Source organism: Helianthus annuus, chromosome 17, assembly GCF_002127325.2.
Source record: "Helianthus annuus cultivar XRQ/B chromosome 17, HanXRQr2.0-SUNRISE, whole genome shotgun sequence".
Lineage (NCBI taxonomy): Eukaryota > Viridiplantae > Streptophyta > Magnoliopsida > Asterales > Asteraceae > Helianthus > Helianthus annuus.
Genome location: NC_035449.2, coordinates 19,799,108 through 19,871,196, shown reverse-complemented (window position 1 = coordinate 19,871,196; position 72,089 = coordinate 19,799,108). Strand labels below are relative to the sequence as shown.

General features: G+C 37.0%; 2 protein-coding genes and 4 long non-coding RNA genes across 7 annotated transcripts; 4 read left to right on the top strand and 2 right to left on the bottom strand.

Moving 5' to 3' along the window:
* Positions 1-22,633: 22,633 nt before the first annotated feature.
* LOC118489129 lies at positions 22,634-23,202 on the top strand. Its single transcript, XR_004886307.1, has 2 exons — positions 22,634-23,066; positions 23,102-23,202. It is a non-coding gene; the product is annotated as an uncharacterized LOC118489129 (long non-coding RNA).
* Positions 23,203-24,363: 1,161 nt separating this feature from the next.
* On the bottom strand, positions 24,364-40,264 carry LOC110926428 (guanine nucleotide exchange factor SPIKE 1). The gene is made up of 30 exons (XM_022170194.2): positions 40,029-40,264; positions 37,743-37,819; positions 37,352-37,514; positions 37,148-37,242; positions 36,953-37,065; positions 36,817-36,872; positions 36,619-36,716; positions 36,388-36,525; positions 35,985-36,296; positions 35,479-35,718; positions 35,214-35,381; positions 34,878-35,113; positions 34,250-34,319; positions 33,995-34,156; positions 32,915-33,022; positions 32,760-32,797; positions 32,534-32,678; positions 31,691-31,817; positions 31,400-31,593; positions 31,173-31,303; positions 31,008-31,083; positions 30,807-30,917; positions 30,478-30,660; positions 30,247-30,390; positions 29,270-29,443; positions 28,829-29,176; positions 27,569-27,901; positions 27,307-27,492; positions 25,814-26,788; positions 24,364-24,841 (listed from the first exon to the last, which is right to left on the bottom strand). Exons 2-30 carry the CDS (start codon positions 37,806-37,808, stop codon positions 24,587-24,589), a joined length of 5,445 nt encoding a protein of 1,814 aa, XP_022025886.1. The 5' UTR covers positions 37,809-37,819; positions 40,029-40,264; the 3' UTR covers positions 24,364-24,586.
* A 2,720-nt stretch (positions 40,265-42,984) lies between these two features.
* Positions 42,985-48,709, bottom strand: LOC110921297 (endoplasmic reticulum-Golgi intermediate compartment protein 3). The gene is made up of 12 exons (XM_022165588.2): positions 48,600-48,709; positions 48,117-48,239; positions 47,487-47,569; positions 47,300-47,375; positions 47,143-47,210; positions 46,518-46,602; positions 45,377-45,489; positions 45,213-45,296; positions 44,984-45,130; positions 44,150-44,258; positions 43,941-44,060; positions 42,985-43,271 (listed from the first exon to the last, which is right to left on the bottom strand). The coding sequence occupies exons 2-12, from the start codon at positions 48,202-48,204 to the stop codon at positions 43,198-43,200; spliced, it is 1,047 nt and encodes a 348-aa protein (XP_022021280.1). The 5' UTR covers positions 48,205-48,239; positions 48,600-48,709; the 3' UTR covers positions 42,985-43,197.
* An 8,296-nt stretch (positions 48,710-57,005) lies between these two features.
* Positions 57,006-57,549, top strand: LOC118489128. The gene is made up of 3 exons (XR_004886306.1): positions 57,006-57,081; positions 57,157-57,249; positions 57,524-57,549. It is a non-coding gene; the product is annotated as an uncharacterized LOC118489128 (long non-coding RNA).
* A 4,583-nt stretch (positions 57,550-62,132) lies between these two features.
* LOC118489127 lies at positions 62,133-63,523 on the top strand. The gene is made up of 3 exons (XR_004886305.1): positions 62,133-62,283; positions 62,740-62,793; positions 63,250-63,523. It is a non-coding gene; the product is annotated as an uncharacterized LOC118489127 (long non-coding RNA).
* Positions 63,524-69,060: 5,537 nt separating this feature from the next.
* On the top strand, positions 69,061-71,383 carry LOC118489126. Of its 2 annotated transcripts, none has more exons than XR_004886304.1 (4): positions 69,061-69,213; positions 69,670-69,723; positions 70,180-70,828; positions 70,953-71,383. It is a non-coding gene; the product is annotated as an uncharacterized LOC118489126 (long non-coding RNA). The 2 variants fall into 2 exon arrangements; XR_004886303.1 differs by having other exon boundaries at positions 70,180-70,857.
* Positions 71,384-72,089: the final 706 nt, after the last annotated feature.

The window sequence follows — 72,089 nt, the reverse complement described above, 5'->3', positions numbered from 1 at the left end:
TTCATCAACACTCCTGCTGTACCCAGAAGAGTCTTCATCTTCAGAAGATTCACCACCACTGGCGGAAGATTCTCCACCACTGGTGTGAACTGCTTCCTTCACAATTCTAGCAAAACAAGCTGTACCATCCTGAGCATCACCACTCAACTGGATTGACCAGTCACAACCTTCATCCACTTGAACCACAAGTGCCCGGTTGGCATTTGATGTTCCAGCTTGACCCTGGTTGTTGACAGGTATCAATGTACGTTCATTGTTCCTGTTCTGGTTATGCTGGTTGCCTTGGTTTCTGAAGGGGTTCTGGTTCCCGTGCTGTGCTGGCTTTGTACATTCCCTTTTAAAGTGACCCCGTTCACCACAATTGAAGCACTTCACTGCCTGTTTATCGAACCCATACTTGGTGTCTTTCTTGCTTTCCAAGCTGGTTCTGCCAGTACTTTCCATGAAATCCTTTGCCCTTCTTACAGCACTAGCAAAGGCCCACTTGATATCCATCAAGTCCATCTCTTCCTTATCAATCTGCCGATAGTCTTCTTGTGTCAGATTAATGTTGCCAATTTGACCTTCCACTAATCCACAGTACGCGCTCACTACAATGTTAAGCAGCTCCATGTGTTCCCTTGCTACTTCTACACTGACCTTAGAGAGGCTTGAAGTGTCGAGCTGTACTGTATTTGGCTTTGATTTCTGACCAGCAGATGATGTCCTCCATAACACGCATGTTGTTGTTGAGCAGGAGGAGGAGGAGGAGGTGGTTGTATTGGATTTCCATACATGTCTGTGGTGGGAGGTGGCTTAACAGAAACTTGCACTGGATTGCCATACATATCCGTGCTTGTGACAAACGCCGTTTGAAGTGGAGCATGTGGACCGGTTCTTGCAGACGAAGAACTGGAAGTTCCATAATACATTTCTGGATTTTGTGGCAATGGAACTCTTTTTGCCTTTAATGTTTCCTCCTGATCCTTGTTTTCCAAAAGCTGCACGAAGTCGTTGATATTTGTAGTTCTCAACACTCCGTTATACTTCAGGACTTCCAAGAAACTACTCCATTGGGGAGGCAAAGCATCAGCAAACTTCTTCACCACCTCTGCTGTAGTTGTCGCTACTCCAATATTGTTCAACTCTGTAAGCAAGTGATAAAACCGGCTTGTCATGTCTCCCAAAGACTCCTTATCCATGCACGTGAAACAGTCAAATTCTTTCTTGAGAAGATCATGACGCAATTGACGTGTTGCTTCATTCCCTACTCCTCTGGTTTTCAACCCGTCCCACAGCTTCTTCGTTGTCTTGAAACTGACAAACTGGTGGTAGATATCTTTGCTTAACGCCTGAGTGAGAATGGTGTATGCTTTCTTTTCCAGATCATACGTTTTCTTTTGATCTTCAGGAAGATCGACAAACGTAGCAGTATCTGAAGCAGCAACCTCTATAGCTTGATCGAAATCTGTAGTGAAACGTATCCACAGTTCGGTATTTTGACCAAGAACGTATGTACGAAATCTATCAACCCAGCCCGGATACTCGTTTAAGTGCATCAACTTTGGAGGTCGATTCAAACTTCCTGTTTCGCTTTCGCTCAATAAGATACTTTGAATGCTCGGAGTTTGATTCGATACTAATGCCCATTGACCTGACGATATGGCATTTGCTTGTGAAGATGTCGATACCGGAGATTCGGCCCATGAAGGAGATAGACTTGTACTCGTGTACTTTCCACTGTCTGGAGCCGGTGTACCCCACCATGAGGGGGTTGAACCCGTACTTGTATATTTTCCACTATCTGGAGCCGGAGTTCCCCACCAACTCGGATTCATGTTTGATAAGAAAAATAAAGTCTATATGAATATCTCGAAAGATGACAGCCAGCCGAAGGATCCCTTGATCGAAAGACAAGACAACACAAACTTGTTAAATTTAAACAGACAAGAATCGAAAGATCAAGACTTGTTCGAAGGATCAACAGTGTTCGAAAGATCACTGTTGAATTTCGAACAATGATTTCGAAAGATTCACAATTGAAAGATCCTTATCTTTCGAACAACGATTTCGAAAGATTCACAATTTAAAGATCCTTATCTTTCGAATATCTATTCTTCGAATAGATTCCCTTGGCTCGAAAGATAAATCACAGACTTCGAAGGATGTTCGAAGGATCAATATCTGTCGAACCTCCTTTGATCGAAAGATGATCTTTCGACTTCGAAGGATATCTTTCGATGTGAACTGACACAGCTGACACAAAGATGACAGGTTGGTGAAAAAGGTGATGGGTTGGTAGAAATCTTTCGGCAGAAAGGTATGGTCAGACCATACTTTTTCACCAAACCCGATTTGACCAATAAAATATTCTAAAAATGGAAAGATCTTATCCAGAAACCGGTCACCGGAGTAAGCCGGAATTTTGGCCGGAAATCACCAAATTTCTTAAAAACAAGTTTTAAGTTACCCAACCCGTTCTTTAACACACCCGGTTGGTTTAGAACACGTTTTTACGTCAAGAAATGCGAGAAAAACAGTAAAAACGGGTGCTAAACCATGTGTCCAAACACTCCAAATTCTTGTACAAACTCGGTTTTAACAAGGAAAAGAGCCTTAGCTCTGATACCACTTGTAGGCCCCTCGGAGGATGAGGTCAAACCTTAACCTTGTTATGTGAAACACACTAGCAAGTGCGGAATCCAAGCTAGAGTGCAAACCGAGATGAAACAAGCACAAACACAAGACACACAATATTCACCGATTAACACCACTTGTATTAATACGTATGAAAGGTTCGGTTACAAGCTCAATGTTTACAAATCAGTTTTGCAAACTCTCAAAGTGTGTGTGTGTTCTTGACATAATACTCTCTCTATCTCTCGTATCTTTCTGTCTGTCTTGCTCTCTTGTGTCTAACTCTTTAAGTGAACACACTACATGGGTATTTATACCCATAACAGATGATCTGGTCGAAGGATCAGGATTACTGATCGAAACATCATCTATCGATCATACTGCCATCGAAGGATTCACATATACCTCGAAGGATCATCAGTATCCTTCGTGGGATATCTTTCGAACTCATCGAAGGATAGAAACAATCCTTCGATTACCCAACCTTCGACACAGACAATTTACAACCATATTATAACTGTTTGGCCAAGTCAAACCAGGAGGATGGTTGACTTGGTCAAACTTACAGGACCAACAGAGACATCGTTTTACATCGTGACCGAATACAGACAAAGTACATACATAAGTGCACCAACAAGAGTGAGTAAGTTAACTAATCAAACTTCTTAATACTAAGAGGTTTGATTCGTTTTAAAGAATTTTCGAATTTAATATAGATTGAATAACGAGATTAATATGTTTATTTAGAGCTTAAAATACAAATATTCGAGCTAAAACACCAATTATTCAATATAAAGTTAACGATACTATAAAATTTAACTCATACATAATCTTAAAACAGTTTTCCTAGCTCGAACCCATAATCTTATTGGCAAATAGCTAACATGTTAAAACCGTTAATTCCGTTGATTGCAACTTGTCATGTTATTTGCATCGTATCTCTATGAACCAATTAATAAGTATGAAGTAAGGGATGTTTGAAAACCGTTGAAGCCGTTCGAACCATTTAACCGTTGAAGCCAATTGAACCATCTAAAGCAAGAAAATTGACCGGTTCAACTAGATTAGGAATAATACGGTTCATTTTATTGTTTACATTAGTTATTGTGTTACATCACATTGGTCCATATACCATTAAGATTCTTTTGAATGAAATTTAATACTTCTGATTAAAGTAACCTTTAAAATCTTTCAATCTCAATCATGGAATTATAGAATACATCGGTGGTTGGCGCGAAGATTAACGATTTTGGCCATCAAATTATATGCTTTTTTTTAAACCATAACCGTTTGAATTATCTAATGTATAGTTATTTCTTATAAACAATAAAAAAACAAGAAGTTCATAAACTTATGCTTTCTAAGACTCCAACTTGTGAAATTTATATTTATATATACTATATAAATATCACTAGGTTAGTTCCCCGTGTGTTACACGGGATGGACAATTTAAACTATTTAATAAATATTTCTTATAAATACAAACTAAAAAGGGAGACATTTATATACCAATTAACATAAATAAGTTAATATAAAGATGATGTATGTTAGTATTATAAACTTTATCAGAAAAGAATGTAATCAAACTGTCGCTAAAATTAATACAAAAATAAATATGTTATATAATACGTATTATTGTATTTACGTATTACATTACATTTAAATTTAATGATAAATAAAAAGATAGAATGGATGTAAATTACAAAGACACTCAATGTTTAAAAAAAGATGTAACATGAATAATGATAATTTACGAATATTTTCATTAAATGTATTATTTGAAGATTTAGAAAGTTGTTACTAAGATTTCAGGAATTTTTTTTTTTTTTTTTGAAATTAGGGTTAACTATTACCAAGATTTTAGGGTTTTTTTTTTAAATTTAGGATTAACTATGAAACTAAAGAGATAAGTAAACCAATGTGTGACACATGTCATTTATTGGAAGCATCTAATTTTCTGTTTTCCCGCCTCTTTTGTACAGTTATCTTATATTAGTTAAATACTAAATTAATATTAAATCGTATCCTACTTTGAATTTGAAATAGAATCCTTCTATTTTTCTAACAAAGTATTATCTTCGAATTTAAAATTGTTAATTTAAGATAAGATGTTTTTAATTTTTCTTTAGGAAAATAGAAAATAGATGACTCCATTGAATGATACTTGTCACATATTAGTTTATTTATAGTATGAATTTGATATATAAAATTAAATTTATTCAACCCGTACAATACGCGGAGTTCCTTAAAGTTTTTCTTTTATTTAATATGTCAAATTATATAATAAAATAAAATAAAGAATTTCAAATAATGTCACATGACACCCTCTTCTTTAATCTTACAATTTTAATTTATATAGTATTTTATTTTAATATAATTTTTAATTACTAATACGTGTTTTATATTCATAAATCTATTGTTTTTCATCAATTGGTTGTTCAATAAATGAATATGTTTTTTTTTTGTTCTGGTGCTAATATTTTTGTTATAATAATCTAAATATATTAGTAGTTGATTACGGTTGAAGTTGATAAGGTATTAACCGTTTGAAGTTGATTATGTTTTTAAAGTGATTTTTCTACTTTGAAATTATAAACTTATCTTTACTATAAAATATATAATTTATAAACATTTGCTTTTATATGTTTTTTAAACGGATAAATAATAATAAAATTAAATTGATATGTGAAGGGAGATCAGATTTCAGGATTATTATTATTATTATTATTATTATTATTATTATTATTGTTGTTGTTGTTGTTGTTGTTGTTGTTGTTGTTGTTATTATTATTATTTTGGTTAACTATGAAACTAAAGGGATTATATTTTAGGAGGGAAAATAGATTTCTAGATAGTCTCATTGATTGCCATATGTCTCAAATTGGTTTACTTTATTATATGTATAGATGAGGGGAATAGTGTCAGACACCTCCTCATTGGTCGTGAATTTTTGTATTCTACATTCGAACCTTCCACTTCGCTAATATACATGTTTAGCCTCTTTGTTTAAAAAAAAAATTGTTGGTTAACTTTGTTTATATGCATGTTTAGTCCCTCTGCTATAACTTTAGTAGTGTACTTGTTTAATCCTTCTATTTTTATTCCTTTTAGTAATTGATCGTGACTTTTTTTATCTTTGTTTTTAAAGCTTCAACTTTGCTGATATACATGTTTAGCCCATTTGTTTAAAAAAATCCTTTTTGTTGATTAACTTTCTTCATATGTGTGTTTAGTGTTGCTGCTTTAACTTTGGTAGTGTACATGTTTAGTCCCTCTACATTTATTTTTTTTTGTTTTTTTTTATGTTTTATCCTTTTCCTCTTACTACCGTGACGAACCAACCCGGAGGAATAGTGATCATTTGCTATTGGTGGACAAACACTACTACTTCTGGACTTTAATAAAGTTACTCTATGACGAGCGTATTTTTACCTATGTTTCGATGTAATTTTTTGTAACACCCCAACCTGAACAGGCTGACGTGTCACTCATACAGATATCAAAACTAAAACCAATCCATAACGTTGAAAACAAAAGATCCTAATTATATTTTTATTACATTACCGAAATAAAAATAAATCTTTATCTTCACGACACTCTTCACTTATTCCTCACGTTTCCCAAATTACCTGTCAAACAAATAAGACAAACACAAGAAAGAAACTACGACTGAGCCAAAAAGTTGCTCAGTAACGGAGAAATCAACAGTACATGTAAAGACGAACAAATGGGAACGAAACACCACATAACGGAAGCTGAACTGAGACTGACATTGGTCCACATTTGAAACTAAAACAATTTTCCTTCTCTCAAATAGGTTTACTTATAATATAATATTGTTTAAAAAATCCCAATTTCGTTAAAACAAGAAAATTATCGAAATTGCTATATTATGAATAAACATTTAGATTTAAATCAAAAATCTAATGATAACTCGAATTTCGTAACAAATCATTATTTAGTCAAAACAACTATATTTCTAATTTGAAAATATATATCTTTAATTAACAAAATAGTTTAGATAACCTGAGTTTTGAAAACATAGAAATCTAATACTTGTAAAGATTATGCAACCCGATACTGGAAACAAAACAGTTCTAAAACAAATACTGTGGCGGACACCGGACAAATGTTGAAAACAGAGACTGGAATCCTGGCACTGAAACAAATACTTTTATAGCTTGAATCACAAACCTTATACTGAACAGATAACAGATACTGAACATAATCTGATGCATATAAACATATCATAACAGAGACAAGACATACGTGACAACATATAACAGTAAAACAAGTCACGTAATATAGAAGCACCCACGAGCCTAAACAGAGGGGTACATAGCTAGCTAGTCCATGCACCGAGACGGTGTATGTAGGCGTACACCCATTATTCCATCTCAACAGGAGTCGGGAGTCAGGAGTCAGAGCTAAGATCGATCTATTCGCCTCTAGGGGCCATGTGCTACACAAGCACAAACTAGAAACGCCGTGAACTTTAGTTACGCACCATCACGATGAGTGCCATGTCGTTGACGCCCCAACGACAAGTCTAAACATATAATTGCTCGGGTGACAGAGTACAAAGCGTATCAGAAATAAAAGTATCTTGCCATAAGTCTAAAGGGAACATGCAATAATGAGCACAAGGTTTAAGGTCTATTGCATGCTACAATATATACTAGTCTTATAACAATACGAAACAGAGGAAGTAGTTATTGCGGTGCCTGAGCTAGAAGGTGAAGGTTTTATTAAAGTGAAGCTGAATGTGGAATATGAATGGAGTCCATATAGGTGTGACCATTGTAAGGTCTTTGGACATTCTGATGAGTCTTGCCCGAAACAACCTAGGAAATCTCCTAAGATTGTTCCTAAACCTCCAAAACAAAACGCTGGGAAGCAATCTCGTGGTCCGGTGAAGATTCCAGAAGTGGATGAAGATGGTTTTATGGATGTGGATGATAAAAAAGCGGCTAGGAAATCTGGTTTTCATGTTAACAAAGCTAAGCCGAAATTTGAGTACAGGCCGGTTGGGTTCAAATCGAATGGAGGGGTAAAAAAGTCGGATCCGTCGACTAGTGTAGTAACCCAGAACCCGTTTGATGTTCTAAGGGAGGAGCAGGGTACGGTCCATCAAACGGGTAAGGGGATGAGGGATGATATTGGTGATTCTGATGATGAGGAGGTTGTGGAAGTCTATAATGAAACTAATGATTTTAGGACGTCGGGTACACATCCTTTGTTTTCAAAAGCAGGGGCAAGCACCTCTTCCACTAAGATCTCCAATGGCTAGTCAGTTTTTGGTTCATGTTCTGGGGATGCTGTTTCGGAGCAATTTCATTTTTGACGATGGCGGATAACGTCCCTTGTTGGTTTCTTTTTGTTTGTCAACTGGACATTTTTTCATGATGTAAAGTAGACTAGGTTTTGTGGTGTCTTTGGTATTTTGTTTTTAGTGGTTTACATATATGGGGCATGTCCCGTATATGAACTAGTGTGGATCATACTCACTACTTGTACTTAATTGCGGTTGTTTTTAATAGAATCACCGGGGTAACCCTTTACCAAAAAAAAAAAATACGAAACAGAGACAAGTAGCGAAAACATCCGTACTACAAAGTAACGGACTTGAATAAATATACTATGATGTAAAGAAAACATAATCCGTACCAAAGAGTAACGAAATTAAATAAGGTTACACTACGATGTAAAGGGTCACGAATCCGTACCTTAATTTAGCAAAGCAAGCAAAACAAAACAAAACAAGTCGTCCCCAACAAGTACACGACCTATATTTCAATATTAAATTTACTAACGTTAATTATACTATATGATTCGTTGACTTGTTGATTGTCCGGCGACGGATACCTTTACACTAATTGCTTTAGTGATTTAGATAGAAAGAGTCCACCCATGGACATCATCACCTTTATCTAGTTGCAAGAAAACATGATGACTAAATTTTATATTTAGTAAACAATATGGTATCGGCTGTACATTAACATGTTGGATTTCATGGTTCCAAAACTATTTTATTTATGTAATATAATATCCCTTCTGCTAGTTTACCATTATTTTAAAGAACATATTTATTCCTCATGGATATCTATCAGTTATGTATACATGATGTGCGTATATATAAATTATTATACAGAAGCACCATGCGAACATATCAATTTAGCTTTTCATCAATCAACCCAAAATCCATCTACACCACCATGTTTAAATGTCAAAATTAGTTATTGAAACAACTTATCAAAGAAGGATCAAGACTAAATGTTGTGGTGTCTACATGCTAACAAAAACACAAGGAATTTATAATATGGTATGACTTTCTTTTCTCTATATCAAGTTTTCATATTAAATATGTGTTCAGTCGCCGGAACAAATCGAAACCACCAAACGGATTTGTAGAAAATTGATCATGGCGATGGGTAGTACGTTCAAGTAAATAAAACACATGGATACATATTATCAAACGAGAAATTTTCTGCTTATTGTCCCGCAACGCGAGCGGGCATAACACTAGTTTAAAAATAAAAGGCTATTTTGTAACAAGCTAATAGATCTAATAACAATAAACCAACTAGTTTTGTTGCTACAACAAATATAAGACCAAGGATAGTGACTGGAATAGTTAGGCAAAAGGGTTCAAGGGTTTCGGTTTACCTAACGCATGTCGTGGGGTCCCCCACGTATGCAATACGTAGGGTTGGATCACTTTATTGTTTGTTTTGAATTCTGGATTGAAAAATATTCAACCCAGAATGTTTGTGTTTAATGAGAGTGTATTGAAGTGAGTGAAGAATAGAACATGCAAGTAGCAAGTTCTAGAGATAAAAACTCAGATCAGGAATGGCCAGATGAATGACAAGGAGTTGTCATTTATAGATGAGGAGTTGGCCATAAGGAGAAACCTTTGACTAGTGATCCATGACTGCAGTGAAGAGCTTGCCCTTTTTGGTAGGTTAAAGGCTTTGGATCTGCGGGTAGAAGGATGTATTCTCACACATGCTTCTTTTGCGGCTGAGTGGGAGAGTTCACACGTAAAGTGTGATGTGACCGGTCACTGTCATGTGCTTTTTGCTGTTCACGACAATTGGTCAATTCCGAACCCTTTTAGCTCTTGAAAAAATAATTCAATCAAACAATTAATTTATTAATTACCGAGTTATCAGCCAACCAGTTTGTTCCAACTTGAGCAAACTGATTAAAGAAAGGTAGAAGGAGACTGTCCCGTTGTCGGACGAATTTAAAGAACACGAAATTAAAACCAACCTGGCGAAGATCGTTGAACGAAAGCCTTGAACTGCACGGATGATTCCTGTCCTTAAAGGATTTTACGCGCTCGTATTGCTGTGAGCTGCAGCGTAAACTCACAGGATTTAATGCAGAACTGATCTGGTATTCCAACAGCAATGGAAACCAGAAAAACGCAGAAGCTGGAACGAAAACAAGAACACACAGTAGAGAGAGAGAGAGAGCTGCGAAAATTGGTATGTATAAATGGGTAGCAGGAGCCTTTTATTTATAGGTTAGGATTCACCAAAGAATGAGAAAAACGGGGAGGGATAACCATCCATAACCAATTCGAATTACTGAATACATATCCCATACGAATTCGAATCAGTATGGGATAACCCCCACTGTTTCGAATTAATCTCTATCACCTTATCTCATTCGATCCACAAATCTGACCCACCTGACCAGACCTTAGCTAAAAATAAAAGCTCCTCAGCTCATTCGCGCCTCAAACGCGACCATTCGCGCCTCAAACGCGACCATTCGCGCCTCAAACGCGCCCATTCGCGCCTCAAACGCGACCATTCGCGAGCTCGCGGCTCGGCTCGGCTCGGCGCGCGTGTGGGCTTCACCCACTTCTCAACCCATTTAACACTTTGGAGGCCCATAAGGGGTAATCCCTTATAAACCACTCAAACTTCAATCACTCCACCAATGTGGGATGGAGGAAACATACCAACTTGTATGTTTACCTCTTTAATATTTCCAACAATCCCCCACCAAGTTGGAATGTTTCCTTTCACTTAAACTAATGATGTCACTAGGTGTCACGAAGATTAAACCCAGTTTATGTTGATAAACAAGAAGAGACAGATTAGATGGTGTCCTATGGAATTAAACCATTAACCTGATAGCCCCCTTCGGTTTACCCCCACACATCACCAGCTGACTTTGCGTTCTCACTGAGCGCGAATATGGCCGTGCGCTATAAATCCTTTTCATGACCCTTTAGAAGATAAACCACTAATCTTCACTCGAGGCGGCACCACCCCTAGATCATATAGGCAAAGTTTTACATCATCCACGTTGCTTGGATGCCTCCAAAACTTTGTTAAGAGCATAAGCTCACCCTTGTTCTCGGCAACGACGTACTATCATACCTCACATGGATCTATCAAATTTGATAGTACCTTCTATCGTTAAGTGACTTTGTTATTACCCATTAAACTTGAGAAATAGGAACACTAAGTTCAAGTTGGGTTTCCATCACTAACGATTCTATTGTGGTTTTAGACCCATGTCTCTCGCGGTATTCACAACCAAATCTCTCGTCAGAGGTTTAGTAAATGGATCTGCCAAGTTCTTACTTGTCTTGACATAGACAACCTTGATGGTACCAGTTTCAAGCAGTTGTCTCACATAATTGTGCCGAAGACCTATGTGTCTTGATTCCCCATTATACACTGCGTTGTACACTTTAGATAGTGTGGCCTCATTATCACAATACATGGGAATAGACGGCATTGGAACATCCCACAGACGGATGTCAGTAAGTAGATCTCTAATCCACTCTGCTTCCTTACCAGCCGCAGCCAGCGCTATGAGCTCAGCTTCCATAGTTGAGTGGGCAATACACGTCTGTTTCTTGCTCGCCCAAGAAAATGCTCCTCCTGCTAGAGTGAAAATCCACCCACTTGTAGATTTTGAATCATTGGTGCGATCAATCCAGCTTGCATCAGAATAACCTTCAAGTATTCTGGAAGAAGACGTGTATGTCAGTTCTAAGTTACTGGTCCTTTTCAGGTATCCAAGTACTCTACCCACTGCCTTCCAGTGTTCTGTCCCTGGATTAACAGTATACTGACTCAGTTTGCTTACAGCAAAAGCAATATCAGGACGAGTGCAATGCGTTGCATACATCATACTTCCAATAGCACTCGCATACTCAAGTTGAGCCACTGCTCTTCCAGAGTTCACATTAAGTTTCACACTTGGATCAAACGGAGTATTAAACTCTTTAATATTTAAGTGTTGAAACTTAGTCAGAATTTTCTCTATGTAATGAGATTGACTAAAAGAAATCTGACTTCCGGTTCTCTTCACCTTGATCCCAAGAATGGTATTAACTTCTCCTAGATCTTTCATCTTAAAGTTCAAGGACAAATATTTCTTAGTTTCAGAAATACCTTCAAGGTGAGTGCTGATGATCAACATATCATCAACATAGAGACAAATCACGACTGTATAACCGGGTTCGCATTTAGTATAAATACATCTGTCAGCACTGTTGTGTCGAAACCCGAAAGCAGTCACAGTGGTGTTAAATCTCTCATGCCACTGTTTAGGAGCTTGCTTTAAACCATACAGAGATTTAATAAGTTTACACACTTTGTTCTCTTGTCCAGGCATCACAAACCCTTCTGGTTGCTCCAAATAAATCTCCTCATTTAGATACCCATTTAGAAATGCTGTCTTTACATCCATTTGATGGATGTACAGCCCTTTCAAAGCAGACACCGCTATTAGAGTTCTAATAGAACTTATTCTAGCCACAGGTGCATAGGTATCAAAATAGTCGATCCCTTCTCTCTGCCTATACCCTTTAGCAACTAATCTCGCTTTATAGGCAGAGACGGATCCATCTGGATGATACTTCCTTTTGAAAATCCATTTGGATCCAATAGGTTTCTTTCCCTTGGGTAGATCAGCTAACTCCCAAGTTCCATTTCCCATAATGGAATCCATTTCATCATTGACTGCCTCCTTCCACAAAGGAGCATCTCTTGATGACATTGCCTCGTTGAAAGTTTTAGGATCATCATCCAAATTTACAGCAAAAATGACCTCTCTCGTCACTTTCTTTTGAGTTCCTTCAACCAGGTAAGAAAAGAAATCATCTCCATAACTTTTCTCTTTTCTAACTCTAGTACTTTTCCTTGGTTCTTCAACTATTGGTGAGGGTTGAACCCTTTTCTCAGAAGTACTAGAAGTTGTGGTGCCATTTGAGTTTTCATCATCTCTAGAAAACTTGTTCTCAAAGAATTCCACATCTCTGGATTCTACAACTATACCTGATTCGTCATCCAACAATCGGTAAGATTTACTATGCGAAGCATATCCAATGAATACACTCTTGAAAGCTCGTTCTCCCAGTTTAAGTGTCTTTGGATCAGGTACGCGATAGTAAGCAAGACAACCCCAAACCCTCAAATGCTCTAGGTTTGGTTTTCTTCCTTTCCATAACTCATATGGACTCGTAGGTATCACACGACTAGTGATCCTATTATGAACATAACATGCGGTTAACACAGCTTCCCCCCCACATATTACGAGGTAGACCCGATTGGTTTAACATACAGTTAGCCATCTCTACCAAGGTTCGGTTCTTTCTCTCAGCCAAACCATTTTGTTGGGGAGTATATGGTGCAGTTCTCTCATGTATGATGCCTTCTTCTTCGCAGAATGCATCAAACTTTCGGTTAAAGTATTCTCCGCCTCTGTCCGAGCGAAGAATTTTAATGCGTTTCTCCTTTTGTTTTTCAACCTCAGCCTTATATATTTTGAATGCCTCAAAAGCTTCGTCTTTTGAATGCAACAAATAAACATATAAGTATCGGCTCGAGTCGTCACAGAAAGTGATAAAGTATCTCTTACCCCCACGAGTAAGAACTCCATTCAGTTCACAAATATCTGAATGAATTAGTTCTAGTAGTGATGTATTGCGTTTATGAACACTTGGAAAAGGTTTCTTTGTGAATTTTGATTTAACACAAGTTTCGCATTTTTCAAAGTCTTTATCATTCAATTTTAATAAACCTTTAGTTTGCATTTTTTCAATGTTTTTAATATTTGTATGAGCTAAACGTTTATGCCATAAAGAAATTGAACAAGCGATATAATCAGAAGACATAATTTCATTCAAATCAAAACCAATTGCATTACATTCACCAATACTAGAACTAACACTACCACCACTATCACTATCACTTTCATTCCCAAACCCGTCAATCACAGAAACGCCCCCTTGATCCGAATCTTCTTCTTCACCAATCCCATCTTCAGCTAAGTCAAGACGATACATTCCACCCGTGTTCTTTGCTTGACCCACATAGATGTCATTTAGAGAAAACTTCACACGGAGATTCTTGATAACCAGCTTGTAACCATTCCGATCAAACTTATCAGCAGAAACAAGACCCTTGGTGATACCAGGAACATGCAACACGTCCTGAAGAGTAACCACTTGACCATCTCTGAAGTTCAGCCGCACCGTGCCTTTACCTCGAACCTCTACACGATGTCCATCAGCACATACAACCACTGTTCCTTGAGGAACAGGAGCATAAGTCAGAAACGAGCCACGATTCCCACAAACATGAACAGTGGCTCCAGAATCCAAAAACCATCCTCTACATGCCACAATGCGTGTATATTGAGAAAGCATGTTAACTTCACCAAGACCCACATTGGCCACTAGATTGGTGACTTTCTCAACATCAACAGCACTTGTAGAACCAACCGTAGATCCAGATTTCCTTTGAGAGCACTCTCGTGCATAATGCCCGATTTCTCCACAAACATGGCATTTACCAGACCTCTTTGGTTGATGATTGTTAGTGTGTTGTGACTTCTTGAATTCCTTTTTCTTTGGTGCTGTAAACTTCTTATTCTTTGATGATGCCCCTTTTCCCTTTTGACCAGATCCTCCAGCTACATGATTCACACTCGATCCGACTTTACCTCTTTTGTCCCTGTTGCGCGTTTCCTCCTCAATTCGAAGGTGCTTCAACAGTTCATCCAAAGAGTAGTCCTCAGACTTGTGCATCATTCTCTTTGAGAAATCTTTCCAACCAGGAGGCAATTTTGCAATAATGACCCCTACTTGAAATATTTCTGGCAGCGGAATAGAAAGTGCAGTCAATTTGTTAACAAGAACTTGGAGTTCATGCACCTGCTCCAAGATTGACTTGTCATCGACCATTTGGAAGTCTAGGTACTTGGCAATAAGGTATTTGTTAGTACCTTCTTCATGAGCCTTGTACTTATCTTCCAAAGCTTTCCACAATTCTCTAGCACTTTTTATTGGCGCATACAAGTCATAGAGACGATCCGAAAGAGAATTTTTGATGTGGCCCAGACAAAGATCTTCAGCTTCCTTACGAATAAGTCTTTGCCTTGCCAAATCTTCATTTGGGAGCTCTCCTGCTTCACCAGGAGGGTCATCAGGGATTGCAGGCAAGTCAGGATCAAGGATATAGTAAAGTTTCAGCACAACTAGCATGAACTTAACCTTGTCCGCCCAGCGGGTATAGTTCTGACCATCGAATCTGTCCAACTTGACAAACTCTTGATTCATGAATCTCAGATTGGTTGTTGGTAGTTCAGAGTCCATTAATTCTGTTGATTAAAACACAAATTAAAATCCTTTAAGATTCTTGAAAAAATAATTCATTCAATCAAACAATTAATTTATTCATTACCGAGTTATCAGCCAACCAGTTTGTTCCAACTTGAGCAAACTGATTAAAGAAAGGTAGAAGGAGACTGTCCCGTTGTCGGACGGATTTAAAGAACACGAAATTAAAACCAACCTGGCGAAGATCGTTGAACGAAAGCCTTGAACTGCACGGATGATTCCTGTCCTTAAAGGATTTTACGCGCTCGTATTGCTGTGAGCTGCAGCGTAAACTCCCAGGATTTAATGCAGAACTGATCTGGTATTCCAATAGCAATGGAAACCAGAAAAACGCAGAAGCTGGAACGAAAACAAGAACACACAGTAGAGAGAGAGAGCTGCGAAAATTGGTATGTATAAATGGGTAGCAGGAGCCTTTTATTTATAGGTTAGGATTCACCAAAGAATGAGAAAAACGGGGAGGGATAACCATCCATAACCAATTCGAATTACTGAATACATATCCCATACGAATTCGGTTGCTGGATAGTTATCCCATACGAATTCGAATCAGTATGGGATAACCCCCACTGTTTCGAATTAATCTCTATCACCCTATCTCATTCGATCCACAAATCTGACCCACCTGACCAGACCTTAGCTAAAAATAAAAGCTCCTCAGCTCCTCGCGACGATGCATACGTGCGAAGTGCAAAGTGCGCCTCAAACGCGCCCATTCACGCCTCAAACGCGACCATTCGCGAGCTCGCGGCTCGGCTCGGCTCGGCGCGCGTGTGGGCTTCACCCACTTCTCAACCCATTTAACACTTTGGAGGCCCATAAGGGGTAATCCCTTATAAACCACTCAAACTTCAATCACTCCACCAATGTGGGATGGAGGAAACATACCAACTTGTATGTTTACCTCTTTAATATTTCCAACAATCCCCCACCAAGTTGGAATGTTTCCTTTCACTTAAACTAATGATGTCACTAGGTGTCACGAAGATTAAACCCAGTTTATGTTGATAAACAAGAAGAGACAGATTAGATGGTGTCCTATGGAATTAAACCATTAACCTGATAGCCCCCTTCGGTTTACCCCCACACATCACCAGCTGACTTTGCGTTCTCACTGAGCGCGAATATGGCCGTGCGCTATAAATCCTTTTCATGACCCTTTAGAAGATAAACCACTAATCTTCACTCGAGGCGGCACCACCCCTAGATCATATAGGCAAAGTTTTACATCATCCACGTTGCTTGGATGCCTCCAAAACTTTGTTAAGAGCATAAGCTCACCCTTGTTCTCGGCAACGACGTACTATCATACCTCACATGGATCTATCAAATTTGATAGTACCTTCTATCGTTAAGTGACTTCGTTGTTACCCATTAAACTTGAGAAATAGGAGCACTAAGTTCAAGTTGGGTTTCCATCACTAACGATTCTATTGTGGTTTTAGACCCATGTCTCTCGCGGTATTCACAACCAAATCTCTCGTCAGAGGTTTAGTAAATGGATCTGCCAAGTTCTTACTTGTTTTGACATAGACAACCTTAATGGTACCACTTTCAAGCAGTTGTCTCACATAATTGTGCCGAAGACCTATGTGTCTTGATTCCCCATTATACACTGCGTTGTACACTTTAGATAGTGTGGCCTCACTATCACAATACATGGGAATAGACGGCAATGGAACATCCCACAGACGGATGTCAGTAAGTAGATCTCTAATCCACTCTGCTTCCTTTCCAGCCGCAGCCAGCGCTATGAGCTCAGCTTCCATAGTTGAGTGGGCAATACACGTCTGTTTCTTGCTCGCCCAAGAAACTGCTCCTCCTGCTAGAGTGAAAATCCACCCACTTGTAGATTTTGAATCATTGGTGCGATCAATCCAGCTTGCATCAGAATAACCTTCAAGTATTATGGAAGAAGACGTGTATGTCAGTTCTAAGTTACTGGTCCTTTTCAGGTATCCAAGTACTCTACCCACTGCCTTCCAGTGTTCTGTCCCTGGATTAACAGTATACTGACTCAGTTTGCTTACAGCAAAAGCAATATCAGGACGAGTGCAATGCGTTGCATACATCATACTTCCAATAGCACTCGCATACTCCAGTTGAGCCACTGCTCTTCCAGAGTTCACATTAAGTTTCACACTTGGATCAAACGGAGTATTAAACTCTTTAATATTTAAGTGTTGAAACTTAGTCAGAATTTTCTCTATGTAATGAGATTGACTAAAAGAAATCTGACTTCCAGTTCTCTTCACCTTGATCCCAAGAATGGTATCAACTTCTCCTAGATCTTTCATCTTAAAGTTCAAGGACAAATATTTCTTAGTTTCATAAATACCTTCAAGGTGAGTGCTGATGATCAACATATCATCAACATAGAGACAAATCACGACTGTATAACCGGGTTCGCATTTAGTATAAATACATCTGTCAGCACTGTTGTGTCGAAACCCGAAAGCAGTCACAGTGGTGTCAAATCTCTCATGCCACTGTTTAGGAGCTTGCTTCAAACCATACATAGATTAAATATGTCTACACACTTTGTTCTCTTGTCCAGGCATCACAAACCCTTCTGGTTGCTCCAAATAAATCTCCTCATTTAGATACCCATTTAGAAATGCTGTCTTTACATCCATTTGATGGATGTACAGCCCTTTCAAAGCAGACACCGCTATTAGAGTTCTAATAGAACTTATTCTAGCCACAGGTGCATAGGTATCAAAATAGTCGATCCCTTCTCTCTGCCTATACCCTTTAGCAACTAATCTCGCTTTATAGGCATAGACGGATCCATCTGGATGATACTTCCTTTTGAAAATCCATTTGGATCCAATAGGTTTCTTTCCCTTGGGTAGATCAGCTAACTCCCAAGTTCCATTTCCCATAATGGAATCCATTTCATCATTGGCTGCCTCCTTCCACAAAGGAGCATCTCTTGATGACATTGCCTCGTTGAAAGTTTTAGGATCATCATCCAAATTTACAGCAAAAATGACCTCTCTCGTCACTTTCTTTTGAGTTCCTTCAACCAGGTAAGAAAAGAAATCATCTCCATAACTTTTCTCTTTTCTAACTCTAGTACTTTTCCTTGGTTCTTCAACTATTGGTGAGGGTTGAACCCTTTTCTCAGAAGTACTAGAAGTTGTGGTGCCATTTGAGTTTTCATCATCTCTAGAAAACTTGTTCTCAAAGAATTCCACATCTCTGGATTCTACAACTATACCTGATTCGTCATCCAACAATCGGTAAGATTTACTATGCGAAGCATATCCAATGAATACACTCTTGAAAGCTCGTTCTCCCAGTTTAAGTGTCTTTGGATCAGGTACGCGATAGTAAGCAAGACAACCCCAAACCCTCAAATGCTCTAGGTTTGGTTTTCTTCCTTTCCATAACTCATATGGACTCGTAGGTATCACACGACTAGTGATCCTATTATGAACATAACATGCGGTTAACACAGCTTCCCCCCCACATATTACGAGGTAGACCCGATTGGTTTAACATACAGTTAGCCATCTCTACCAAGGTTCGGTTCTTTCTCTCAGCCAAACCATTTTGTTGGGGAGTATATGGTGCAGTTCTCTCATGTATGATGCCTTCTTCTTCGCAGAATGCATCAAACTTTCGGTTAAAGTATTCTCCGCCTCTGTCCGAGCGAAGAATTTTAATGCGTTTCTCCTTTTGTTTTTCAACCTCATCCTTATATATTTTGAATGCCTCAAAAGCTTCGTCTTTTGAATGCAACAAATAAACATATAAGTATCGGCTCGAGTCGTCACAGAAAGTGATAAAGTATCTCTTACCCCCACGAGTAAGAACTCCATTCAGTTCACAAATATCTGAATGAATTAGTTCTAGTAGTGATGTATTGCGTTTATGAACACTTGGAAAAGGTTTCTTTGTGAATTTTGATTTAACACAAGTTTCGCATTTTTCAAAGTCTTTATCATTCAATTTTAATAAACCTTTAGTTTGCATTTTTTCAATGTTTTTAATATTTGTATGAGCTAAACGTTTATGCCATAAAGAAATTGAACAAGCGATATAATCAGAAGACATAATTTCATTCAAATCAAAACCAATTGCATTACATTCACCAATACTAGAACTAACACTACCACCACTATCACTATCACTTTCATTCCCAAACCCGTCAATCACAGAAACGCCCCCTTGATCCGAATCTTCTTCTTCACCAATCCCATCTTCAGCTAAGTCAAGACGATACATTCCACCCGTGTTCTTTGCTTGACCCACATAGATGTCATTTAGAGAAAACTTCACACGGAGATTCTTGATAACCAGCTTGTAACCATTCCGATCAAACTTATCAGCAGAAACAAGACCCTTGGTGATACCAGGAACATGCAACACGTCCTGAAGAGTAACCACTTGACCATCTCTGAAGTTCAGCCGCACCGTGCCTTTACCTCGAACCTCTACACGATGTCCATCAGCACATACAACCACTGTTCCTTGAGGAACAGGAGCATAAGTCAGAAACGAGCCACGATTCCCACAAACATGAACAGTGGCTCCAGAATCCAAAAACCATCCTCTACATGCCACAATGCGTGTATATTGAGAAAGCATGTTAACTTCACCAAGACCCACATTGGCCACTAGATTGGTGACTTTCTCAACATCAACAGCACTTGTAGAACCAACCGTAGATCCAGATTTCCTTTGAGAGCACTCTCGTGCATAATGCCCGATTTCTCCACAAACATGGCATTTACCAGACCTCTTTGGTTGATGATTGTTAGTGTGTTGTGACTTCTTGAATTCTTTTTTCTTTGGTGCTGTAAACTTCTTATTCTTTGATGATGCCCCTTTTCCCTTTTGACCAGATCCTCCAGCTACATGATTCACACTTGATCCGACTTTACCTCTTTTGTCCCTGTTGCGCGTTTCCTCCTCAATTCGAAGGTGCTTCAACAGTTCATCCAAAGAGTAGTCCTCAGACTTGTGCATCATTCTCTTTGAGAAATCTTTCCAACCAGGAGGCAATTTTGCAATAATGACCCCTACTTGAAATATTTCTGGCATCGGAATAGAAAGTGCAGTCAATTTGTTAACAAGAAGTTGGAGTTCATGCACCTGCTCCAAGATTGAGTTGTCATCGACCATTTGGAAGTCTAGGTACTTGGCAATAAGGTATTTGTTAGTACCTTCTTCATGAGCCCTGTACTTATCTTCCAAAGCTTTCCACAATTCTCTAGCACTTTTTATTGGCGCATACAAGTCATAGAGACGATCCGAAAGAGAATTTTTGATGTGGCCCAGACAAAGATCTTCAGCTTCCTTACGAATAAGTCTTTGCCTTGCCAAATCTTCATTTGGGAGCTCTCCTGCTTCACCAGGAGGGTCATCAGGGATTGCAGGCAAGTCAGGATCAAGGATATAGTAAAGTTTCAGCACAACTAGCATGAACTTAACCTTGTCCGCCCAGCGGGTATAGTTCTGACCATCGAATCTGTCCAACTTGACAAACTCTTGATTCATGAATCTCAGATTGGCTGTTGGTAGTTCAGAGTCCATTAATTCTGTTGATTAAAACACAAATTAAAATCCTTTAAGATTCTTGAAAAAATAATTCAATCAAACAATTAATTTATTAATTACCGAGTTATCAGCCAACCAGTTTGTTCCAACTGGAGCAAACTGATTAAAGAAATGTAGAAGGAGACTGTCCCGTTGTCGGACGAATTTAAAGAACACGAAATTAAAACCAACCTGGCGAAGATCGTTGAACGAAAGCCTTGAACTGCACGGATGATTCCTGTCCTTAAAGGATTTTACGCGCTCGTATTGCTGTGAGCTGCAGCGTAAACTCCCAGGATTTAATGCAGAACTGATCTGGTATTCCAACAGCAATGGAAACCAGAAAAACGCAGAAGCTGGAACGAAAACAAGAACACACAGTAGAGAGAGAGAGAGCTGCGAAAATTGGTATGTATAAATGGGTAGCAGGAGCCTTTTATTTATAGGTTAGGATTCACCAAAGAATGAGAAAAACGGGGAGGGATAACCATCCATAACCAATTCGAATTACTGAATACATATCCCATACGAATTCGGTTGCTGGATAGTTATCCCATACGAATTCGAATCAGTATGGGATAACCCCCACTGTTTCGAATTAATCTCGATCACCCTATCTCATTCGATCCACAAATCAGACCCACCTGACCAGACCTTCGCTAAAATTAAAAGCTCCTCAGCTCCTCGCGAAGTGCAAAGTGCGCCTCAAACGCGACCATTCGAGAGCTCGCGGCTCTGCTCGACGCGCGTGTGGGCTTCACCCACTTCTCAACCCATTTAACACTTTGGAGGCCCATAAGGGGTAATCCCTTATAAACCACTCAAACTTCAATCACTCCACCAATGTGGGATGGAGGAAACATACCAACTTGTATGTTTACCTCTTTAATATTTCCAACATTAGCTGTATTGCATTCTAGCCAGTTTATTAAGCTTGAGCTACCCACGTCATCAAGTTTCAGTGAACAAGTCAAATACCGGTATCAATAGCAAAACCAAAACCGATCGAAATCACAAATATGTCTACTTTCTTTGTTGATCAATTGATTCTGTTAATAAGAGTGGTTCACAAACCGGTTAAAATACAAACCCCAAAAGTTAATAAGTGATAATAATATGATAAATAATTATAATATTAAAAGTTTAGGAACTCAACATTCTTAGTTAATATATAGTTGAGAGATATATATATAAATAATACTTTGATTTTTAAAGTAGGTGTACAGACAATTTTAATGTTGGAAGTCGAGTAACCATGACAAATGCAGAGGCTATGGAAGTTTGTACCACAAGTGCACAAGAAATAAAACTTACAATATTAACAATTTCAAAGAATCAAAGCGTATATTTGTGTAATTGTAATTGGTTTTTATAGATTATGAATAGAGAATACAACGCCCTATATATAGATAAATTAATTACAGTTTAGTACCCTCAATAATAATAAGGGATGATAGCCAAAATGGCCAAGAATGGGTCAACTTTTCCAAACTAGCCAACTGAAACGTCTCATAGAGGGGTTTCACGAACTCCCACACGTCTCAAAGACGTTTCCTCATCAGTCATCCACCGAAAGACACGTGTCCAATCCCATCATTTTTTTTTTGAACGGCGTCCAATCCCATCATAATCAGCTTTTGCTTTTTGTTGTCAGTCAACTTTCTCAAAGACGTTTCCTCCCCTTTCTCTCTCTACAAATCCACCCACCCCTCCCCTTTCTCTCTCTACAATCCCATCCCCACTCCCTTTCTCTCTCTATAAATCCACCTGCACCTCCGTTGCATGTTAACACCAGAACTCCCTACAACACCCCCCTCTCCTGTCAACCTTCGATTCCGGCGACCAGCGGCGGCGCTGGGTGACGAATGGCAGCCTCCCCTCCGATGATCTCCAGCGACGACAGGCGGAGCCGCCGCTTCTCACGACGGTGGCGGTGGTGGGATTTCTTAGTGGTGCCGGTGATGAGATCCGATGACGACCAAGACAGTGAGACAAATCGAGGAGAGATAGAGATCGGAGAGAGTTGGAAGAGAGAGAGGAAGAACGGCGGAGAAGGAGCGGCCCCGCCGCTCATGGCGGCGGCCACGGTAATACATCATCCCCGAAATGAGACCTCTTCTCTCTATCTCTCCACCCGCCGCCGAGTCCCAGTCATCTTTTTCCCATCTTCGCCGAAAAACGAGCGGAACAGAAGACGTTTCACCTGAGACGTTTCAGGTTCTGAGACGTTTCACCTGAGACGTTTCAGGTTCTGAAACGTTTCAGTGTTCTGAGACGTTTCAGCACTTGTGGACACGTGGCTTTCGGTGGATGGCTGATGAGGAAACGTCTTTGAGACGGGTGGGAATTCGTGAAACCCCTCTATGAGACGTTTCAGTTGGCTAGTTTGGAAAAGTTGACCCATTCTTGGCCATTTTGGCTATTTTCCCTAATAATAATCTTGTCTGTCTAAACAATTTAGTCTAACATTTCCCCGCAAGTTGAGGGCGGGCAACGACCTGCAACTTGGACCATAGAAACTCAAATCTTTGTGAAGATAAGGGCTTTGTAAACACATCAGCAATTTGATCATCAGTCGAGATGAACTTGACATTCAGCTTTTCTTGAATAACTTGTTCACGAACAAAGTGGTAATCTACTTCAACATGCTTTGTGCGGGCATGAAACACTGGATTGGCAGAGAGATAGGTTGCACCAAGATTATCACACCAAAGCGTTGGTGCCTTGCTAACCAGACCGAGTTCATGAAAGAGACATTTTAACCAAATCAATTCTGCAACAGTATCAGCAATAGCCTTATATTTGGATTCTGTTGAAGATCGAGAGACAGTAAGTTGTTTGCGAGCAGACCAAGAAATAAGGTTGGAACCCAGATAGATAGCATATCCCCCCGTGGATCGACGATCAAGAAGGCAACCAGCCCAGTCAGAATCCGAGAATGCACGAAGATTAGTAGCCCAATGGGAGTCAGAAAAGGCTTGTAGCCTGGACCCTGTGTTGTGAAGAAATAGTAGGCCAAGATGAGTCGTGCCCTTCAGATAACGCAATATGCGCTTCACACCAGCCCAATGATTCTCAGGAGCATGCATAAGTTTGCTTCATGTGATGAAGTCATACTAAGATGTGGAGGAAAGGTTGGATCGTACTACATCAGCACAGGGTTGCCGGTACATCCGCACAGGTTGCATCATTTAGGGAGGGAGTGTACTGGCGGATCGCACTTGCAGCAAAGATGAAACATGTTGAATGAGAAATCGAAGAAGGTGATGCATAAATATGGGTTAGTAGACGGGAGAAATCAATGGAGGGGTTGTGTTTCTATTAATATAGTTTGCATTTACTTATTATCAACAAGTGTTGAATGGTAATTTTAATAGACATTCACTCAAGAACCAAAAGTTTTGACGGTTGAGAACTTTCGAAAGGAGAAATTTTGAGATACCACAAGAAAAAGATTCGTGCGATTTACTCTATAAAAAGATAGAAGTAATAAGGGATGAAAAACCATTGAATGATTCAAGGTCCACAAGAAACTAAACTCAAAATGAAGCAAACCAAGTTAGGAGATTTCATTAAGCAAATAAAAAAATAATAATTACAAGATTCTATTAAAAAAATCAACAAAAACCAAGGGACCTAAAACATCAAACATTATCATCTACCAAACATGATACATAAACAAATGACTAAAAATGTAAACACGCAAACCACCAAACCAGCCGTGGGCTCACACTAGAAACATATAAACCATGGATAGATACAATACAATCAAAGCTCTGAAAGAATTGCAGGGATGTAATGTGACAACTCAGCAGTGAGCGACTGAAAACCGTTGACTAGTTGTGTGTGGAAATCTTGATCTTCATCTCCGATAAGTCTAAAATGCACACGTATAGCACGCTTGCAAACAGCCATGAATTCAAGAAGAGCAGCAATCAGTTGCTGCAATTCCTGTGACCTAAGTCTTGTTGCGGGCTCCCCCGATAAGAAAGCTGTGCACACACTAAGTACTCCACTGTTCACCTACACATGCATTTTAGTTCATTCGTTAAGCGGTAATGCCAAACCATTTCCTTACAAATGGGTCAATTTGAGTTGTGTATTATCTCAAACAGACAAATAGGAAAAAAAAAACATATCAAAGGAGAATGGGTCAAACATAGGGCTGTAATCGAGCTGAGTCAAGCCGAGGCGGGTTGAGCTCGAGCTAACTCGGCTCGTTGATTTTATCGAGCTGAAAAGTCGAGCTCGACTCGTAAAATGTTCGAGCCAGCTCGTTATGCATACAACTTCTTATGATATATTATTTGATAAATTAGAATATTATTTGAATAATATGTTTCTTATAACCATATTAAACACACCACCTATTTGTTAAAAAAAAGAGTAAAATGTCATTTTCGTCCTTGAGGTTTGGCCAGCTTTGTGACTTTCGTCCAAATGTTTGTTTTTCCTCATCTGGGTCCAAAAGGTTTGAAATCTTGCTATTTACATCCGGCTCGTTAACTCCATCCATTTTTCTCCGTTAAGTCAGGAACTTAAAGGGCAATTTGGTCTTTTTCACTCTATGTAAAAAGACCAAATTCCCCTGAAAAAGACCGAATTGCCCTTTAAGTTAACAAATAAGATGGAAATATCCGACTTAACGGAGAAAAATGGATGGAGTTAATGAGCCGGATAAAAATGGCAAGATTTCAAAACTTTTGGATCGCAATGGGGAAAAACAAACCTTGGACAAAAGTCGCAAAACTAGCCAAACCTCAGGGACGAAATGGCATTTTACTCTTAAAAAAATCTATAGAATAAAGTTTTTGGGGCCAACCCGACCAGTACAAAAAGCACCCATTTTAACCCAAACATGTTTCGAGTTGTTACACAACCCACCCACAAGCCCGATTTGCTACCTAAATTCGGCCATTCAAGCAAAAGTAAAGAAATGAAAACTAGAATATGAATGGAATTAAAAAGTAAAATTTTAAAGTAATAAAAACTCACTTGAACTGCTACAGAACCCTGAAGTATCCTCTGTAAACTCTGGAGGCGTGGAAGCTGATCACCATCAGAACTATGCGGCTCTTCAAGCTCATTTCTTAATGCAGCAGTTCGGGTTTCAATCATACCAATAGCATTCTCCACAGGCGAAAACTCAAGTGATTCAGATTTAGTAACCAAAAGGCGGTTCACTAAAGCAGGAAACGAACCTTCAGTTTGAACCACAGTTCGTCTTTTCCACTGGTCTTCCAACCCACCTTGAGTCTTACCATTTTTAGTAAAAGGGGTATCAAACAAGAACCGGTCAAACACACGAGCCCGAACAGAACCAGTTGAAAGAGAAAAAATCCTCTCCCTTCTGCTTCCTAAATCCTCATCTTCCATAACCGGATCAACGGCTGTGATTTGCAGATAACACACACCGGGCTGTAATTCATCAGCTTTTACTTGTCGTGAATCGGGAATTATATGTAACGTGTGATTACCATCCATTCTTAATTCATATATGTGACTAAGTTTTTCCATTATGTCACCTAATCTAACATCACGAGGCTCTCGGTACACATATTCTTTTTTATCAAGTTTTCCGAATTTTTCACCGTAAAATCCCACACGATAATATGTGGCGTCTGTAAACGGAATTGGGCTTGATTCTTGCTCTAAGATTGATTCATAGATGTTAGTTAGCATACTGTGGCATTTGGCTAGTTGTCCATAAGATCTCCGGCTTTTATAAACTGGTATCACGAGTTCTAGAATGGACCCGCAAAAATGGAATAATTCGGCTTGAGAGAAAAGCTTATTTGCCAGCTGTAGATACTTTACGGCAGAATCAACCGTTAGTTTTGAAGCACCGTATCCTTCGACTTCTGCTGCTGATGTCTCAGATGTGATCTCAGTGCTGACCATTGGACATATTTTGCGCAATGCAGTCACATGATTATTGCTCCAGACTCCATCATTTCTGCTTACAAGAGCCTACACAGAAATTATCATAATAAATAAGTTCTTTTAATAGATCCTTGTAGAGTAAAATGTCATTTTCGTCCCTGAGGTTTGGCCAGTTTTGCGACTTTCGTTCAAAGGTTTGTTTTCCGCATCTGGATCCAAAAGGTTTGAAATCTTGCCATTTTCATCAGGCTCCTTAACTCCATCCATTTTTCTTTGTTAAGTCAGGGGTATTTCCGTCTTTTTTGCTAACTTATAGAGCAATTCAGTCTTATTCACTTTATGTAAAAAGACCGAATACCCCTGAAAAAAGACAGAATTGTCCTTTAAGTTAGCAAAAAAAGACAGAAATACCCCTGACTTAACGGAGAAAAATGGATGGAGTTAACGAGCAGGATGAAAATGGCAAGATTTCTAACCTTTTGGATCCAGATGCAGAAAAACAAACCTTAGGACGAAAGTCACAAAACTTGCCAAATCTCAGGGACGAAAATGACATTTTACACATCCTTATAACTTTTTTAAACTTTTATGAGTCTGGCAAATACCTGCATTACAACGCCAGCAACCGCAACAGCACACTGTGCAGCTTCAGCCCATGATTGCATCTCCTGATGTGCATCACATAAATGCAGTAACCACATTATATGAAGATCTGGCACGGGAGCAAACGCCATTGCTAGTTTATAGAAACTTTCTGCAGCAGCGTATCTATCTGTGTTCATAAGTGATCCCTGTAGTACATCAACCAACCAATACGATTACCAACATGTGCAGGGTGAGTAATGTTTTGATTATAAAGAGACTTACCAAAAGTGCATGTTCCAGGCTGGCATCAAGAGCAAGAAGAAGGCTATTAGATAAAAATTTGACCTCTGACCATGACCACCGACTTTCAGTTGACCCTTCTGGAATGTCAACAAGTGAAGTTTCAGGAAGCCTGCTTTCTTTTAGTAAGTTTTGACTTTTGCTTTCATCTGCCATTTCTTCTAGTGATTTTCTAAGACGCCGTGCTTCACCGCTTTCTTCAAGTGTTCCATCAGACTTCATTTGAGTTACTTGGACGTCTGACATCAGCTCTGATAATGTGATTGTAAGCATGGCCCGTAATCTTGCTGTTTGTGTGAAGTGAGAGAAAGAGCTCTGACAAAATGAAAGCATGGAATAAAAAGTAAATGACAGTTAGTGATAACCGACGGCACAAACTGAAACAAACCTGTCACGGGTCATAACGGGGTTGGTTTGAAATGCTCTTATTCTATACCAGCTGATTTGACCCATCAACATTATAACTAATGTCTTAAGTAAGGTTACAATATAAATATTTTTATAATAAAAATATACTCGATCTTTGCACAGAAAAAACTTGGGAGACCGTATACATTAAAAATGACGTTGGACAACTTTCAAACCGTTTTGACCCGTTCACTTTTCCACGCTAAATATTTTGTTGACTGATTTGACCAGTTTGGCTGGTTCTGCATTATTACACAAACAGGCACCATTAGGGCTGCAAACAAACTGAACATTCAGCGAACAGTCCGTGAACCGTTCGGCAGGATGTTTGTTTGTGTTTGTTCGTTTAATAAATGAACGAACATGAATAGAGGCGACGTTCATTCATTTATGTTCGGTAACGCGTTCCTTTGTGTTCGATAGTTTATTAGTTTTTATATTTTATTTAAATACTTCAAAATTCCAACAAATAAAATATTTAATAAGTATCAGCTTATTATATATTTTGTTCATGAACGCTTGTTTGTGTTCGTTTGTTTCCATTTGTGTCATGAACATTAATTTGTGTTCATTTATGTTCATAAACATTCGCTTGCCTTCGTTACCTAAAATTAGCAAATGAACATAAACAAACACGAACATATGTCCATTTCCTTAACGAACGGACACAAACATAAAAACTCGTTCAGTAAGTGTTCATGAACAGTTCGTGAACACATATATTTCCTTAACAAGTGTTCGTTTGCAGCCCTAGTGACTCAAGATGAATTTGTTTCTAATTTTAATAATACATACTTTCTAACCAGAATAGCAAAACAAACTGTGTACACATACCCTGACAAGGATCTGCAACCCAATGACGGCTCTTTTCCTGATATTTTCATTACGAAAAACACCAAGTCTAAGAAGATGGAAAGCAATTTGCTTTAAGAAACGATCATTTTCCCGTGCCATTAATGTCGACCCATGAAGCTGAAAAACACTGTTGAATACTGGAAACAATGATTTCCAGAATGCCAACGATTGACTTCGCGCGAAAATACTAGTAAATATAGATGTAATACAATCTAACTTTCCATAATCAGTTGTAATACTATGTGATGCAGCAGCTTTAGAAAATTTCTCAGTTATTTCCAGAATTTGAAGACTGATAGCAGCACTGAGGTTTTCTTCCCAAAGTTCCTGAAACAGAAGAATATTATTATCTATATTTGGCATAAATTTCACCATAATTTAGATATAAGATAAGTGTCACATATGTTTCATATAACATACAAGTTTTTGCCTTAAAACTGGATGTAAGGATTCCCTGAGAGCTAGACTTGATGCTCCTATTCTAGAAGATTGAGCTTGAGCCAAAGCTTCTCGTAAGGAAAATGGTTGACTAGGTGAGCTCAGCTGTGAGTTCACTCGTTGCCACAAATATCCATTCTCAGATGCACCCTGCGGCTGCAATTAGAGATCTTTTTGGTCATTTTACCGATTAAAATTGTTTATATAATGAAAACTAGTAAATTCCTCCTACACGTTGCGCCGGCGTCGAAACATAAACTAACGCGAAGTTATACTTTCTAATGAAAACGTATTATACTTGACCCGACTCGTTTCCGAACAAAATTTACGTCAAAACGTAGACCAATTGAAAACGTACATAATAACAATTAATAAGCACGAAAATGTTTTATACTTGAACCGACTTATTTCCTAAAAAAATTAAGTCAAAAAGTAAGAAAATTGTGTTATTTTATGTTAAAGAATGGTCCCGTGTTGCGGCGCCGGCGAATGTAAAGTAACTCGAATTTATACCATCTAATGAAAACGTATTATATTTGACTCGACTCGTTTCCAAACAACATTTACATCAAAACGTAGACCAACTGAAAACGTACATAAAAATATGCACGAAAATTTATTATATTTGACCTGACAAAATTTCCGTCGAAATGTAAACCAACTTGAATTTATACCCACACGTACATATATTTGACCTGACAAAATTTCCGTCGAAATGTAAACCAACTTGAATTTATACCCACACGTACATATATACAAATAAGCACTTAAAACTCGAGGGGGGTCAAAATGACATTATATAAAAAAGTTGAGGGTTCAAAGTAAAAAATATATGTTACTGTAGCTCCGATGTGACGATGCTACAGTAACCCAGCTTGTTCTTTAATAATATTTATAAATCTGTCAAAAGCTTAAACATTCTATTATACAACTTGTAAAGATAATATAGCGATGTATACCCTAACTTCTTGGCGAGATGCTTCAGATAGATACTGATTAATGGCAGGGGACAGCCTGTCGGAATATTTCGGAGACATGGGTGCATCAGCAACGGGGCTCCTAGAACTGCCGCCTATAAGCATGCTATCGACACTTTTTTTGTGCTGCATTTGAGTGAGAAAATATCTCAAAGTGTCAGCAAAATGTTAACCTATAAAATCTGTAGGTAAATTTTGGTAGTAGGAAATAACCTCAAAAAGAATTAAGCAATCCTCAAGTAGTTTGAAAAACAGTCTTGTTCGAGAAGTATTCAGCTGCCATGCTTTTTCAAGTGATGCATCATCCAGATTACGTAATATTTGCAAAACTACGATCAACACTTCACGTTTTTCAACAGCACTCAGGTTATAAAATACTGGCATCTCATCCAGTATCTGCAAAAACGAGGAAGTAAAATTGCTACATTAAGATGTGACTATAACAAAACCTTCACATATGCGTGTGTGTCCCTTATACTTTGACTTATGAAGCTAATTACAGTATAAGCATGCATGGGAGAGTGACAATGAGAACTAATCACCTGTCCCACAAGTGGAAAATATAATTGGGCAATATACAATTTATCCTCAGGCTTCTGGTATCGAGAATCGAACTCATGCTTGCATAAGAGAACTACCAAAATCCTAGCTGCCTGATAACAGAAAAAGAAAAACAATGAGGGACGGCAGCAGTTTACAGAAAAAGATGTATCCATACAAAAATGGAATATTAATATACTCACTTTAGCCCGCTGAGATAAATCATCATGATCCCAGGTTAGAAAAACTTCTTGAATTAAAACAGATGAAAGGTAGTTCCTGTAATAAAAAGCATACTATATTTTATATACTTAAATGCACTTAAATAACACAGAGGGCCATATATGAACGAACAAAAATATATGCACCTATCAGAAGGGTCCCGCCCAGGCATTTCAACGAATAAATCGTGATCACAGATGATTTGTAGAAAGGTAAGCTTGCAATCATGCAACACTGATTGACAAACACCAGAGAACTTATCTAGGTACAAGGACACCTGCAATGAGCAGAATCAATGTATAAACTGAAGTATTGATGTTTGGCAATTATTATAAAATAACAATAAATACTTCAATTATGCATTTATGCCTACCAATTCAAAAACTTGTCGTGGTTCAATGGTTGACAAAAGATCGTAACAAAAGAACGCCAAACTACTGTTTAAACGTTTTGCTAAACTTAACCCCCGTTTACAACGTTCATGCACTTCAGTCAAAAGGCAATCATATAATTGCATGATGCACCTAAACACGCCTTCTTTTAACTGCATTGGTGGGATGTCTTCACCTGCCATACAAAAGGTAAATCATTAATCAGATTAGGTTTCAAAACCCAAATATTCGAGAATAGTACTATGATTAGTTCGAAATTAGCAAAAATATACCTAGAGGCAGATTATGATACGACACTCGAGTCTGTTCTAATGCCATTGACTTAACAATTAATTCAAGGAAAAACCAAGCCATTGAGAGTACATCATCATATACTGGTCCAACTCGATAGCCTTTGGCCTACAATGAAAGCAAATAAACAGATAAAGGATCTTTGGCTCGAAAAGCATATGATATATATATAGTGAAAGTGTAAAATACAATATTCCTTAACGTCCGATAGAAAATATAACGTGCGTAATTATTTTTATAACATGCGTGACTAGGGTTTACCCCATGCGTGATTTCTGATTTTGTACATGTGTGATTTCTGATTTTGTTCATGCGTCATTATGTGTTTTGGTCATGCATGATTAGGGTTTGATTTTTATAACATGCGTGATTTAATATCGTACGCATTGTACGTTAAGGAATATTGTACATTAACCTTCCCCTTTATATACATATGTGTGTGTGTATGGGAGATTTGCAAACCCAGAGAACCACTATCAACCAAGCAGTTTTTTTAGATTTTTTCTTACTTTTATTTATTTGTTACTAATCTTTACCTAAATAAAAGAAGATTTGAAAAAATATATGTAGGTCGATGGGTTACATACGGTACATTGTAAGCTACATATATATATATATCTACATATGTGTATATCACTAATCTACATAGATTTTTTTGGCTTTCTTTTATTTTTACAATAATAACCTTTTAATAAAAAAAGTTGAAAAAAAAAATTACTTGGTTGATAGTGGTTCTCTCAAGTTCTCAAATAACTTGTGGTTCTCTCATGATCCTTACCCTGTATATATATATATATATACACATATATATAAAAGCAATTTACCTTGCTACGAGCCAGACTTCCCCATACAGTTGACAAACCAGGATATACCGGAGTTTGTCTACCACCAAAATCATCGAAAGCATAATCCACATAGTTGACCAGAAATATATTTCTCTCAGCTTCATCAACTGACTCTTGTTGTACTCTATGGAAAAAGATACACAGCATTTAGGTTAATAAACAAAAATAATATCTTAATCATGTTAATATCTTCAGAAGTGCTTACCGTGTCAAAATATTAACCATAGCTCTGAATGCAGCAACCTGTCAAAAAACATATGATAATAAACCTGGATCAAATACATTCAGCTATGGAGAAATTAAGCTTCAGAATTGGGGATAAATTAATGTTCAGAAATTGAGGAAAATGAAATCACTAACCTGGAGAGTTTCTCCACCATTGCCAATAAGATGGAGAAGCATATTCAATATCGGGTGAAGAAACTGTAGCAGCGCAGTTGAATCAACATTCTTCAAACTATTGATTGCCTGAAAAAAAAAAGGTGAAATGCACATCACATTGTTACTCTCCCGTCCCAAAATAAGTGTCCACCAGACGCACAGAGTATTAGGAAAGAGTATTTAATGTATTTTTTATAGTTAAATGTCAATTCTACTCCTATAAAGTTCACAGTTTAAAGACCACAATTAATGTAGTTTAGTGATTAAGGACAATTACGGGGAGAATGAAAACTTGATTCGAAAGGTGGGCTGGCAATAAGTGCTAACTCAACATACAATATTTTCAACATTTACATGGCATGATGGCAATAAATGCTCCAGGGGACACAAATATTCTGGTTATGTAAAAGAATTTCACCAAGGTTATAACTTGTAATCACAGATCACCATGTTGGAACCATTTCAAATCTATTTATTTTTATATTTTTACATTAAATCATGTTTTACTCATATGGTTAAATACATAGTTGACTGTATTCTTTTTAAGCAAGTTGAGAATAAGAGACTAATTAATGAGACAGACAGACAGACAGACGTCAACTTGCACGTCTGTACTATTTTGATCTTAAACCTATTCTGCTTCTAGAATACTGAAGGAAATAACAGAAAAAGATTGACCAGAAAAGTCTTTAACTCTTTATACATGTATACCCAACTAATATAATCCTTGTAACATTGGATTAGAGGGGGCAACATCAACCCATTTACTTATAAATGGATCGATTTGGGTATGATTTTATATCTCTAGCGACCAAACAGATCAGAAATATCGCATAAAAGAAACAGGACAAACTCCGCCTAATGTAGTAGTGTACATTTTTATTGCATAGAGCCACCCCAAAACATTTTATCCAAATAATAAAAATTTGGTGAAATAATATACTTCCTAGCAAAAACCAAAAAGAGGTCAACCACATGATGTAATATTACCCTATTACAGTTAGTAGCAATAACTGAAAAAATAGATGAGTTACCATTGTAAAATAAATAAAAGAGTACCTCAAGGAGTTCAGAACCCCAAGGTGGGCTTGTACGAAGAGTGTGTCTGTCATATTCAAGAAAAAAATCTCTTATACGCTCACTAACAGGGTACAATGATGAACAAAGGCGTAACCGTAAGCGAAAGACACTTTTCCCATCTTCCAAGTAATCCAGCCTCTCCTGTACCAATTACAGAGGGTAAATACGTAAATTACCAATAATGATATAAAGGTATAAAGGTAAATCTGTTAATTAACAACAAATATAGCATACCTTGCCACTGTCTTGAAGATAGTGTGGAACCAGCTCTTTCATGATTGGTAGAGAAATGTCAGATCTTGACCTACACAAAAAAAATGCGGCGAAGTTGGTTAAAAGTGCTACGATTAATATGATAATTAATATTGCGACTATCATTACATATAAGAGCAAATACAAACTGTTAGTGCATATTTGTGTCCATTACTGTGCGAATAGGCTAGATAGAGCGTGTGTTGTATATGTATAGATTAGATATGTAACACATGAGAGATGCGTGTGTAGTATGATATACGTAGTGTGATGTACCACGTATGTGTCATACGTTTTAGAGTGACAACGCATGAGACATGCGTTTGAGGCTCCCAAACACATGTGTCATACCCTATAAATAGGGAGTCATGCGTTGGACACCATAAGTTTTAGATTTTGGAGATCGAACACACTTGTTCTCTCCCCGGACTTAAACGATGAATGAAATATCTGTTGACTAAATGTTATGCTGCCAAAATTTCTACAGAAATTGTTATCTTTATCTAAACTTCCGTCTCGAACGTATATTAACACTAACCCGTTGGATTTCGATCTGTTTCACGGTTTTTCACAAACACACAATACTGTCTAACTGTATGTAAGGACTTACTGAGCATGTGTTGATAATGGGAGAGCTGCATATCCAATAACTACTGGTTTGGGGGCTTCCAATTTTGTTTGAAGGTCAACATGGAAGAAAGTGAACAAAAGGTGATGTTGTGGGGTCCACATAGAAGGAAGTGAAACTTTCAATTCATCATGGTAGCAAGCCACCCTACTTCCAGGAGCAACTTGTGTGTGGGCCCATTTTTGTAGGGACGCACCTGGCTCCCTTGAATACATTGTCTGTTAAATTAAACCAGATTTCAGTTTTGTACAGGAAAGTTTTTAAATTTTTGAAGGAGAATTACTTATTAACTTGTAATTATGCTAAATGTTCACCAACCTCTAGTGGCTGCTTTCGGATATCAGCATCATCCTTTCGGAGCTCAGTTCTTATAAACAAATTCCTTTTTCGGTTCAGACTGACAGTCAATGGGTAAACATAAAGACAATGGAAAAACTCTAAAAAGGGCTCATTTCTTATCATTGTGCGGAAGTCAAAAGCTTGAACCTGTATAGTGAAGGGTGATATAATCGAAGAAAACATAAGATCTAATGATCTCTTGTTCAAACTTCAAACACGACAAAAACAGAAAAGTCAAACTTACGTCATTAGTAGGCTCTGCATGTCTTGTTGAACCTGATCCGTTTAGGGGTTCTTTATGTCTATCTGAATGAATGTTGCGCCACTCACCGACAGTTGAATCAGTTAGTCGATCCCCGTGGTCATTTTCATTGGTAAAACTTCCATCCGAAGCATTGTCGTATTGAGTGTTAGCAGCTTGAAGCTTTTCTATTTCCAATCGCAACACACCTTTCACAGGCTTATGAACCTTCCGTTTGGGATCCTGAAAAAATTAACAGGTACATTATATGTAACCAAGTTGTTGCACACTAACCCTATGTATGTATTTCCCAGAGTAAATGAATTTTGTGTACCCCCAAAAAACGGTGAACACTTTCAAAAGTTGCTACATAAATCAAAATACTCAACAAGTCTGTTAATATTCATTACCTCAAAAAGAAATCCGTGAAAAGTATGTTACCCTTTATTGCAATTTGCATAACTAATAATAGAGTAAAAAAAACAATTCATATAATGATGTATGCTTACCAGGAGTGAATCCTCAGTATAGCTCTCTTTGACTTTATTTAGGTTTGACACTTCAACCACAACAGAATTGCCATTCGAATAACCCATCTGACCATCTAATGTGACTTTTGTAACCGGTTCAGAAACACTCTCCTGCAAACTAACTCCTGATATACTATGAGCAAGTGGGCTGCTTGGAGAAGCGGACCCACCAGTAGCCAAACCAGTGTTGCTTTCAAATAACGGGATAATTGCCCAAGAGAACGATTCTCTGTAAGGCATCATTCTAGACCAAACTTGTAGCTTTTGCTTTTCTCTCTCAGTCAAATGAACCTATTTAACAAATTGAAATATCAATAACCGTTTTTTATGTTTATTAATCACATGTCATGGTTACTAATGTTGGTAATCGTGTAATACATACCGGTTCTTTGCGTGAATAAACAGATGGAGTCACACCGCCTTCTTCAGTAGCACACTTCTCTAATTGTATAAGCAGGCAAATAGACGATGACGGGGCGTCTAAATAAAAAAGTCCACGTGATTCTGATGAACTGCCAGCCTGGACAAAATAATGGTGATATTTAAGTTCTTGATATGATTTCAATTTTACACATGATTAACCTCAAACTGGAACAATTTTATTGGTGCTTACATCCTGCATTTCAGATGGGAGAACACGAAAAATGAAGTCTTCTGACAGCTTTTCTCTTTTATCTTTATTGTACAATGATATAGTACCATAGAACGGCTCTACAAGAGAAATTTTGCCGTGATCAGATATAAATACACACATAGTAATTTCTTAAAAACAGGATATACATATTAGAAAAATTTGTTGGTGTAATCTCACCGACTAATCCAGCTTGAAATGATAGGGAAAGAACTTTTACAGAAATCTTCAACCCACTACAGACACGAAAAAACATATTAGAAAAAATAAATAGATATTGAAATAAAAACGAATAAATTAGGTGTGTGCACTAAACCTCGAAGACTGTGGCATATTAGATTCTGGAAGTCTTTGTCCAAATATCATTGACCTCTCGTTTTCCCAGTCAAATACAGGTTCATAAGCAGGCAGGGGGGATTCACCATAGTGCTGAATAGAGATTTAAAATTCAATAAGCAAAGTTATTCTAGTCCCTGTGTATTAATATCAATAGACATTCAGGGAAGATAACCTCTGTAAGTTGTCGACCAGAGGTACTAGGTACATCATCATCATCATCATCATCGTCTTCAATCTTATCTTGCCGAGCATTCGCAAGATGCATTTCTGCAGAATTAGAAGGCAAGAATCATGTAAAAATAGTTACTAAATTTTTCTTTTTGCATTACATATAAATACTCTGTCCAACTGTATTTTGCCTATGGTATTGTTTTACCTGTTTCAATATCAGTATCAGGCCCTTCAAAGATCTGGTTCTGAAAAGATATACTGCCAACACTTTCATAATGTCCATACTTGTTTTCATCTTTTATCCAATCAGTTTTGTAACACTGAAAAATTTCACTTAGATGTGGCGACTGCTCTAGATTTTCATCAACCTGCAAATAAGCATGTGTTCCATGAGCAATATATTTTCTGAATATCCATTAATTACCTATTCATATCACATATTATAACAACAATGGTTATGCAATATCCCCTTTTTGAGGAAAAGGTTTTTGTGTGTGGTAATAAATGCAGATTGTTAAGTCTCAATAGTGGTTCACAAGCCACCTTAACATCCTTCAGAATGAATAAACAATAAAAAATTGATATTAGCAACATACCAGTGAGTCAATATTCAAATTTTCAGCGACTGGCTGGCGGGGCTTCCTTTTAAAACGAGATGACATATTCTTTTGGCCTGGAATGAAAACACACACCCATAAACGTTCACATGGTTATCAGACACTCAAAAGGGTCAAAATGTTTGTGAACCTTAAAAGGAACAGAGATCTCACTACAATAACATGACTGGAAAAGGGTAATAGAATTGATGATAAAAGCACAGAATTGTGTGTGTGTGTGTGTGTGGGTGGGGGGGGGGGGGGAATCTCTATAAGGGATAGCCCGTTAGAACAAAGCTTACATACATAGCTAGCTAGATGATAAATGACACTAGTTACTCTATATGATATCATGACTGCATCAATATATACAAAATATAGAAAATTCTCAAAGCCAGAAGCTACCAAACAAAAGGCACCATCTCGCTTAAATTAACCAACAGGACTATCATTATATAAGGGAACAGAAATGTTTTTCTATAATACATAACTTTCAAGTTAATGTACACCATCAATGTCATGGTCGTCAATGTCAAGGGTAATCAGTTCCATGATAACATCATTGCTGTTAATCATATATAATTTCCTCACCATCAACTTCCATTTTTGGGTATAGTCGAATATAAACAAACCCATGTCACAATAGGTCCATAAGCATTAATATTTAATAGATTCACTAGACATCAAATTTCAAAAATCTAAATCAACTACGCTACAATATATTACACCACATGCAATTTAATCTCCAGAAAACCAACACCATGAGCTGATTACAAAAAAGCCATCTTAACTATCCAATCTTCCAAAACCATAAAATGCACTAACCCTAACCTCAAATCTCCAACTTAATGCAACTACTAACTCAACACACAAACGAAAAACTAGTTAACAAGCCACTAATTGACGTAACCAACAACACTATTAACCTAGCAGATTCATAGTAAACCACATAAATCCATTCAACTTTTCTAACTTTGTCCAACTACAATAAGCAACATAAATGAAGTCAAACATCAGACTAATAAAGTCAATTACAACGAAGAAGTACACAAATCAACCCCCATTCCCACTCACCCCACTCAAAATTTGTTTAAAATGTTCTGAAATTAGGTTTTCAAAGTCGCAGTTGATCTGGTTGACATTCATTTATTTCTCAATCTAACTATTCAATCCTCCAATACCCTAACATGCATTAACCCTAATCTCAAGTCTCCAGCTTAATGAAACTAGTAACTCATCACATAAACGAACAACTAGTTAATATTCCGTCAACCAATTAAACCAACACTATCAATCTAGCAGATTCCACAGTAAAGCAAATGAATCCATCCAAGTTTTCTAACTGTACTATAAGCAGCAGAAATAAGTCAAACATCAGTCTAATGAAGTCAATTACAACGACGAAGTACGCAAATCAAGCCCCATTCCCACTCACCACACTCAAAATCTGCTACAAATCTTCCGAAATTAGGATTTCAACGTCGCAGCGGATCTGGTTGCATTCGTTTATTTCTCAATTAAACTATTCAATCCTCCAAACCCTAAAATGCACTAACCCTAACCTCAACTCTCTAACTTAACACAACCACTAATTCATCACATAACCAAAAAAACCATTAACAAACCATCAATCAATTCAACCAACAACACTGTTAACCTAACAGATTCACCGTAAACCAAACAAATCCATTCAAGTTCTCTAACTTCATCCAACTACAATAAGCAACATAAATGAAGTCAAACATCAGTCTAACAAAGTCAATCACAATTTTAAAAAAAAGTACACAAATCAAGCCCCATTCCCACTCACCACACTCAAAATCTGCCACAAATCTTCCCAAATTAGGTTTTCAATGTCACAGTGGATCCGGTTGACATTCGTTTATTTCTCAATTTAACCATTCAATCCTCCAAAACCCTAAAAATGCACTAACCCTAACCTCAACTCTCCAACTTAACACAACCACCAAATCATCACATAACCAAAAAAATCGTTAACAAACCATCAATCAATTCAACTAACAACACTATCAATCTACCAGATTCACAGTAAACCAAACAAATCCATTCAAGTTCTCTAACTTCATCCAACTACAATAAGCAACATAAACAAAGTCAAACATCAGTCTAACAAAGTCAATTACAGTAACAAAGTACACTCAAAATCTGTTACAAATTGAAATTAGGTTTTCAATGTCGCGCTGGATCTGGTTGACATTCGTATAATGCAGTTCGCGTATGTAAACATAAATAGATATAATCATGTAAGTAATGATAACAACTGACCTGAGTAAACGCAAATGAGTACAAATTGAAGTTCAGTTTGAGTTTCAAGTGGTCAGATCTGTGGAAGCATGAAGCAGTTGGAAGCTCAAGAATGAAAAAGGTAATGGCGGAAAGTAGCTGGAAAGGTGGGTGTAGTGAGACGGAGGATGCTTAAAGCTTCGTCATGCGATAGGTGTCACTGGTGGGCGAGTGGAGTTAGGTGATTAATATGTCTGTATCTATCACCCATCAGGGTATCATTTCTGGATTTGTAGACTTTATATGGGTTGTTATCCCTATTCTTGATTCTTAATTCTAAAGATATTTCCTTTTGTGGTTTTGTTATACTTGTGTTAAAAGATAAGAGTAGTGGTTAACAACATTAACGGGTGGTGAAATTCCATCACTCACAAACATTCAATCATGTTCTGCCATGTCAGCAACCACTATTCTATCCCTCACAAGCATTCTTTAGTGGCGGTGGTCATCACTAGTGATGGGATTCCAATACAACTCATACACATACATTCAACAATTCTTCCACGCGTTATAAGTTTCACGAGTGATGGGAATAGGTGGCGGCGGTGTTCTATACTTTTTCACGCATGATGTATGGCTATAACGCTCCCACCCCCAGTGGCCTAAGGGCTATTTGTTTGAGACATTTTAGTATTTTACCGAAGTTATTGTTTCCGATTGTTTGTTTCGTGAGAAGATTTCTGAATGATTCAGATATTTGTCTCTGAATAGTTAAACATTATACTGAGTCTGAATGGTTAAGACCTCTTATCTGAATTGGTTAGACATTTGTCTCTGAACGGTTAAGCATTGTGCTGGCTCTTTAATGGTTCAGATCTCTTACTTGTTTAGCACTTAATTTCAAACTTTTTACTGGTTCAGTACTTAACCATTTAGAAGTTGCCAAACAGCCCCTAAGCTATAAAAGATAATATGGTAGACAAAAAAGTTTAAGAATTTATAAGTAGTTTTTTTTTTATAAAATAACATTAAATTAAACTATAAAAGATAATATATTGAAAAATCAATAAAAGTTGTTTGACCAGTAAAATCGAAGAATCATGATTTGTATATTTAATATATATGTAGTAAAGTTTGATAAAAAAAAACGTGTAATGTGTTCGACTTATGCACCTACTGATGGAAGAAACCCATACTTGTACGTCAACCAACGCGCAAAATTCACACTTGTGCGCCATAGATGCAAAGCTAGCCTAAAAATGCATCATCTCTTTTGTTTTATAGAGCGTAAACCAATAAAATTCAGCCATGCCATTTCTTATGCACAATGTGACACACAACATTAATACTTTTGTGCCATGTGGGCAATGACGGAAGTAGAACTTTTTACTTGAGAGGTCATAATTTTTAAGGATCGCTAGCGTATAGATCACTTACATTTTATCAACTGACAAGCTATTAATCGTAATCTCCTAGTTAATATGTTTTGTAGCAATTTAACACAACACTGGTTGGAATGTTCCAAACACATTGATAAATCGCTAGCGTATAAACCACTTACATTTTATCAACTGACAAGCTATTAATCGTAATCTCCTAGTTGATATGTTTTGTAGCAGTTTAACACAACGCTGGTCAGAGTGTTCCAAACACATAGATAAATGTTTAGAAAAGTTAGAGTTATGTGTGTATTTAGAAAACAACGAATAAATATGACAATAGATCATATGGTATAAACCTTAAGTCAAATAATTGATATTGATAAATAATATAAGAGAAAAATCAAGATTTTCATTGAATTCAAAAGTCAACACTAAGGGTCAACGGGGGGCGGTCCCGTTATATCATCACGGGAAATTTTTTAACACGTGGAACTATGATCACCCCCACCCCGCCTCCTTGCTATAACGCGTTATAGCATCACGCAATTCCATTTTCGTGATATTTTCAACGCGTTATTGTTTTTGTTTTGTGAGTGTAATTGTTGGTTGGGGGGAAATTGTTGGGTGTGGTGGTGAGTGATGACCACCCCGACTAAAAAAGGTTGTGAGTGATAGAAAAATGGTCAATGACATGGCGGAACTTGATTAGTGCTTGTGAGTGATAGAATTCTATCACTAGTGAACCACCCCCCCCCCCCTCCCCTAACACTATGTTATCCCTCACTTTGGTCCACTTTTATTCACCACCCTATATTTTTTTTATATCAACCCTCAACCCAATATATACTTGTATTCCTGGTATCTTATTCACACAAAGATAGTTAAAAAGGTCATCGTTGGCAACCGGAAAAGTGGAAAACGTAGCGATATATTTGTCTTCACAATCTTCACTCTTCTCTCTTCACTAGATGTTTTGAATAAGTTGACTAGAGAAAATCTTCTCCATTGGAAAACCCCGATGAACATACAATATGATTGATCGAAGGGTCACCGGAACCCTGGGCCCTCCTGTAGTTCCGCCGTTGCACGTGTGAATAAATGAGAGGTGCAAGGCATTTAGTCTATATAACATGCTACAAAATTTTATGTTAGGAACTAGATAAATTTTTAGGTCCGTATATTAATTTTTTATCCCAATTAAAAATTAAAGCCATTTTTAGAATCATAAATTTGTTGATCTCTGTAATGCCACATGCTACAATTTGTGTTTTACTTATTTTCGGTTCCAGTATTTTTGTACCAGTCTCATCCCTAGTTGACATGTTTTTGGTGAAAGTAGAAATGAAACCCTTTCTAATACTTGAATGCCATGTAAACCATTACTTTGTACCATTCACTTAATACTCCAGTGGCGCAGTGGCAGACTTCTTGTTTCGATCAGTTGCAAACATATTTCTATATTTTGCAGTATATATGTGTATATACCATTACTTTGCTGTGCATCCATACACAAAGTAGTCGCTGCAGATGGGTTTGTTGGACGTGTTAGTCAACAAGACTAAAATGGTCACGGGTAAGAACCGTTTTAAAAACATTAAAATGGTCAAACAGGTTAATTGTCACACCAGAGACCATGCTTAAGCACAAATCAAAATTGTTATTTTGGTTAAACCAACTGATTTCTACTTAAATATTACATCTGATTAATTATGCCTTTAAAAAAGTAATAACAAGTACTAAAGATAACAGAAAGTTAAAAAAAAATAACAAACACATCTTCAGTGGTTTGGAACTTGCTTCATGTTTTCCCAGCAAATCTGAGAGAAATTTTACCGCATTGAACGCCTGGGGGTAGGTGTTGTCACTGCCTCCAGAATTCTAAACATCCATCGGTCAAGCATTCCTGTCAAAGATGATCCGGTAATATTTAATATTTTGTATGCCTTAAAAAGAAGTTTCATATACATTTTTTTAGAATTTAGGTCACTCATGATTAAATCCACATAACAACCAAAAAACCATCACCAACAACCAAAATAACCACCACCCAACACCTAGACCACCACACGCTCCATCAAAACTGTCCACAATCCTAACCCCCTATCAAACTCCGTTACAAACATCAAAACCGTCAACAACCCTAACACAATCGATTGCCGCTACAAACATCAAAGCCATCAACAACCCTAACCCTATCAAAAGGGTAATAATGTAATATCACACTAGAGAATAGATCTGGTTTTCCAAACCACCAAGGGTGAAGGTTGTTGCAATTGTTTGAGGGCAGAACTTATATTAATTATTGTGGAGTACCCTCTAGATGTATATTAATTATTGCGGAGTACATCATGTCTATAACATTTAACACACAAATTATTTATAACTTTCAAAAAATCGAATAAAAAATGTTCGCAAGATCAAACCAGTTTGATGCGAACATTAAAATTACTTGAGGTTCTGACCTGTTACCAAACCCAACCGACGTATCCATTTTGTAAACCCTAGTCCTATAGTCCAATACCTTTATGTTAACTAAAGGTTCTAAGCCTCTAGCACAAGAGTTATGACAAACCTGTTAAAGCAAATGTACCGCCTAGCACTGCACATAACCGAGTTATGAAGTGGATAAAACTGCGTCGTTCTTCTTTAATCGTAACCGTAATTGGTGAAAGGTCATATAGAAAGTAAACCGCTGAATTACATAAAAAAGTGATTAGACTTTGCTTAAAAATATGACATGGTACCATAATAAGCAAGTAATAATCCATTTCAGAAACAAACCTGGCCATGTCCTGTCGTATTCATTCATCGGGGAAAAGTACTCTGTAACAGAGAACTGATTGGTTGGTAAAACTTCTTTTGATATGTATTTATACTCGGTCGGAACAATCTACAACATGTAAAATGCATATCATGTTATGATTCCAAAAGAACTTTCTACTTGACATTTATCTGTCAAATGACTATAAAAAACTTTAAGAGTAAAAAGCCATTTTCGTCCCTGAGGTTTGGCCAGTTTTGCAACTTTAGTCCAAAGGTTTGTTTTTCCGCATTTGTATCCAAAAGGTTTGAAATCTTGCCATTTTCATCCAGCTCGTTAACTCCATCCATTTTTCTCAGTTAAGTCAGGGGTATTTCCATCCTTTTTGCTAACTTAATGGGCAATTCAGTCTTTTTCACTTTATGTAAAAAGACCGAATTGTCCTTTAAGTTAACAAAAAAGACAGAAACACCCCTGACTTAACAGAGAAAAATGGATGGAATTAAGGAGACGGATGAAAATGGCAAGATTTTTAACCTTTTGGATTCAGATGCGGAAAAAAAACCTTTGGACGAAAGTCGCAAAATGGCCAAACCTCAGGGACGAAAATGGAATTTTACTCTAACTTTAACTTGAAAATCAAATAAAAAGTCTTTGTTGTAGAGAAAATATTGATAATTTAAACGCGGTGTAATCTGCTAGAATGATATTTGATTTAGGAAACTGAAATTACTAATATAAATTTTAGTTAAAAGAATATTTAGGTATGGATTTCAGAATTGGAAAAAAAAAAAAAAACTATACTTATTATATGGAAGAAATTTTTTTTGGGAAAGATGCACATGTGAATTAACCTTTATGTAATATTTAAATGTTCCACTGGCACCATGAAGAATTCTGTTAGTATCATCAAGAGGATTATGAATTCCTGGATACTTTGGACCAAAAGACAGATCATGAATCACATGGCTGACATTCACATGGGTAGCTCCTTCAAAAATCTGCAGAAACAAAGCATGCATTAAATAATTAATTAATGATTAATAAAGCAAACACATATCACATATGTCATGTTTTACTTACCATCTGTGCAACAAAAATATTTAAACCATGAACTGAAATATGAAAGTTTCCAGCAACTCTTTGAACATCCAACACTCCATAAACCTAATTCGGTTAAATAGAATGTTATTGTCGTGATAGTATGAACAATGTATTAAAAAGGTTTCAAAACTGAGAGTACATACACGGCACCCTTCTCCATTAGCCAATGCTTGCTTGACAGTCTTAATCATATTTTCAGCCTCATCATCAAATTTATCCAGATGAACTTTCGCATGATGATGATCTGTCTCGTTTTCTGGTCAAACTAATATGTAAGAACCATGCTATAACAGCTCAATAAGATAAAATGTAGTGATAATAACACAGGAAACCATTAGATACAATTGCAGGATGCTCATAACTTTAAGACTGCAACAAAGAAACATTTGAAGGTGAAAATATTTTATTACAAGCCGTAAATAAATTATATATGTTCATATGCTTACTTTATAATATTGGGCATTAAGTTAACTTCATAGGTTTCATTTAAATTTTTTGGAATATACATAAATGAATGGTTGAAGAGTGTATAAATGAGAACTGCTCGTATAATTTCTACCTCACTGAGGACAAGTAATGATTCAAGTCTTGTACTGACTTAATAGTTGAAGAGTGAATAAATGAGAACTGAATCTTGTTTTATAATAGGAAGAGTAAAATGTCATTTTCGTCCCTGAGGTTTGGCCACTTTTGCGACTTTTGTCCAAGGTTTGCTTTTCCGCATCTAGATCCAAAAGGTTTGAAATCTTGCCATTTTCATCCGACTCATTAACTCCATCCATTGTTCTCCGTTAAAGAAGACTATAGAAAATAAAGGTCCACCTCTGTTGACTTTCTCCCCACCCAAACCCTTTAACCATCACAAAAAAAAAATGTCTAAAAAGACGAAAATACCCGACTTAACGTTAAAAAATGGATGGAGTTAACGAGTCGAATGAAAATGGCAAGATTTCAAACCTTTTGGATCCAGATGCGGAAAAACAAACATTTGGACGAAAGTCGCAAAAAGAGCCAAACCTCAGGGACGAAAATGGCATTTTGTTGTAATAAGAAATCCACTTATAAAGTGAAAAGGTTTTCATAGTGTAGTGATTTTCTAAGATAATAGAATGGTAGGGAAAAGTTTAAAAGTTATAGAACATTTCTTAAGTGCTTTGTAAATTGTATAGAAAGCTTTACATAAGCACGTCATAGTTCATTCCACAAGTATACGCATGCTATGAAAATAACAAGAAGAAAATGACGAAGTAAATTCAATAAGTACATTATCTGAGAAGCAATTACCATGATTATGAGATGTATGCCCTTTTTCTACAAGATCAGATAGATACTCTGTCCCGATGATCACCCCTTCTCTACTCAATCGAAGCTGCAATAACTCTTAGCCATTAAATGAACAATAATGCATCCAGAATGACAAGTGAGATAAAAATGAAACTCAATTAGATATTCTCATATAACACGTAAGAAAAACAAATAATATTTTATTGACTGACAACGAGAAACAAAATACAAAATCAGCCTGCTTTCATGAGGCAGCCATTTCCCAAATATGTTTACCTAGAGATGTGTATACCTAATAAGTAAATATGATGTTAGAGACTTAGAGCAAAACAATCAAGTTTATTCTTAGTATGTGATTGTTAACAAAGGTTAGAACAGCGAGAAGAAAAAACATTCTTAATGTTGTTCAAGCAACCATTCATTTTTAGTTAGTTTCTTCTACTCCATTTTCATATTTCAGGTAATTCTTAGTGTGATAAACTGATAATAACTGAAGATGCATCCACAAAATAAAAAGTACAATACGGAGTTATGTAGAATATCCATGGATTCACAACTTAAGTCATATTGCTAGAATGAGTTTCAAGGTGTTGCATACATACATACATAAACATTGAAATCGTACCTTCCATATATTTGTATCCAAATCCACTTCGTGTTTGCCAGACATATCAATGGCATCTACACTCAAAACTGACCAAACAACGAATGTGAGAAACGTAAGAGAATGCTATGTTGTGAAACTAAAAATGGGAGTCAAATTGACTACAGAAATTGCTAACCTTGACAGGGTAAAGAAGGGAATGACATATTTATATGTATTGGTAGTGTTTCTCCACGCTTCAGGTCAACAGCCATCTGCCAACATGTTAATTTTAAGAATATATAAAACGTGTACTTAAATAAATTCAATTTTGTGACCACTACGGCTGAATGATTATGGCAGGCTTAAAAGCCTAAAGAACAAACCTCGTGAACTGTATATGTAGAAACGTAGTACGTTAGCTCATGTAAGAATAGTGTTGCCATTATGAACAAACCTACAATAGAAACTAGACAAAAAAGAGAGCAAGAGATTAATCAGAGACTCGAATTACCGACACAAATGACTAAACTGGTTAAATACCAGAAATATATACCAAAACCAAATCCAATTCAGATATGTCCACGCTGTTTGGTTTAGCATGGTGAAAAGAATTCTAAAAGATCCTACTGATAAGTTATGCAGCTGCCTTTTAGGTTTGGGAGTGCAGAACTATGGAACAAAGTGACTTGACTTGCTACGATAGAACGTACACGACAAGTTCAAGAACATTATTTCCAATTGTTCCTTAAACTAAAAATACTTTCTTCTATCTAATATATCCTATAAAAGTATTATTTTGGGCTTTATCAACCAAAATTATTTGTTGATTTGTTCTTGTTTTCTTTTTTAGTTTCTTAGGAGTAATCCACATGGCAAGAATATTTATGGCAACCAATACAACACCCGACCTCTTATACCAACCAATATTTTCCCCGTTGCTCACCCGGAGCTAGAGGCTTTACGTGGACCCACGGATGTGAAGATCCATGAATTTTACTGTCAAACAAACTTACCAACAGCACCAGACTGTGTTTTCTGTAACAAATGATCTTCCGCACGCGGAAACGCATCCAGATTCTTTATAACTTGTTTCACACCCATGATGTATTAATTCTTTTACAAAACCTCACATACGCCTGCAATTTTGAAGAATAATTACACAAACCTACTTTAAAATTGAATTGAAAATTTAAAACAGCAGTCTAAACCTAACACAATGTATCAATCGCGTTTAAAGCAAATTATTAAATTCAATAACAAAATTACCGAATCATGTAGTCACAACATCATCATAATTCTACACTAATCTGTATGATTTGGTCGTAAACAGAATCATATCGTACAATTTCAGTAACAACATTACCGAATCATGTGGTAACAAAATCGTGAAAATTCTAAACTAATCTGTATGATTATTTAGTTGTGAACATAATCATATCATAAAATAATAACAAATCGAAGAGTCTAGAACAGAAAATTAAGGAATATGCGCTGACCTAGAACGGAGAGATTAGCGATAGGACCAGAAAACACGCAGAAAGTAAGACCGGAGGATTTGACCGGTGAGAAATCGGAAGGAGACGGTGATTTGCGAGATGCCGTCTTGTTATTGCTACAAAGCTCAATAGCAATGGGCCGTGGGTCGGATAGGGCCCATCAAACCGATTTGTAGCCCGGCCCATTTCAGAAAGAAAAAAAAAACTAACTGGAGCTAGTTAGGATTTGACATGATTTGAAAAAACCCGTGTCAAAAAACCGGGCTTTTTTGTCCCGGACTGGTTTTGAACATGATACAAATCGGTTTGAATGGGTTGGGGTTTTCAACTAAAAACCACAAGTTTGATAAATATTTAAAAGAGTAAACTGCTAAAATCATCCCTGAGGTTTGACTCAAATTGCTAGATCAGTCCAAAATCAACTTTTTTTGCTAAAACATTCCCTGAGCCTAGTTTCTGTTGCTATTTCAGTCCAATAAATTAACACCGTTAGAACCTCCGTTAATGAATGGGTAAAACTGCTAAATTCGTCCCTGAGGTTTGATTCAAGTTGCTAGATCAGTTCAAAATCAAGTTTTTTGAATTTGTTAATTATAAACTTATTTAGGTATATAATTTTTCTAGACTTGCATTAATTTTTTGAATTTGTTAATTATAAACTTATGTATATTATAAACTTATTTAGGTATATAATTTTTCTAGACTTGCATTAATTTTTTGAATTTGTTAATTATAAACTTATGTAGATTATAAACTTATTTAGGTATATAAATCATTAATATCACAAGATTATAAACTTATTTAAGGTGGGTCCAGTTATATTTATGTTCGTTGAATAAATCATTAATATCACAAGAGAAAAAAAAAAATGGTAAATGACAGGTTCTTAATGCATCAATACTTGTACCAAATGCATTATATATTTTCTTAAATGTCTTAAAAATTAAGATAAATTACAAGTCTACCCTAAATATATAATTTAAATTTGTGTTTAGTTATAAAAATATAAACAGAATGTAGCTCTTTTGGAGAGCGCAATTTTATTTGACCTGTCTTAAACACTGGTTTGACCCGAACTCGTTTTGACTCAAACCAAAATAATCCTTTTTATGAGACTTGTTCTGGCACGACATGTTGTCCGACCTCACCTGAATGATAAGTATTATTAAATAAGAAACCACTTAATTAAGTAGAAAAATGAATAAAAGAACTTTATAATACAAATATTAAATTAAAATAATTGATAAATATTAAACATTAAATATTACGATTTAAATAAAAATAAATAAAAATTATGTTAAGTTCTTAATATTTAAATTTACATATAATGTTTGTATTTTTCATAACTAAATATTGTTTAAATTAACTGTTGTCTTATTTAAATTCTTAAATAAATACTAAATATTTACATGGTAACAACAACAACAACATCAAAATAAAATCAGTATTTAAGGCTGGGCCGGTTAAATTACGCTCTTCAAAAAAGCTACATTTATATTTTTAAAACTAATTTTATTTAAATTAAGTGTTATCTTATTTAAATACTTAAGTATATAATTAGTAAACATTTAATGATAATAATAATAATAATAATCAAAATAACTAACAAATAATTTTTCAAAATAACTAACAAAAGGATTTTTTTCTCTTGTGATATTAATGATTTATATACCTAAATAAGTTTATAATTAAGAAATTCAAAAAATTAATGCAAGTCTAGAAAAATTATATACCTAAATAAGTTTATAATCTAAATAAGTTTATAATTAACAAATTCAAAAAATTAATGCAAGTCTAGAAAAATTATATACCTAAATAAGTTTATAATTAACAAATTCAAAAAACTTGATTTTGGACTAGCAACTTGAATCAAACCTCAGGGACGAATTTAGCAGTTTTACCCATTCATTAACGGAGGTTCTAACGGTGTTAATTTGTTGGACTGAAATAGCAACAGAAACTAGGCACAGGGACTGTTTTAGCAAAAAAAGTTGATTTTGGACTGATCTAGCAATTTGAGTCAAACCACAGGGACGATTTTAGCAGTTTACTCTATTTAAAACATAGAGTTTATCTAACCACACCACTCCAGCAATTGCAACCGTTTGTCCCAGCTGTACCTAATGACCTGCAAAACATGCAATTACATGTCAACAATAAAGTTGGCGAATTCATAAATTTTAGTTAAGCAAAAAGTAAGGTTCAAAACTGTTTTTGGTTTATGTATGACTTGGGTAGCTAACATGCAAGAACTCTCATAACCATAGATAAAAATCCTAATTGTGGTTACCTAGCGATGGATGGAGTTTGCTTGAAGTTAGAAGCCGAACACTTGAAGCTCTAAAGCCCTTCTTCTTGGTCGACAGTTGAGGAAAAAAAGAGAGAGAAGCGATCGAGATCAAGGGTTTGGGTGTGTTATGTTACCTCATGCACAATACGTAATTAATAGTTTGGGTGGGCGGTTTTGGGGTATAAGTGGGCCGCAAATAAAAGAAAGGTTTGAGCTGGGTTGCATGGGCCGTAACCAAGGCAAGGCAATGGATAACGGTTTGGGTTTTTAAGTGGGCTTCGATGTGAGCCGCAACCCTCTTATGGGCCAAGGGTTGTTGGGGAGTTTTTGCCACGATTGAGGTTTGGGCCACTTGGGCCGTCCGCAAGCTAGAGGGGTACGGGGTGGCTCGGGTTCGGAAAGTCATGCATAATACTAATTATATATTCATACATATAACGGGTCAATGTATATCGCTAATTATATATACATACTGATATGTGGTTGTAAACCGGTGCTTGTTATTGTTTAACTTGACGTTTTTACGTAAGTTTTAGTTTCGAATAGCCTACTTTTAATCAAGAATGTGTTTTGCAGGTTTGATGGAGTTTAAGGAGCTTTTCGGGAGCTTTACAGGTCATCGGATCGAAAACCGGAGCACCGGGATGCGTTACGGATCAACCGAGAGTGCAAGGAGCGAAAATTTGAGAAGCAAGTTTCTAGAGGCCGTCGCCTACGGGCTAGAGGCCGTCCCGGACGGGCTCTAGATAACCCCGTCGGCCAAAAATCTCCGTATCCAGTCATATAACCCATCGGCACCAATTCAGTTTTTGGGGACCCGTCGGCGACGGGGTCAGGCCCGTCGGCGACGGGTAGGGGATTCTGGAAACGCGAATTGTGAAGGTTTGGGGGTTAAGATCGATTTTGATTGGTGTTCTTTCATTCATTACGGGGATTACACACTTTTTGGAGTTTGAAACTTCATCTTGGAGCCGAATTCACCTACCATTACATCTCCAATTCCATCTATCACTACAATCTCCATCCGAATCAAGAATCATCATCACCATCTACACAATCAAGCATTCCACAAACCCTAATCCTTCCACCATCACCATCCATCACCAACCTTCATCATTCACCAATCATCCAATCAAGCTTCAAGATGACTCCATCCGCATCCCAAACATCCGGTGATCAAGTTGCATCAACCATGAGCGACTAATCATCTCGGTTTCACCCCGGTGTAGGTAGTTGTTAATTTTAGGGTTTCGAATTGTTCTTGTTTTAACTTAGTGACAATTTGTATTTGATTTTTGAAACTCTTGATAATAGTGTTACATTTGTTGCGAATTCGTGAATTGTCGAGCGATGTTAAAAGTTATGACTTCACGAAACAGTGATATGTAATTGTGCATTATCATTGTTAGGATTTACTTGTGTTGATTACAAAGTGTCTTTTTGTCCGTTCTTCGGGGCGTTGATAGTTAGTAGCACCTAAGTCACGGTACACTAAATCCGTTAATCAAATGCATTTGAGTTAAAATTAAAACTTGTAGAAATCCTAGGTTAGCAATTACCGAAGCCGGGTGTGATTCCTTTTTATTTTTATTGTTCTCGTATCCAAATTTCTTGCAATCATTAAAGTAGTAGTTGTTAATTAAGTAATTAAATTTCAGTAGTCCAAATTCACATCTCTCCACTAAACAAAAATACAAATATAGCGGGTCAACGTGTAATTACAAAATAGGCGCTTACGTAAATGCATTCAGTTAAAAGAATTACTACGGGAGAAGGATACGCACACGGATAAATGATAGCAATAGATAACGACGTTTATCTCGAAAGCACGGGTTGTCACAAGCGGGTCAACCCTCGAACCCATCAGGTTGACATGAACCAGACACATATAGCTAAATCGATTCGACCCGAAAATGACCGGAACCCGTTTATACTAAACCAAAACCCGTGAACTTTGTGTTAGGTTGGTGTTGTGTTTTCATGTCGTGCCATAAGTTTACACCCCTAACTAAGAAAACAAGAAAAAGAGCGCGTGTAATCAACACGATGACAATTATCACAAAAAGATATCTTATTGAAAATTTAATATAAATCCGTTATTGTCTTTCATTTATTTTATAGAACATCATAGGCCCTTTGTTAACTTATCGACATAGATTGATTGTAAGTCATAACCTTTCTTCTTTCATACAAATACTTGTTTACACATCTAAATACAAAGATTGAAAGAAGTTCAATAAATGCATGGGCCACAATGAAGGGTTCAACTCAAGCACAATTTATTTGATCAAGTTGAACAATTCAATTATTCTTATTTTCGTCAAAGCCTCCAATACGCTATTCACGTTGCTTTCCGGCGACTTGGCCACTTGGGTGGCAAATGGTCGGTTAAAATACGGTGGAAAGAAATATCAACATTGACTAAATTTGAAGCGTGTTTGAATACGTTTAAAACAGAATTTGAATTTTTATAGAACATTGAGTTTAATTGCATAATTCTTTTTCTTTTATTTCATCCTGTTATTATTTTTATAAACAAAATTTTATTTTATTTTGAAATAAATTATCTTCATGTGTACACCAACAAACATTCTTGGCCCGTGTGTTATGCCGGGATCGTAACATCATAAGCATGCATTTTTTGTCCTTTTTAATTTGTTTTATCCAATAAAGTTTATGCTTTCATGTGATAGTTACTCGTATAATAGAGTGTAATCCGTGTCAATATAGTTGGGTACGATATTTTTAAAATTTGAGCTTGTCTGCGAATACAAAATAACTCTAGTTCGACTCGTAACTAATTTTCAAACTATACCTTCCTATATACTAATAAACGAAAATCTTTTATATACACGTGTCACTCCCTGGTGCTTTCTCACCTTATTTTCCTATTTATCTCTCATATTAAATCATAATAATAATTTTAAACAAAATATTAGATAAGAATAAATATTTAGATAAGGATAAACATTTGTTTTTATTATGATCATATTAAATAATAATAATAATAATAATAATAATAATTTTACACAAAATATTAGATAAGAATATATACGTTTATTTTTATTGTGATCATATTAAATAATAATAATTTTAAACAAAAAAATAGTTAAAAATACATATTTAACAAAGTAAAATGTTATAATAAGTAAATAGTACATTAAAGTTTATTTTTAAAAGATAAATCTTGACAACTGTATGTGTTAACATATGACATTATATTTTATTAAACACGTGCAATATACGAGTCTTTTTAAAGTGATATCTTTTTTTATAATCTATTATATAAAATTACATTTATGAAAAATAAAAACAAAAAAAAATATAATAAGTAAATATTAAATCATATCAATGTTTATTTTTAAAAGATAAATCTTGATGACTGTTTGTATTAACATATGACATCAGTTTTTATTATTTATTATATATAATATATAATTATAGGGTGAGGTTCGGCTACAAAGTCCATTTTTCCTACAAAGTGTACAAAGCCATAAAACACTTAAACACCATAATTTCAGCCATAAAACACACTCAAAACTCATAAATAACATAGTGAATATCACTAAAACACAATATCCAAACCCTAACAGTCCTTAAAAATTTCAAACACACGGTCGTACAACTATGAATATAAAATACAACATGATAATCAACATAAAACACACTAATATTAGTTATTCAATAATTAAAGCCTTATTATCCAAAACACAATACAAAACCCACAAATATGGTGTTTTAGTAATCTCCACAATGTTATTTGTGGGTTTTGAGTGTGTTTTATGGTTGACATTATGGTATTTGATGACTTTTTACACTTTGTAGGAAAAATGGACTTTGTATCCAACTTACACCCTATATTTATGCAACCCGTGTAATACACGAGGTTTTAACCTAGTATATATATAAACACTAATGTAATTTTGTATACCATAATATGTATTATTTTGTTACTTTTGTCATCATTATATATAAAATAATAATATTTGTTATGTTATATACTTATTTTAATTAATTAAAAAAGATATGTTTATATAAATAAAAGACTTGATTAGATATACGAGCCTATATGATCTCAAATAGTTGACTAGTTGAGCTCAACTCAAAAGAAACAAACATGTAATGCATATCTCGAAACTTAAAAAAGTGTTTTTTCCTAAAAATTATAATTACATGGCTCGTAGTATTTTAAATGATTTAAAAAAACGAATAACATGTGTAGCAAATGTAAATAACTATAATATAATACTGATCGTAACCAACAACAAAATAGAAAATTGGAGAAAGTACGGTGGGTGATAACAATTTCGTATTATGATATTTAATACACCAAAAATAGTAAATATTTGGAAAAAAAATAATTGCTATAAGTTTTAGCTATAACAAATAAAAATATCTACTCGAAAAAAATATAAATAAACACTACTTCTTGTTTAGAGATTTATATCAATGTATTTAGGTATCGATTATTCCATAATATCTATCTCTTATATTAAAGCAAAATAATGTTGACTTTTTGACCTTGATGTGGCAATGCTCTAAATCCAGATAATTGGTTTTTGAGCGCCACTTTGTTTCCTTTTTAATTTTTCTGTTTTCCTCATTCATTATCATCAAAACAATCACCGCTCATTTCCTTATTCTTCATTGAGAAACCCTAAATCTTACTTCTCTTTTCTTTTTGGACAGAATCATTGTCGTTCACTAACCCTAATTATCATACACGACAATGGCAAATCTTTGGTGAATCAATCATCTAATCTCTATTCTATCCGATAATCTCCTCATCGCCTTTCTGATTCTCTCTATCTCGGCCGATTATTTTGTTTTCGAGGATTTCCAGGTAAAGTGTGATTTTCATTTTATTATGGTGTTAAATGTTTACCAGTGGTGTTTAAAAGAATACGAACTAGGGTTCCGCCGTGAACTCTCGACGGCGGTGACACTCTTTGTTGCGATTTTGAGTTATTGGCGGATTTTGAGATTTAACTCGAGTGGACTGGAACTGTTGTATGGTAATTAAATTGTTGATGATGCTAATTTTGATATTTGTTTCAGTATTATCAGTATTGTTGATTGTGTTAATGTATGTTTAATCTTCTCATTGTTCATATACGTTTGTATTTTAGGGATTCAAAACATTCGACAGGTACCAAATTGTGTTCCCTCAAAAAATGCAAAGCAGTGATGGATATGAAATTGTAGACCAGTATTACACCTGAGGAGGAGAGACCGATGAAGATGAATCTTTAAACCTCAAAGAAAAGGAGATTTTTATAACTCAAATCTGAGATACACTCAAAGAAAAGGAGATTTTTATAACTCAAATCAGAGGAGGAGAGACCGATGAAGATGAATCTTTTTTTTAAGAAATACAACTATAATCTTGCATGTTTTGAGGTGAGAAATGATGGACTACTGATTTGGATGAAAAAAATGCAGAATATTTGTTTTTTGTTTACTGATCGTTACAAATCAAGTCGACTCTAAATAAGTCGGTCCAAAATCCGTAAAGCTTGATGCGAGTCACTTGTGATTCGTGTCAGGGACCGAGTCTGCTCTTTTTAATGCTATTTGTACGAGTTTGACAGCTATGCCAATTACACCATCTATATAAAACTTTTTTTTAAAGAAATTTTTTAGCAACTAATGTAAGTACTGTTATTAATGACGGGATCCAATTTGCGATGCAGCTTACGATCAAGATATGAGTATTAAATTGGTTTCACATGATGATGGAAAGAAGTTTGAAGGTTACTTCCTTAGATTCTTTGTGGAAGACAATCAAAAGGTAAAATCATATGATAGATTTGAATTGGTATTTTACTATCGTTAAAGATATAAAAGATGGCAGTCATTTTTATAAATGGACTTATGGTGGTAATTAATAAATGGTAAGTAGTAGAGGTGGCAAGATGTGTGGGTTGAGGTTCATAACGGGTCAAAATATAATATTTTGAGACGGTTCCAATGGTAAATACTTAACACTTCCTGTACTATAATACCACTAATTTAATATCATATAGTTGACTGGTGTCTAAGAGATTTGTATTGTTTTGATAGTTTTTAGGGATTTTGCAAAGCTCAGTTTTGAACGATGTGGATGCTTATCGAAGGCCGGTTAAAGAAGCGTTTCCTGTTTACAACGAATCGAATATGATTTGTCACCAGCTTCCTAATAGAAGTGATGAGGTATGATTTTTTTGTTTTTTTTTTATTTAAGTATAAGTGATGAGGTATTTATTTATTCATAGCTATTTACAGCAGTTGCTGATTAACTCACTGAATGCTACTGTTGACACTAATCAACAAGCTCAATCGTTCGTTGAAGCGTCGTTGAATCAACGTCTCTCCAGTCTGGTATATGCGTGTTTTGTTTGTATGGTCTAACTGATGTAGTGTTTGGATTATTTGGTTACTATGAGAATATAGATACATGATTTATTGTGATTTGTAGTTGTTTCATGATGTGTGGTTTCTCGGAGGCTAGAATCTGTAAGTAATAATATTTAATTTCCATTTGAAGGTTAACAAGATAGTGGAAAAAATATGTATCTTTCTTCTTCTTTTTTTCTGAATTCTTTATGACGAAAGTGACGTTTGTTTTGTGATCTTATCGATTGTACTCGGATAGTGCAACCTCCATTTGGGAGGATCCCCTTTGAAAGTTACTGGTCTGCTCCAGTCGGATGCACAGTCGGATGCACAGTGGCGGTTGTAAATGAAGCCCTTTCAGTGTATCTGAAGAATCAAGGAGTTATTGATGTTAACAAGGAGCGAGAGAAGCTCAATACTAAGTTTACAGAATTATAAAAGTAAGCAAACCTCTTCTTAGTCGTTACATGTTTTCTTTATGTAATAATAGTAGTAGTAGTGGGACGGGAAATCAATCTTGTGGAATCCATTTTAGGCGTGGAAAGTTGGTGGGCTGGGTAACGAGTCAAAGAGGTTAAAAGCCCATTGTCATTTTTTTGAGATAGTATTATATATCCCTCTCATAATTGTTCTAATATCATATTTACTATCTTACCTAAACAAAAATCATAATATCTACTACTAAAACGTGGAAGTTTTCGCACAAGTTTCTGACAAAATACCGACAAATGAAGTTTCTTATAACTTATCGACGACTTTCCAACGAATAAATAATACAAAAAACCCCCCAAAATATTTCCTACAACATTCCGACAAAATAGCTAATTTCTAAGTTTTTTGTGTTGTCCGAAATTACAGTGATGGTTCAGGAACTAAATTGGGACTTAACTCTTAACTTTTTTTGGTTGATTAGACTTCATTGACTCTCAAAGAATAGTTCAGGTACTAAAATGTCCAATTTTGAAACCTAGGGACTAAAAGGAGAGGTACGGTGATAGTTCAGGGACTAAATTATTAACTTTTTTTGGTCAATTGGACTTGATTGACCCTCAAAGAATAGTTCAGGGACTAAAATGTTCAATCTTGAAACCTAGGGTGTAACACCCTGTTTTTTCGAATGTCAAAGTCAAAGTCCAAGTCAACTTTGACTTCTTTGACTGTTAATGTTTCTTTTACTTTTGTATTATGTGGAGTAAGTGCTGTCTAAATGAAATGATCGAATGTTTAATCAATGCGACCGATTTACGACAATGAATAGTAGGAAGTAACAATGCGATAAAGTTAATCAATCAATAATCAAGTTAATCGACTCATCAATCGAACTCGAGACTCGAACCATGCGAAACTGGTGTGGTAATACTTACGTGTGTGTGTGCCTTATGTGTTACTTGTGTGTGTTTACTTTATGTTTTGTGTGGTATTTAATCGAATCAATCGAAACTCGAATCGAAACTCGAAAAGCAATCAAACTCAATCGGAACCGACATCAAAACGCGAATTTCAGATGATTGTATGTTAGATATAGTAGTTGGGACTGAAAGTAATTTGACTAGGAACTCTATCGTATACGTATCATCGACCATCGAAATCGAAACATCGAAAATCGTCGCGAAATACTCAAGAGGGGTCGCGGATCGAACAGGAGGCATCCTGATCGAACAGGCCAGCCGATCGGCTAGCATCTTCCTAGCCGATCGAGCGGCCCATTCGATCGGAGCTCCTGGCCGATCGGCTATCACTTTCCTCTTTTGGAGCCTATAAATAGGGCTGTCATTGTCACACTTTCTATTTTTGGAAAGCTCTGACCGAACCAGCCTTCTTCCTCACCTTTTCTCAGATTTCTCTCAACTCCGGTGAGTTTTCACTCTAATTCTTGTACGTTTTTTATCATCGCATGATTCTACACCTTTCTATCTTTCAAAACTTGATTTCTAACTGTGAAATCACCAAGATCTAAGTGTTCTTGGGTGATGTCATCGTGGTGTTCTTGAAGAACACCAAAATTTGGCCTCAACCAACCATGAATAGCTTAGATCTGACCGGCTTCCACATAAACAAACTAAGATTTGTAAGAATCTTAACATTTTTTACGAATGATTTCCAACTTTCTTCAACCTTTTACACTCGAAACCTTAAAACCGGTAGAAACGGAGCTTGAACCGGCTAACTAATCATTCTAACAGTTAAGAGGTTCAAGATTCGGGTTCTATGTACAAGGTGCACCGATTTCGGGTTAAACGTCAACTTACCGTTCCGAGCAGTTCACCGGCCGGACTTGGGTGATTCCTGTCTGAACCGGTGCAACAAGTAAGAACCCACGTTCTACAGTTTAACTCGTCGTCAAGTTACCTTAAAAGCATGACAAATAATCAAACAGCCAAACGTTAGACGAAAGGCCGACCAGGTCAGAAATGCTGGCCGAACGGCTAGGCTGTTCAAACAGCCCAGCCGATCGGACATACCAGCCGATCGACCGGGACAGCCGATCGGCTTGCACGTGGTCTCACACTTTTCAAACTTTACGAAGCATGCTATTGACGAGGTGATGTTCGATCGAGTATGCTACTCGACTGGTAAACATTACTCTTCGGATCATGAGATACTATGCTTCAACATTCAATTGATTTTACAACTCGTTCGTAGTAGGGAATGCCAGTCGATCGAACAGGCTGTTCGATCGAGCGACATCCTGTTGAGAACCACTTCTAAAGTTCCCAGCCGATCGGTTAAGCCGGCCGATCGAACGGACCGTTCGATTATCGACCTGAAAGGTTAGAACACTTTAGTGTTCTCATATACTACAACGAAAACTTCAAAAGTTCAAATCCTCAAACACAAACACACCAGAGGAAGAAACAATCCACTCGAATGGTCCAGCCGATCGAGCCTACCGGCCGATCGAACAGGACTGTTCAACGGACATACCAGCCGATCGAACAGCCCGTTCGATCGACCAGCCTATTCGATCTATTCACACTTGTCTGCATTTCCGCGTTACTCATTGTTATGCTATCGAACTATTCAGGCTAATCCTACTCTCAGCGCTCCCTTCAATCCATAATCAATCACTGTGAGTATACTCGATCCCTTTTTACTTTTAGCACCTTTGGGGGTTACATACGTTGCTTATATCAAAACACAATCGATCACACTACTCAAACTATTTGAACGCTAACCAATATGCATGTATTACGTGACTTAATGAATGCTTGTTGATTGTGTTTACACGTGGAATGCTGTCTACCTGCCTTAACGACGTAGTACTATAGTTTGGACTCAGCACCCGTTCACACGGGGGTTGTTAAGGACAATTACTTGCATGGATTACGGTGGTAATCATGTATTGCAAACCGTCTCGGACGGTCAACCCGCAGTCATTGGTATCGATAGGTCCATGTCGATAATTAACATGCTTCGTTTTCCTCTGTGTACGTGCTGGTTATGCGTAAACTATTCAAACTCTATATGCTATTATCAAACTTGTATGCTCACCTTTACATTATATGTATTGACTTTATTTTAACGTATGTAACAGGTAATTAGGATGCTTATGTGCTAGGAAAACGAGGCTAGAATAAGTTTCTAGAAGCCCCCAACAAATGGTTGTCTGCCAAGAACAAGCGTCTAGGGCATAGTTGTCTGTAGATCTTGTCCTCTGGCAATACAGCCAGAAAGTCAACAGAATAGGGGTCTAGAAGCAGATAAACAATTGCTGTATTTATATTTGAATCTGAGTTGTCGGAACAGAACTACTTGTTTGGTTGTTATCTGTAATAATATATTTGTTTATTCGGGATATGGTATGGGACGTATCTTTAACTGGATTTTACGAATAGTTGTTATGGAAACTTCTGGACAATCTGTTTCGCTCAGTGCCATGCCCCGATGATTCCGCCATCGGTTGGGGTGTGACATAGGGACTAAAAGTGGAATTACGATTATGGTTCAGGGACTAAATTGGGGCGTAACTCTAATAATAATATAATTTTTTAAGGTTTTATACTTTAAAAATACACTTCTAGCGACATTTGACCCGTTTGACTTGATCCTTTAGTTAGCATTCTTTATTTATATTTCCAACTTGATTTGACCCATTCGTAAGTAAACGGGTCGAAAGTTTCCCTCATTGATTGACGTCTCTATATTTGAGTAGGCAAAAGGATAGTTTAAACAAGGCGATGAGAGCCAAGGGGTACGAGGAAAAGGTGCCAGCTCATATCAAAGAAGAAAATGTTGCAAAACTCGCCTCATTGAAAGTTTAAAGCTCGATCGGGTTTGAATAATAAGGGTTATTTGAAGTCGAATCGATTTCGAATTCATTTGAATAAACTGAATTATATAAAAAATTACAAAGAAAAGTTTAGGTTATTCAAATTACGTGTGAATATTGATGGAATTCGTAGACCTGATTCTACCTTTTGTATTAGTTTAGGTTATTCAAATTACGTGTGAATATTGATGAAATTTTCTATAAAATACATACATAGGGTGGAGGCGATATATGGTGGTGATATTACATGATATTGAAATTGGTTCACTATACATGGGATGAGTTATGATGGAAAATAATCACTAACGAAAGGTATTTAAGTGAATATCCTTTTTAAATTTGTTTAGGTGGCTAGAAAATATAAGTTAGTGGTTTTGTATATTTTGCCTTTTTAAAAGTCAAAGATATTGTAACGCCCCAAAAACGATAAATGATAAGTATAAAAAGGAAAATAATATTAAACTTAATGTAGTTAAGGAATTATGGTGAGATCATAGCTAAATGTGGTTAAAGGTTAGACTTGTAACTAGCAAATAAGTGAAGGGGGTGAAAATGTAAAATTTCATTTAACTAAATAAATAAAAACAATAAACATCCCAAACACACAGTTCGTGTGTCTGGGAGCGATCGAACAAGCAGGAGGGAGGGGAAACCCTAGCTCAAGAAATCAAGCAATCCAACTCAAGATCATAAATTAATTCAGTGCATGATCCCTAAATTGTGATTAGCTAACCCTAATCTCTTGAGTGGTAAGTTTAATTTCCTGAAATTTGTGAATTGTTGAATAAGGGGTAAAACCCAATCTTGATTCTTTGTATCAAATCTGAGTTAAGATTGCTTTGTAGAACAGGAATCATGCTTGAAATTATGTTCTAGAAAAAGTATAGTGAAAAACCCACTTTGTAAAGATTATGTTACTAATAGGAAATTCATGAGAATTAGGATCATGTGTTATTTGATATGTGAAATTGTTGTGATGCTTGAATGCTAGATAAACTGATTTTAGGATGGAAATTATATGAATTTAGAGGAAGATGATTCTTGTGTTGTGATGAGCTAGTAGGGACATGCTTAGTAAACTTGTACCTTGTGCCTTATGCATGATGCTTACCAAGTGTTCGATGAAATGCCTAAAAGAAGAATTTATGTGGAAATAGTATAATGAAACCACAAACTAAATAAAGTGAACGAATGTTCTAATGTAGGCGTGAAAGAAGAAGGTACAAGCACTAAGCAAGCGGAAGGGGCACAAGATCGAGGTATGCTTCGTCTCATACGAGTCTTTATTATATTTCCTATTTATACAAAATTTCGTTGTAAAAGCTATTCTTGTATAACGAGATCGACGATGTAGTAAGCAAGCGACAAATCCTTTGTGGATTTGGGTATGTTAATGAAGGTAGTGTTGAGTTATGCTAAACCCAATTTCATGGGTTGAATGTGTATGCTTAGCTCTCTACGAGAGTGTTTATGCTAAACCCAATTTCATGGGTTGAAGGTGTATGCTTAGCTCTCTACGAGAGTGTTTATGCTAAACCCAATTACACGGGTCGAATGCGTATGTCAAACTCTCTACGAGAGTGGTTATGCTTAACCCAATTATTGGGTTGTTGTATGCTTAAGAGTAAGAATGTTTTATGTGGTTAAAGCTAAATCGAAAGGTTATGATTTTCTATGAGATAACTAACTTATTAAATTTGTGAATGTTAATGTAGGAAAAGCACCTCTATAGGCGATTTGGAGCTATGGGACGAGCACATGTTCAAGCCTTACGATACCAAACGCTTCCGCAACTTATATGCATACTTTTGGGTCCATGTTTTGCTACTTGTTAGACTTTGTCGAAATGTTTTAGAATTAAAAACTTGTTACTTTTGTTGGAATGGTTTTTATGTAAAATGGGTCGTAGGTGAACGTTGTATGTTATGTTAAAAACAGGGGGTATGTCCGTTTTACAAACGGGTCATGCCCAAATTTTGTAAAAATTTCTATTAAGTGTCAAAGTTGAATTTCGATGCTACGGAAAAATCTTGTTTATGTAGTTAATCTATCATTTTCGAAAAGCGGTCCTTACAAGTTGGTATCAGAGCCATGGTTTGAGGGATTCGAGCTTTTAACGCGCTGCTTGAACTCAAACCAGTGGCTCGTTCGAAAGTGTGCTCGCTCCCGGATCGCCAATGAGGTAATAATGTATGATTTCGATAAATGCTAGTATATGTTATGAGTTTAAGATGTAAGGTTAAGTTAAAAATGTGAAGTAACAATTATGGGCAGCAAAACAAGTAATTCCGGAACCCGGGCAGCTGGTACGGACCTGGAAGTGGGTTAAAACACAAAAAAAAAAATGAAGCTGCAGCGTTTTGCAAAACGAAGGGCCGTCGCCGACGGGTACCCTCCCGTCGCCGACGCCACCCCTGTTCCCGACGCGTTAACCGTCTGCCGACGGGGTAAAATGGCCGACGGCCATTTGCAAGGCCCGTCGCCGACGGGCTGGTAAGCCGTCGCCGACGGCTTGTCTGATCCAGCTTATGATTTTCTTTGGAATTTTATATTTTTATTTAACGGAACTTCCCGGGAGCCGGATTCATAATCTTGTCGGATTTATATGGAGCAGAATAAGCTTGTAAGTAACTAGATAGGTAATGGTAAGAGTATAAAACCAACAAACGTTGAACTAAATGTATGGGAAGATATGAGATAAACGACGAATGTATGGAATAAAATTCGAAATGTAAGAACGAGTATAAGTGACACGAAATGATGAATTATGAAATGCTAAAATCTATGATTCGTATTAAGTGTAACCATGATCTTGTATAGATGGCTGATGCAAGAAATATCAATGATGATAATGATGATAACAATGATGCGGTTAGACAAGAAGCATTCGAAAACAGAGTCACGGAAGTAGCGGAAGGGGTTATACAAGCCAATCTACCTCGGTTAGCTCAAGAAGTAGAAAGCCGAGTTCTGGGGGTTGTGGATGCTATGATGACTAGTAGGTTCGAAGAGTTGAAGGAATTAATCGAAGGATCCAAGAGTAGAGGTAAGGAACGAAGGTGCACTTACAAGGATTTTATGGCATGCCATCCGACGACGTATGACGGTAAAATAGATCCTATTGAATGTCAAAGATGGATCTCGAACATAGAGGCGGTCTTTATACGAAGTCGGTGTGATAAGGAGGATCAAGTGATGTTCGCTACCGGTTTACTAACCCATCAAGCGAAGGATTGGTGGGATGCTCACAGCAAGGAGGTAGGCGAAGACAGGCTGCAAGTTATGACTTGGCAGGAGTTTAAGGGGCCCTTCATGAGATATCATTGTCCTCAGTCGGCTATCGACAAGATTCAGGAGGATTTCTTACGCCTCCGGCAGAAAAATGAATCAGTGAATGAAATAGCAAACAATTTTATGGATAAGATGAAGTTCTGTGGGGAATTGGTAACAACCGAGAGGATGAAGATAAGTCGTTTTTATGGTGTGTTAAAGGCAGAAGTTAGAGAGTTCATCACTCCCTCAAAATGTGAAACTCTTGAAGAGCTCATTGATTTAGCACGGGATAGAGAGATCGAAATTAAAAGGCAAGAGGAGCGAGGTGAAAAGAGGCCGAGTGAAAAAGGGGCAAGTTTTAGTCCATCCAAGAAGGGGAAGTTTCAGGACCAAGGTAGAAAGGGTAAGTCGAAAGGTGGGATTACACCATGCAAGACGTGTGGAAAGCTCCATACCGGAGAGTGTTTGCTAGGTAAGAAGGGGTGCTTTAAATGGGGTAAGGAGGGGCATTCGTCCTATCAATTCCCGGATAACCCAAAGACTTGTTTCAATTGTTTCGAAAAAGGGCATATCAAGTCAGAATGTCCAAAGCTTCAACAAGGGTCAAAGAAAGAAGATAAGAAGCAAGAGGGTTCAAGGGCAAAGGGGAGAATGTTTCAGATCACGTCTGAAGAAGCCAAGTCCCAACCAAATGTGGTCTCAGGTATTTTCCTAATAAATTCTATGCCGGTTTACGTTTTGTTTGACACCGGAGCTACTATGTCGTTTATCTCTAGTGAAATTGTTCAACACCCATCCTTTAAGATTGAACGAATGCCGTTGCCCTTAGAAGTAGAGATAGCAGATAGTAAAAGTTATTTGTTGTACGAAATATGTAAAAATTGCAAATTGACCATTGAGGATGAGGAGTTTGCTATTGATCTTATCCCCATGATCTTGGGGGAATTCAAAGTAATAGTGGGTATGGATTGGATGTCTCAAAACCATGCAGAGATAAAATGTGAATCCAAATCTATACTTCTTCAAACTCCAAGTGGAAAACGATTGAATGTACAAGGCGAAAGGAAGATGGAAGCGAAGCTATGTACTCTCGTTCAGGCCACTAAGTACGTGCTCAATGGGAGTAGAGCATACTTAGCTTACGTAGTAAATACTCAACAAGGCTTTCCGAAGCTTGAAGATGTTGAAGTTGTGAACGAATTTCCGGATGTATTCCCGGAAGAATTGCCGGGACTCCCTCCCGAGCGAGAAGTGGAGTTCAATATCGAATTGAATCCGGATGCGAAACCAGTCGCGAAGGCTCCTTATAGATTAGCTCCCACGGAAATGCGGGAATTAATGACACAAATACAAGACCTCTTAGACAAAGGCTTTATACGCCCAAGTGTGTCGCCTTGGGGAGCGCCCGTCTTATTTGTTAAGAAGAAAGACGGGTCGATGCGCATGTGCATCGACTATAGGGAGTTAAATAAGCTAACCATAAAGAACCGCTACCCTTTACCTAGAATTGACGACCTTTTCGATCAGTTACAAGGGGCGAGTTGGTTCTCCAAGATAGATCTGCGATCGGGGTACCATCAGGTTAGAGTACGAGAAGAAGACATTCCAAAGACCGCATTTAGAACCCGTTACGGACATTATGAGTTTTTAGTAATGTCTTTCGGGTTAACTAATGCGCCGGCGGCATTTATGGACCTTATGAACCGTGTATGCCGACCCATGTTGGATAGATCGGTAATTGTATTCATAGATGACATTTTGGTTTATTCACGAAGCAAAGACGAACATACGGTACATTTGCGTGAAGTACTTGAAACTCTCCGTAAGGAGAAGCTCTACGCAAAATTTTCAAAATGTGCCTTTTGGCTTAGGGAGGTACAGTTTCTGGGGCATGTGATAAATGCGGAGGGTGTTATGGTCGATCCTTCAAAGATCGATGCTGTAATGAAGTGGGTTCCTCCGAAAAATCCAACAGAGATAAGAAGTTTTCTGGGTCTTGCTGGATACTACCGAAGGTTCATACAAGATTTTTCCAAGATAGCCTTACCCTTAACAAAACTGACCAGAAAGAAAGAGAAGTTTGTATAGGAGAAAGAACAGGAGGGGGCTTTTCGAATGTTGAAAGAAAAACTATCAAGTCCCCCAATCCTAACGTTACCAGATGGAACCGAAGACCTGGTGGTCTATTCAGACGCTTCACACCAGGGATTGGGTTGTGTTCTAATGCAAAGAGGGAGAGTTATCGCTTATGCTTCGCGACAATTGAAGCCTCATGAGGTGAACTACCCCACACACGACTTGGAGTTAGCGGCGGTAGTGTTTGCATTAAAGATTTGGAGGCATTATTTATATGGGGCAAAATGCACCATTTATTCGGACCACAAAAGCCTTAAATATTTCTTTGAACAGAGAGACCTAAATATGAGGCAGCGGAGGTGGTTGGAACTTATCAAAGATTATGATTGTGATATCCTCTACCATCCGGGGAAGGCAAATGTAGTAGCCGATGCATTAAGCCGTAAAGAGTATTCACTACCCATAAGAGTGAAATCCATGAAGATGATAGTTACGCCACGATTACTCGAGGCAATACGCGAATCCCAAATAAAGTCGCTCGGAGCGGAAGACCTGAAGAGGGAACGACTGAAAGGTGTGATTGATAAACTAGAAGAAAATTCGACCGGGCTTAAGACGCGGTTCGGCCGAATTTGGATTCCGCGATTCTGCGAAGTCAAAGCTGCCTTGCTCGAAGAAGCACATAAGTCTCGATATTCGGTCCATCCCGGGGCTACAAAGATGTATCGGGACTTGAAACTCAATTATTGGTGGCCGGGTATGAAGCGTGACATAGCTAAATACGTCGCGAAATGCTTAACATGCTCCCAAGTGAAAGTAGAACATCAAAAGCCGTATGGAAAATTACAACCTTTGGAGATACCGGTATGGAAGTGGGAGGAATTAACGATGGATTTGATAACCAAACTTCCTAAAACAAAGAAAGGGCATGATACAATATGGGTAATCGTAGACCGGCTTACAAAAAGCGCTCACTTTTTACCCATCAAAGAAGCTTACTCTTCCGAGAAAATGGCAGAAATTTTTATGAACGAGATCATATCCCGTCATGGAGTGCCCGTGTCGATTGTCTCGGATCGAGACACTAGATTTACTTCTCGTTACTGGCGGAAGTTTCACGAGAGTGTGGGTACGAAGTTGCACATAAGTACTGCCTACCACCCTCAAACTGACGGCCAGTCAGAAAGAACCATACAAACGCTCGTTGATATGTTGAGGGCGTGTGCCTTAGATTTTGGAGGAAGTTGGGACGACCAATTGCCCTTGGTCGAATTTTCTTATAATAACAGTTACCATAGTGGTATTCAAATGGCACCTTACGAACTATTATACGGGAGAAAATGTAGGACTCCCGTATGTTGGGGTGAAGTAGGACAAAGGGAGCTTGCACCAAGTGATTTAATAGCAGTTACGAATGAAAAGATCGAAATGGTTAGAACAAGGTTGAAAGCAGCTCAAGATCGGCAAAAAGCTTATGCAGATAAGAGAAGGCGTCCTATCGAGTTCCAAGTTGGAGATTTTGTCTTGCTAAAGGTGTCCCCATGGAAGGGTATAATCCGTTTTCGCAAACGGGGAAAGTTAGGTCCTCGTTACATCGGGCCGTTTAAAATCTTAGCTCGGGTTGGAAGGGTGGCGTATCGACTAGAATTACCGCCTGCTCTAGAAGGGATTCATAATACCTTCCACGTGTCGCAATTGAGGAAATGTCTTGCGGATGACACAGCACTAGTACCTCTCGATGACATTGAGTTGGACGAGGGGTTAAACTATATTGAAAGACCCATAGCCATTAAAGACTTCAAGGTAAAGAAACTCCGCAACAAGGCTGTTAAACAAGTGCTGGTGCAATGGCGACACCGGAAGGGTTCGGATCTTACGTGGGAAGCAGAAGACGAGATGAAGAGACACTATCCTTTTCTTTTCGGTATGTCAATATTTAAATTATGTTCGGGTTTCGAGGACGAAACCTCTTTTAAGGGGGGGTGGACTTGTAACGCCCCAAAAACGATAAATGATAAGTATAAAAAGGAAAATAATATTAAACTTAATGTAGTTAAGGAATTATGGTGAGATCATAGCTAAATGTGGTTAAAGGTTAGACTTGTAACTAGCAAATAAGTGAAGGGGGTGAAAATGTAAAATTTCATTTAACTAAATAAATAAAAACAATAAACATCCCAAACACACAGTTCGTGTGTCTGGGAGCGATCGAACAAGCAGGAGGGAGGGGAAACCCTAGCTCAAGAAATCAAGCAATCCAACTCAAGATCATAAATTAATTCAGTGCATGATCCCTAAATTGTGATTAGCTAACCCTAATCTCTTGAGTGGTAAGTTTAATTTCCTGAAATTTGTGAATTGTTGAATAAGGGGTAAAACCCAATCTTGATTCTTTGTATCAAATCTGAGTTAAGATTGCTTTGTAGAACAGGAATCATGCTTGAAATTATGTTCTAGAAAAAGTATAGTGAAAAACCCACTTTGTAAAGATTATGTTACTAATAGGAAATTCATGAGAATTAGGATCATGTGTTATTTGATATGTGAAATTGTTGTGATGCTTGAATGCTAGATAAACTGATTTTAGGATGGAAATTATATGAATTTAGAGGAAGATGATTCTTGTGTTGTGATGAGCTAGTAGGGACATGCTTAGTAAACTTGTACCTTGTGCCTTATGCATGATGCTTACCAAGTGTTCGATGAAATGCCTAAAAGAAGAATTTATGTGGAAATAGTATAATGAAACCACAAACTAAATAAAGTGAACGAATGTTCTAATGTAGGCGTGAAAGAAGAAGGTACAAGCACTAAGCAAGCGGAAGGGGCACAAGATCGAGGTATGCTTCGTCTCATACGAGTCTTTATTATATTTCCTATTTATACAAAATTTCGTTGTAAAAGCTATTCTTGTATAACGAGATCGACGATGTAGTAAGCAAGCGACAAATCCTTTGTGGATTTGGGTATGTTAATGAAGGTAGTGTTGAGTTATGCTAAACCCAATTTCATGGGTTGAATGTGTATGCTTAGCTCTCTACGAGAGTGTTTATGCTAAACCCAATTTCATGGGTTGAAGGTGTATGCTTAGCTCTCTACGAGAGTGTTTATGCTAAACCCAATTACACGGGTCGAATGCGTATGTCAAACTCTCTACGAGAGTGGTTATGCTTAACCCAATTATTGGGTTGTTGTATGCTTAAGAGTAAGAATGTTTTATGTGGTTAAAGCTAAATCGAAAGGTTATGATTTTCTATGAGATAACTAACTTATTAAATTTGTGAATGTTAATGTAGGAAAAGCACCTCTATAGGCGATTTGGAGCTATGGGACGAGCACATGTTCAAGCCTTACGATACCAAACGCTTCCGCAACTTATATGCATACTTTTGGGTCCATGTTTTGCTACTTGTTAGACTTTGTCGAAATGTTTTAGAATTAAAAACTTGTTACTTTTGTTGGAATGGTTTTTATGTAAAATGGGTCGTAGGTGAACGTTGTATGTTATGTTAAAAACAGGGGGTATGTTCGTTTTACAAACGGGTCATGCCCAAATTTTGTAAAAATTTCTATTAAGTGTCAAAGTTGAATTTCGATGCTACGGAAAAATCTTGTTTATGTAGTTAATCTATCATTTTCGAAAAGCGGTCCTTACAGATATGTTAGTGGTTTTATGTATACTTAACTTATAAAAGTAACCTATAAAACTATTGTAGGAAATGAAAGATCAAGGGGTGGGTGAAGACCGGTTGCTGCTACTTAAAGGCGTCAGCAGGGCTTTTGAGGCCAGGTGTTCTCACAGCTCTACTGGGTGTCAGTGGTGCTGGTAAACTACTCTCATGGATGTGTTAGCGGGTTGAAAAAAAGACGGGTATATTGAAGGCGATGTTAAGATTTCTGGGTATCCAAAGGAAAAAGAAACATTTGCTCGAATTTTCAGTTATTGTGAGCAAAACGACATCCATTCACCTCATGTAAGTGTGTAACAGTTTACGAGTCCTTACTGTCCTTACTTTTAAAGTATCAAGAGCTTTAACAAGTCCACTTCTTTTTTTTGTGATGCATTCAGGTACCAGATGTGGGTCTCAATTTTGTGGTGTATGAATCTTTAAAGATTGGTTGGTTAAATCAAGACCATTTGGGCTAGCCGAGGACGTTGAGTTGAATTTGACAACCAAACGCCAACTAGGGATGAGATCGGTACCAACCGGTACCGGTACCAAAAATCCCAAACATTTGGGTACCGGTACCTACCGGTATTTGAAGGTAAAAACCGGTACCGAAAATCGAATCAGTTCGGGAAATTTGGTACCGGTACCCGGTACCATTTGCTCATCCCTACCGCCAACATAGTGGTTCGCGTGGGTTTGGAGGAGGCCGAGTCCTAAGTCTTGCGTGTTGGTAAGACCAGATCTATTATTCTGTTATGAGGTTTGGTGATATGTACATGCTATATCTCAATATACTACTCTGGCATGTCTTTGCCAGACCTCTTGTGATATTGTTTAGGATTGAAAGAGTATCATCACATTCTCAGATAGTTTTTGTAATGTGGCTATTAAAATTATTAGCATAAATGATGAAGTTAATTTAAGTGTTTTTTTAAATCTATTATGGGTGTTTTGGTTAACCTTTGTATGGTGACATTACTTGCAGATAGTTCCATCATAACTAGCAAAGTGGTTGATTATGGTGCTAAGAATTATAACTAGCAAACCGGAACAAATCATAATGTTCCTTTTAAAATGGTTGATTATGGTGTTAAGAATCTCTCATGGTTAATATGGTCTCGTTAAAGCAAGCATTCTTTGTCTTAGATGTTTTACACGTAATAAGGAACATCATATTTTTGTCACTTAGAACTTATGCATTGCCAAAGTTATAAAAAACATTATTTTTTATTATGAACAATAAAAATAACTTTTTTCAAGTAAAAAGAAAAACGTTGTGACTAACAAAATTTTCTTAGGGTTAATTACATGGATGGTTGTTGTGGTTTAGTCTCATACTACATGTTTGTCCCTAACTATAATTAATTATGTGGTCGAGTTGGTCACTAATGGATGACAAAGATGATTAGCATGGCGCTTGGTTTTTAAAAATCCGAGGCGCACTAAGGCGATAAGGTCCTGAATTGAGACGCAGGGCGTAAGAGCATGTCGCTTTTCTTACATCATTTCATATAGTTCTATCACTTACATGATTT

Coding starts and splice junctions, on each gene's coding strand:
- LOC110926428 (XM_022170194.2), bottom strand. CDS start 37,808: ATGTCATCTCGTTTTAAAAGGAAGCCCCGCCAGCCAGTCGCTGAAAAT. Junction 33,023..33,994: donor GGGGTTCTGAACTCCTTGAG/GTACTCTTTTAT, acceptor TTTTTTTTTCAG/GCAATCAATAGTTTGAAGAA. Junction 29,177..29,269: donor CAGTTTTAAGGCAAAAACTT/GTATGTTATATG, acceptor CTTCTGTTTCAG/GAACTTTGGGAAGAAAACCT.
- LOC110921297 (XM_022165588.2), bottom strand. CDS start 48,204: ATGGGTGTGAAACAAGTTATAAAGAATCTGGATGCGTTTCCGCGTGCG. Junction 47,570..48,116: donor AACACAGTCTGGTGCTGTTG/GTAAGTTTGTTT, acceptor TTTTTTGTCTAG/TTTCTATTGTAGGTTTGTTC. Junction 46,603..47,142: donor TGGATACAAATATATGGAAG/GTACGATTTCAA, acceptor GAGTTATTGCAG/CTTCGATTGAGTAGAGAAGG.